Source organism: Dermacentor albipictus, chromosome 10 (genome assembly GCF_038994185.2).
Source record: "Dermacentor albipictus isolate Rhodes 1998 colony chromosome 10, USDA_Dalb.pri_finalv2, whole genome shotgun sequence".
Lineage (NCBI taxonomy): Eukaryota > Metazoa > Arthropoda > Arachnida > Ixodida > Ixodidae > Dermacentor > Dermacentor albipictus.
Genome location: NC_091830.1, coordinates 95239593 through 95305628, shown reverse-complemented (window position 1 = coordinate 95305628; position 66036 = coordinate 95239593). Strand labels below are relative to the sequence as shown.

Here is a 66036-nt window from a genome sequence, read left to right as displayed (position 1 = left end):
AGATACCCCAAGGTTTCCTGCAGTGGGTGCGTCAAGGAGCTCAAAGAGCAGAGTCCTTCGTCGATTATGAGAACAAAGAAAAACTGCGCAAAAAAGAACAAGACAGAGAAAGAACCACATGACATGGGCGCGTCCACCAGGAAAGAAAAGGAAAGAGGCGTTGGAGCATTAAACCAGTTGTTAGTCTGCGCCCGTGTCATGTGGTCCTTTCTCTGTCTTGTTCTTTTTTGCGCAGTTTTGCTTTGTTCTCATAATGTCATACCAAGTAGCCCCTCACCGTATGCTTCTAGCCTTCGTCGATGTTTAGGTACGACAAGGAGATCAGGTCCGCCAGGGAGGAAGTTCCTTCGGTACAGAATGTCCCCCTGGAAACGTTATCGGCGAATCGAGGCATCGGTAGGTGAATAGTGCAGATGATCGATGAGGGCTCGCAGCGATAGGTGCCGGTACTGTTCATCGTCGATGTTAGCGAAGGCAGGCACAGAAAAAATGTCGCTGGCCGTGCTACGATCGGCGTCGTCAGGGTCGCCGACCGGGTAGGGAGAGAGGCAATCAACGTCATTTGCAAAATTTTCAAGCTCTGCGCGAGAACACATATGCATGTCAAAAGGTCAATGATCACGGCCTTTTGATAATTTCAGTTAAGAAAGCTGGCCTCAGGAAACACGTCTCCATCTGCGAAATAACGCTATCCGCGCGGGCGCGCCCCAGCGAACATAGACTGTTGCTGTCTCCACATGTGAGCATTCGGCGACCTACGTTTTACGCATGAGATGCGTTTAGCTCCCGTTGACGGTGCGCCGCGGGTGACCTCGGCGCCAGGACGGATGAAAAGCACCGGGCTGAACCTAACCGAAATTTGCCGAATTTTCTGTCTGCCGCATGGCGTCTACGTGGCGATTTGCTCGGACCCTTCCTACCCGAATTGCTCCTCCTCCAACGCCAACGTAGTACCCTCTTCCGTGGCCTCTCAGCCACCACAGCTATCCGTTCCCTTCGCACCTCCAAACCCTCCTCCGGTCTTTGCTATCACTACCCGTATGAAATACCGCCGTCGAACGAGTGTTAATTCGGCCAGGTCTCGCTCATTAGCACCGACCTTAGAAAAAGGATGTCGAACGAGACATTGGTAGTGCTCCTCCACGTGAAGTTTAACCTGGCCAGGAATGGAGGCTGCTGCAAGGCACTTAAACTGGCCCAAAACTTTTTGTCCCGTTTCAGCTCTGACATTTTGTATGGACCAAGCAGTTCCACTTCGCAATAAGCCCGTGATGCTTAATCATAGCAAACTTATTTATGTCTACACAGCATACTAGATTTTGTACCAACCGCCATCTATTGTGTTCGACTTTGTCTTGCAATTCTTCCTAGTTTTTTGTTTATGATTGTGTGGCGTTAAGCGAAATTATCATGAGCTGTAAGTAATAATACTGAGCACCTGAATACATGCCATTGCTTAGCGTTTTTATTGCGCGGTGCTATTTTTGTGTTGTTCTACTCGTGATTTTTTGGTGTTCTCTGAAAAATAATACAGTGCATTTACAATGAAGACCACAGTTGCCTCATCATTAATTTACCTGCATGCCTGCGGTTCTGCCCTTCTTGCGCTTGTGCAGCATCTGTTTTCCGTGCCGCATGGCCACCGTGATGATGCGCGCGGAGGTCATGCGTGGTCAAGCGTGGAAAAACGATTATGTAGGTATTCTTGCCGAAAATTAATTCAATATGCTTAAGAAATGACTTCACAAAAAGGCGAATATTTTTTACTACTTTTGGGCGACCCAAAAGTTTCGCTTTTGTCTACATTTGAGCTACTGCGGAGGCCAGTTTGGGGACCTGTGGTTGGAGCGATCTGGCAACCCTGGAACTGGCGCCTTAAAGCTGAGCTTTAAAATGCGTTGGTACAAAATAAGCCACAGGCTTAAGAAAGGCACGCGTAAGCGTTCAATAAGATACTTTGGCCCGCAGTGTTTCGGCCAGGTAATATCGGAAAACCCATGCGATAAGAGAATATGTACGCAGGCTTCATTACTTGCAAGCATCCTGCGATTTTTCTATTATGAACGACGAGCGGAATTCACCATCATCATCAGCCTGGCTAAGCCCACTGTAGGGCAATGGCATCTCGCATACTTCTCTAACTACACCGGTCATGTGCTAAATGTGGCCATGTTGTCCCTGCAAACTTCTTAATCTCATCCGCCAACCTAACTTTCTGCCAGCCCCTGCTACGCTTCGCTTCTCTTGGAATCCAGTCCGTAACGCTTAATGACCATCGGCTACCTTCCCTCCTCATTACATGCCCTGTCCATGCCCATTTCATTTATATTTGTTCGCGGGAGCCATTTCTTGCAGGATGTACATGACCACCTCGACTTGGCGTTGTAGATCTGTGTTGCTCTGCTTAGAACGAGATTGGTGGTTTCATCGCGGCCGCGGCTTCCGTGTTCCGATGGCGGCGAAACGCTAAATATTCATGCGGATTTCCACTACAGCGTGCCCCATAATGAAATCATGGTTATGGCCCGTGAAGCGCAAAAACTTGTTATTTAATTTTATTGGCCGCCTTAGATGCGTATCTTAAAACACTCATTTTTCATTTCTTAACTCCGAAATATCAACAACAGCTGCCGCTTAGCATATGGGGAAACAAAGATTCCTCCTACAAAATTATAGGTGATCTTGTGCTCGAATGAGCATCCTATCAATTATCTCTGATTAATTCATGGATTTCGGCACATTGTCCACTTGATTGAATATTTATGACAGCGCAGTTTGACCATACACGCAAATGGCACGGGAAACATCGAACTTTAAGCGAGAAGGAAACAAGAAGCATCGATTGCTCCAAGCAGTGGTCGTAGTGTCATTCATGTGCAACTACAGCTGTCGTGTGTATAGTGAACAATACCGTGGTCTGCCAGATGTCGCACTAGTCAATGAAACGCGGAACGAATGCAGGGCGTCGCCTATAGTTGCAGATTCAACACGTGCGCTCCATTGTACAACGCGAAATGAAAACACGTGAACAAAAGCCGGCATCAGCACAACCGCGCAGAGCTGGACGGCTTCTCCGGTGCACAATATTCCGCTGAGCACATACGTATCTCACCGTATCTCACCGCATACGTATCTCACCGCCAATTGTGAACTCCAGAATGCGTTAGTTCTGCTGGCCACACTGTCCAAATTACCAAAGGTGGCTATGACATCCAAGTTCATGGCAGCTCTTTCGCTTGTTGATGTGCTGAAATTTCTCGTTTGTGGCGCGAATCAAAGTGTTTCGTCAAAGCCGAAAAGGTCCTTGCTACCAATTACATTATTTTGATCGGTCTGAAGGATTTCAGCGACAAAACCGAGGAAATATTTCCGGTTTGTGCGCGAGCGTCAAGCATGCCCAGTGAGGTGTATCAGTGTTTAATGTGAAGAAAGAGGCTTTTGAGTGAGCCGGAGGATAACAAGGCAATCGTTTGTGTGTAGCGGGCTTCCAAAAGATGCAAGCACTTGTCCGTGACGTTGCTCCGCTGCTGCGTGCGTGATACTTGACTGTTTTAGGCCTTCATATAGGCAACTGCTCATTGTGACTCGTGTTGGGGTACATCACGTAGTATCACACAATGTATAGGCACTAAGGTCTGTCGTGCTTTCGGAACCTAAATACGGATATTGTGCACTGATAGAAGAGGGCTGAAAATGGTTAAGTTACCTGGTCAGTGTCTTGGGATAAAAAACAAAACGAGAGTTCCGTTTTTGAGTGGAGATGCACATTTCTCTTTGTGGTTAGCTTAGCCGTGTGATCAGGTAGTCGGCGTCTGATGACGGACGCTTGTTCGTACTCGCAGTACGCAGTGTTCGAGGTAGAGTCCAGGCTTGGGAACGCGGCAAGTACCCACCGCCCGTAGGAATCCCCAAGCTCCGGTGAAACGTGAGATGCAAGTAACAACCAATCGGAGTTTCTTCCAACAGCTTTCCGAAATTTAGTGACGCTTTTCTTTTGAGCAATGTCGGTTGTATAAGTGTAAACGGATAACTTCGAAGCGAATGGAGCCAATTATAGTGTAATTCGGCTTGTGCACATAGTGTCGGACCGAATGCTCCAAGTTGGCTCTGAATTTCTTGGGAGCAAATAGGCTGACAACCCACCGCGTTGAATGACGAAGCCACATCTTTTGCTTACACCGCTAAACTAAATCGCGCCATCAAAACTGTATGTCACCTCATTGGATAACATGTGTCATGATAACATTCCGAGCTTTCGATCTAGTTATCGGTCTTGCTCCTGGTGCCTGCGTACAAAAGTACATAATCGCAAATATTCCTGCTGCTTAGTAACACCAATGCTGGGGCAGAAAACTAAACTAACAAAACCAAATGACGGTTAAGCATACATCACTAATTTTTGAGAGCGCCTGCCTGAAAAGTATACGCTCCACGATTTGAAACATTAGCAGCCTATTGGAAGTACATAAAAAAAATTCACTGCCCTTGCAATCTCTGAAGAAGGATGGCCAGCAAAGCTGTGAATGTGGGCCCCCCTGATGGCGAAACGCTCCTCCACCGCGGGTTGACCCGGCATTGCACTTTCGTTAGTATCGACCAACGTATGCAAAATTGTTGGTCTATATCCACGGAGACGAGATCCGCCAGAACCTAGCCATAAACAGCTTCGATGTAAAAAGCAATGGTCTGCTCACCGGCAATAAAGAAATCGTCCCGACTGAAGTGTTACCAACAAACCAGCATAGTATCAGTCACCTTATTAGAACGAGTAATATTCTTATTCGTGTCGGTCTCGGGTGCGCGTTGTCTGCTTCTTTCGGGAATCATTGAAATCATACGTTACTTTCTTTCCACCGTGGTCACAGGCATAATGATGCATAACAACCTTCCGCCATCAGCCTTCTCTATTTTCGGACTTCTGCACGGTGGCATCGCGACAATTTGAGAACTACGAAGCATTCTGTGCGTGCCATGACATGCGGCCCCCTTTCGCTTCAAGCCTGAACCTGGATCAGCTGCTTCTCGGCGCGGCCTCTAGGCGACAAACGATTACTTGGAGTCGCGAATATCCGAAGCTGTGGAGCTTTCATAATGACGGCCACAGATTCGAAATAAAGGTGTCTCCATCAATACGGAGTGTTCCGACAAAGCTTGAATGTTTCTCGTATTAACGTCGACATTCATCGTGAGATGGGTTCTGCCGGTATTTTCTAAGTTCCCATCAGTCCGAAAACAAAGCTTTTTATGGCTACGGCGTTGCTCTGCTGAGCTCGAGGTCGTAAGTTTGATCCGAGCTGCGGCCACCGCCGGGCGAAATGCAATAGCGCTTGTGAACTTAGCTTTAGGTGTTTTTGAAGATCGACAGGTAGTCCAAACAAATCCGGAGTTCCCCGCTACGCTGCGCGTCATAAAGTGATCGTTGCCACAAAGTCGAAGTGGCAGTGCTTCTGTCTGACAACCGAGATTCCAGCCGCAACGGCGCCGACAACTGCCTCAATAGATAACGGCTTAAATGAACCACTCGCTTTTACGACGGGTCGCTGAGCCACTATGCCGCAGTGGCTGTTGTGTTGTGTTGTTTGTTTGTTTATTTGTTTATTGACAAAACAACGCTCAAGAGCGGTTTGTCTTGGTGCCAAGGCAAAAGGCTGCATTAAAAGCCACCTGACTAGGCCTTTGCATTGACTAGGCCAGCCGCATTTGGACAGAAGCGAAATGCAAGCACGTTCGGGTAATTACGATTTGTGTGCATATTCAAGAACGCCTACGTGGCCCGCCGGCTCTCATGGGTAGTGTGTTGCTCCGGCACGCTGGATTCTACGATTTGACCGGATACTAGGAATACATTAAGACCTTGACGTACGAAAATTTAGCATATGCTCCAAGGAACCAAAAACAAATGCAGTTGTTGCGCAGGCATTCACCAAGTGCCAAATATCAAGTTCTCTACCTCCCCCTCATCGCCAGACGAAGTTTTGTGTTAGTATAGCTCGCCAGGCAACTCTTGAAGAATTACATAACGCAAAAAAAGAAAAACATCAATGCTGCCAGTGCAGCGAAGTCGCACTCACGTAAATTTACTTAGAAGCTGAACCCGAGGACGTAGCAGCGAAACTATTTAAGCACATACACTGACCACATACTCTAAATACAAGTGCGAGATGTAAAAGGGCACAGCAAAATATAATATAGCAGGTCATCGCGCGCCAGGTGATACTCTTCCGGCCGAGAGCGGAAACAAAAGGCTACATATGTGCAAGTGCTGCTGCTGCAGCAGTATTCGCATTATACCGCATCCACTAAAGCCTCAGTTTTCTTGTGAATCGTCCTATATACGGACTATACAAAATATGCTATATTCACATTTTCAATATTTCTGGGCTGCTTGTTTTGTTTTCATTACAATTGCTGTTCAGAGTCGCGATCCCACCTCTTATTCGGCAGCCTCTTTTGTATATGAGTCTGTACGTTAGATTTCCGCATGTTAATACAAGAAATATTCTATAGCAGGCAATGATGCCGAGGAAATCACATAAAAGTTCTGGTTGAAGTTCAAATGCAGAAAATAATGAAGAAAAGCGGAAATGAATGTGGAGGAAAAAATAAACTCTCGTCAGTGGGGAGCGAACCCACTACCTTGGTTTCACACTAGAGATGCATTGCCGAATGTGCTACAGCGACGACCATTCATCTGTTCAATAACTGTGGTATCTATGTGTGCTAGATCTAGCCCTGGCTATGTTAGCCAGCGCCACTGTGAGAGCGATGGCGGGCCGATGTGAAACATCCTACGTTTGCTCGCTGGCGTCGCCTCACAAGGAAACTTAGGAGAGCACTAAAAGCAAATACTAAGTCAGGCTAAAGTGATAGATTAGTGCTCGAGAATCTCTAAGACGTCAATATTATCGTGAACAGAACCTTAATTGAGAAATTGAGGTAAGTGCAGGGCATTTTTAGAGACTCCCCCGGGACATTCAAGCACCTGCCGGATGACGAAAGCACTCCTCAGTTAAATTATCTCCCTAGTACTTAACTACTCGTTGCAAAAAAACATCTTTGTTTTGTATTATAAGATGAAATGCTTCTTGTCTAGTTTTATTTCAATTTTAGAAAAAATTACCGACGATTACGTTACTTCCTAATGCGAAATTTGAGCGCAGCAAATAAGCTGTTTCACCTTTTCGATAGATTGAGGCAAAGAAATCGAGCAACACATGTATGCGCTATCACAGAATTTTTTTTTTCACACGTATTCCTTTAACAAAGACTGCACTAACAGTTCTTGACAGTCATGAAGGAAGCTTTGTGGTCGGAGAAATAGACTGATATATGTTCAACTTGGTACACCAATGCTTGATTCTCAAAGACGAGATCTATACAAGTGCCTCGCGGGGTTGTCACAGCCGTGGGACGCGTTACGAGCGAGAGGAACGGGATGTTCTCCCGCATAAGGGTTAGGAAATTGCTGTTTGTCTTTATGTCAACATTAAAGTCCCCCACTACTAACATCGGTGTGGATCGATGGACGGTTAATGCGAGTTGCAGGAAGTGCACGACGTCTTTCGTGAGTGCGGTAGCGGACTCACGAAAGCGGTATCAGTCGGTCGCTGCTAGCGCTGGGGGGATGAAAGGGGGGCGGAGCTGGTTACGAGGCCGACGACAACGCCGACGCGAAACCCAGGAACGGACGCCAAAGAGCCATTTGTGTAGCCAGCCCTCCTCCACAGTCTCTCCTCCTCCCTTCCATCATCCTCCCTCGCCCGGAGAGCCGACAGCGCGCATGCGCGGCGGCGGAGCAGATTCGTCGGCGAGCTGGTTACGAGGCCGACGACGACGCGAAACCCAGGAACGGACGCCAAAGAGCCATTTGTGTAGCCAGCCCTCCTCCACAGTCTCTCCTCCTCCCTTCCATCATCCTCCCTCGCCCGGAGAGCCGACAGCGCGCATGCGCGGCGGCGGAGCAGCAGATTCGTCGGCGAGCTGGTTACGAGGCCGACGACAACGCCGACAACGCCGACGACAACGCCGACGACGACGCGAAACCCAGGAACAGACGCCAAAGAGCTGCGCTCTAAAAAATGAACTCATCGAAGTTGCCGTTGACAACGACGCGGTCTGTCGAAAGCTGTCGTTTTCCCTCGACTCTGCCCGCCCACACTTTCGCGTTTCAGTACTTTCGCGATCACGTAGTCTTACGCTGGTTTTGCTGGCTCGCGAAACTCGCACAAACTGCAAGTAGCAGAGAATTCAACTTCCACGTGATGTCGCGGGATGGCCGAACGGTCTGAGCCGCTTGACCAAAATGCAGCTGCAGCGGCGCATCCACCGCTCAGTCTTGACTCGGTAGCACCGTCTGTCGGGCGCCGTTTTACTCACTGACGGCAGCAAAGGGTGGCAATAGCGTACGCACCGCCACCACTCCCCCGGTTGCGAGGCGGGAGATTTGAATTTCAAAAAAATGATTATTCGAACCCTTCACATGCAATTTTCTCGTAAGTTTTTTCTTCGCATGAAACAAGCATTGAGAGGTTTCTGGAATTGTATTACGACAGTCCATGTGGACTTAGTATTTGCCTTTAGTGTCCCTTTAGGACACGTTGGAGGGTTAGTCCGTTTGAATCCTTGATATAATGGGCAAGCATGACAGAACGAGGACGTAGAAAGAAACAGACACACAGACACAGCGCTACTTTCAACTTTAGGTTTTATTTTTGCGCGCATCGAATAATATTACCAAACGAGCGGAAACAAACGAGACAAAAAAAAACATTCAGTGGTGCATGTCGACGAACCGTACACCTGTCTGTGGCATGATGAAAAAGTTAACTCCAAAAGTTACAGCAATAAAGCGAGGATAGCAGGCACGTGGCTAATAAACCGTCGTGTTCTGCCCAATGGAATCAAGGCTGCACAATTCGAGGCTGTCGCTATGAATGAACAAGGGTAACAAATGCGCTTGACGTTTTTGTTAACCACGCACAGGTGAAGCCAGCAGGCAACAAAGCATGAATTTTCTACCGAAGCAGTAACTTAATCAAATATTCAACGGAGAATTAATGAAAGTAATCACAGCACAGCTGTGTCTCACGTTAGGCCAGATATTTCAAAAGGATGCATGAGCGTGACCTTTAATAATGTACATTGAATTAGGATAGCGCGTTGGGCGAATTGGTTTAGCTTCATGGCATTAATGCAGCCCAAAGGACTAAAGCAAGAACCGGTGTATGGTTCACCGGTACTTGCTTTGGTTGCTTTGTTCGTGCTCTAATCTCCTTGAACTAAAAACACATGTATCTTCCTGTGCTTCGGTGCTTTGCACTGAATTCACGCCATAAACGACGCAACCCTGTGGTGCTATACTTTTATTGCCACCAACAAGACAAGAAAGCATCCCAGAAGTAAACAACGACCTCTTGCATCAGAGGTCAGTGTTCCTATGGGACACTGTGTGATTCGCGATGACCTAGCTGTTCCGAGGAATGAAGGACGCGTTGCATATAGCAGCACGACATGCCCTAGTGCTGAATCAGTAGTACTGAAGCATGTGATTGAAACAACAGATTAATGATTACTTGAGCTACAAGCCATACACGATTCAATCCTGGCTGTTAAATATGATGATTCTTCATATCTATATCGAATCGCTCAAGGGTGTGAAGCAATGAAAAGAAGCTAAAACAGATGAGTATATGAGACGATATTCTTAGATTTCACAAGTCATCTCAGTTCTAGTTAAAGGTATGCTGGATGAAGCAGCATAGTCAATAAAGCCTACTGCATCCGTAACTTTCCCGCCTCATTGTCAGTGCAACTACTTTCCGTCCCACCAACTGCCGCTCCCGAATCAACCCGCGCTATTGTTAATGACGCTTCTACTGCGTACGTACAATGAGCTCTTCGTTCTTTATTTATTCTTGAACTGAAGTACACAACTACAGCAAACATCTTAAACTTGAGGTGCCCGATGACACCTCAGCACCTTCAAAAACAGTTTTGAAGGTTAGAACAAGGTATCTTTCCAAGAGTTATGGTGTTCTACATTTGGTGTGAGCCATGTGGCAATTGAAACCGTAGAAATCACAAAAAACTTTGGCGATAATTGCATTCCGTTACTGCTTCGTATCACCAACAATGAACGCTGGTTCCGTACCGCGAAAACAACCTCGTGTTAGATACCGCTTTTGCAAGCGTCATTATGCTACTTCTTTCTACTGACATTTCAAGCCAAAATCCAGTGCGTAGCAACACTGCCAGAAAGCGACATGTGGCGATCAACACCTTCGTTGCAAGAAATGAAGTGCATCGTATGAAGCTATTGTTTCAACACGGTAGCTTCTCGTGGCCAGTTCTTGCCTTGATGTCAGGTATATCTGTAATAAAGACAAGTCGCGTTGTGAAGACGTTTTCTCAAGCGGCAATATTTTTCGAGCCCTATCGCCTCCCATGTTTCTCGTTACTGCGTTGTCTCGTATGCGTCACTGGGTCATTAGTTGCCATAGTTTTCTCAACTTGCTGTGGGTCAAGAAAACTGCAATGTCCTCACCAGATTCCCCTGTGATTGGGCCAACTGATATTTTCAAAAATCGAGCACCAACAGCAAGCACTGTGCCTTTTCTGACCACAGCAAGAGAAGGCTCAATCTATGGTATGACCATGCTAGCAGGTATACAGGCTTTACATGTCAGTGTCACTTTGGATCCAGAGTCAGGAAACGCTTTGCATTCACCGGCTCCCATGACAGCTCCGTTGAAAAACGGGCACTGCTGCTACGAGCCATCGAGCGTAATGGGCACATTGTGCAAGGCCGGCGGCAGTGGCCTTGAATGTCGTTGGAGTCGCTTACGATAGTGGCTGTGGTAAACGGCTGGCACGCGTAAAGCATTTGATGTCATATGCTCCAAGACACGACATTGGTAGCAAGCAGCTTGAGCCAGGTCTTGTTCACTACGTAAAGCTGGACCGCCGTACTGTGAAACGGCACACTGGTTGACGCTTACTAATGGGGTCTGAGATTCTTTCATAACCTCTTCTTGCCACTCAATGAAGGAGAATTCTGTGGAAAAAGTGTCGTTTAGGGCCGCGCTCCACGTTGTTCAAGTGGCGTACTAGTTTCCAAACGCGAGAAGCCAGGTTCATGCAGTACCTTTCAGCGTGCTAGTAGCTATCAGGCATGTGGTGACAACATCCCATGAAGAAAGCTGCTGTACTCGTCGCACTTCATCAAGCCATAAATTATATTAATAATGTGGTTATGCAAGCCGTCAAACTGCGGCATGGAAGATGAGAAATCCGGCAGTGTAGTCACCGTTGCTGCCGGACGAGGTAGCTGTTGAAAATTCAAGGCAAGACTCTACCAAGACTTGGTCGAGGGTCGATGCTCGTGCACCGGTTGTGGTGGACACGTTAGTTTCCGCTGGTGGGGTCAGTTCATGGTACTGCCGAATGTCAGCTTCCAATCCCTGGATTAGGTCCGCTTTCGAACCGATGGTGCCTAGCTGGCGACGTGCCAATTCTTCCCGTACGAGGTCGATGCCGCTGCGCGACATTGTCAGTGGGTCGATATGCTTTCAGACAATTGCTGGCACCTTATTGCGCACAGCCGGCTGTACGCAGGCGCTCACTATAACAAAACACAGTGAGCTTTCTTCGCGCTTGAGAAAACTCACCACCGATCGAAGGATTAAACCGAGAAATGATGGTCTTGGCTTAGATATAAGCGCTTCCACAGGGAAGCGCACGCAGACGCTCACTAAGAGCCGAGCGAAGGGGGGGAACAGCTGTGGTCAGGAATTAGAGAGCTTTAGGATCGCGTAAAATGCTTGCGTTAGCGTTACGGTGTTCCGCGCGCTAAACCTTTGCAGGACGCTGTTCGAAAGAGCTTTTGTACAGCGTAAAACAGCGACGTGCCATAAAGTGCAGAACGTCACCGCGCCATCTACGTGCGAGAAGTGAAAGCTCTTAAGATAATTGGCTCACCGTCTAGTTAAGAGCAGCCAAAACAGCATTCGTTGTTAGTCGACCGTTTTAGAATAGCGTTTGTTGCCTTACGTACGCTAAACGCAAGCCCTTTTGCGGGACGTTACGTTAAAATACAGGGCGCTGTCTTGTGGCTTGTGACAAACGTATCCAAGCCAGGATAATTCATTAACCACCGTACTTTCGTTTCCATGCGGACGCGTCTCGTCAGGCCTACGGACGCCAGAATTGCCGAACAATCTCAGAAATTAGATGCGCTATGCGCTCATAACTGGCGTTTCAGGTGAGTTCAGAGGAAGTGAAAGCTCATTTCAATAGTATTTGGCGATCGACGAGAGTGAGTGCGGGATATGGGTGCCGCCATGTTTGACGACGCTATTTCTTAGCGTCCGTGCTTTGCGAGCGTTAGCGCCTCCCACTAAATTCCGAAAATAGCGGACGCACGCTATGCGCAAAGCTACTATATTGTTCTGCGCGTGCGCCATGGGGCCCCGCTATATTTTAGTGTTTGATGTGGTGCCACTTACGCTATACTAAAAGTGTCTAATGACAGCCAGACTAGCGAAAGCGGGCTTGTTTGCCGGGTCTTTGGTGCACTGGCGTAGCTGAATGGCTTGGCGGTGGCACGGCCGTCGACTGCGCCAGATGTGAGGGCTGGGTGTGAAGGCTAGGGTTGTTAGCGTGGCAAGTCGAGGCGACATAAGCTCTTGAACCGAACACGTTTGTTACATTGCTGAACCAAAAATGGTCCGTCCGCGCCAGCGGTGGGAAAGAGAGAAAAAGAGAGGGCCTACGAGCCTGGGCCTCGCTTGGGCCTGGTGTCGTGTAGGCGCAAAGAAGGTGCTCGACGTGGCGCTAGCGATCAGTTACGCTAAGAAGGGGACTCACCTATACGGGCGCTCACCATACAATAGCGGGAGAGAGAGAAACAACTTTTATTGCGCCCTTAGTAAAGGTTGGTGCGCGCTGGCACCAGACGGGGTGGAAGCTTCTTCTCAGGTCCCATATGCGTCGAGAAGTTCCTGGCCCCTAGCCACCAGCGCGAGCTCGGTCAGTAGGTCGGCGCTGGGCAACAAGCTCTCCCATCTCTCGCGGGGGAGGCTGAGGGTAGGGATGGTGGGGGTTCTTGAGCTTAGTGCACTCTGCAAGAATGTGTGCCAGAGTGCCTTCTGATCGTCTGCAAAAGGGGCATGAAGTGTCATGCTCTGTTGGGAACATCTTGTGCAAGAGCGCGGGATGCGCTAGCGACCCCGCTTATGGTGTATCCACACGATGGCCGTCTCCGCGCTAATCTGTGCCGCGGACGCTTATTCCGCCGCCCATCCGGCTGCGAAGCGCATCCAGACGACGGACGGACTCAGCAGACGACCGCGCCGGAAAAATAAAGATGGCGGCACCGCCCGAAGCGACTGCCGTCCGCCTCGAATCTGCCAAGTCGTCGTCGTCCACTGTGTGGCCCATAACTTTCAAACTGAGGATTGTATTTGGCTTAAATTTGTGTCCAGATCTGAGAATGCCTGCCAAACGCACGAATGCCTGCCAAACGTTTGGCAGGCATTCTGAGATCATGAACAGCAGGTTGCCTTTATCCCTCAAGAGAAAAGTGTATAATAGCTGTGTCTTACCAGTACTCACCTACGGGGCAGAAACCTGGAGGCTTACGAAAAGGGTTCTACTCAAATTGAGGACGACGCAACGAGCTATGGAAAGAAGAATGATAGGTGTAACGTTAAGGGATAAGAAAAGAGCAGATTGGGTGAGGGAACAAACGCGAGTTAATGACATCTTAGTTGAAATCAAGAAAAAGAAATGGGCATGGGCAGGACATGTAATGAGGAGGGAAGATAACCGATGGTCATTAAGGGTTACGGACTGGATTCCAAGGGAAGGGAAGCGTAGCAGGGGGCGGCAGAAAGTTAGGTGGGCGGATGAGATTAAGAAGTTTGCAAGGACGGCATGGCCACAATTAGTACACGACCGGGGTTGTTGGAGAAATATGGGAGAGGCCTTTGCCCTGCAGTGGGCGTGACCAGGCTGATGATGATGATGATGATGATGTGTCCAGAAGCTTCGACAGCAATGTATTCGTGATGAGTGGGCTCTGTTTCCGAAAGCGATACTCAAGATTCTCGGCGTGTAGGCTTAGAGTGGCTGTATTGGTTGAACATGGCCTCGACGATGTTGCGGTGGCCCGGGCGGATCTCGGTGGCCGTAAGTTAACATGATTGCTTGTTTCTACTCACTCTAGATGGTGCCATCGGTGTAACGAACACTTTGTCATAGGTGTTTTTCACTCTGAATGAAAATGGAGATCGAAAGGAAACGACGGTTAGCCGCAATGGCTGTTATTTTGTCCAAATTGGACACGAATGGTGTCAGCAGCGATAAAGCTGTTTCAGAAAGATCCCAAAGCCGCGCTTGTTGCCAGAGTGTAGAGCATGCTAGGCTAAATCCGCAGCATTCGACCCCCGAAATCCGGATGCGAAAAATAGCTCGGCATTTTCCGTCCGTGGGGGTCGCGGACGACGCGCGGACCGCACAAATCCGTGACGCGAAGTCACGTGATGCGCCGTCCGTCACGAATAAGACGGATTTCGTCCGTCGTGTGGATCCACCATTACGTGGCTCGATAGTTTGCTGCCTTCGGCTGAGTTGCGGATGTGGACGTGGAAGCCTACATCTGCCGCTTCTGTGCATTTGAGTGATGTCATTGTAATCTGTCACGGGGGGCGGTAGCTCTGAAAGCAAGATAATGTGTCTATAATTCTTCAATTATTTATTGTATTATTTCTTTATGAATTTGTATAATTTTGGCGTTCTCCCAGCTGCCTGGTACACATCAAGTCGTATTTATTTGAGTATAGAGGGCCACGCGCTGTAGTTATCTTCGGAAAAAAACATTATATACGTACAAAAACATTTATTCTGCAACACTGTACAGCTTCATAAGCAATATATAACAGCAGACAGATAAAAATAATTTCATCATCCTAAAACAGTGACCTCCAGCGCTCGCACTCCTTCGCACGGAATCCCTTTGTCTCATTGAAGTGGTTGTTATCCATCAGAACCATAGTGGGTGAGCGCTTCGTGTACTTCGGCCACTTCTGCTTGTTCGGCAGCTCGGGAACCCTATTGGAAGAGAATGGGTCTCACGTTACACTGGAAGAACCAGCAATCCGACATACAAGGTATTTACACGAACAAACGCAAGCAGCATCACGCCCTTACGAAACAAAGCGAGCTGCAATCTAGCATAGATCATGCGTCGTCCACTATTCTAACGCTATTAGCATTTTAGGATACTTCACAGAACTTTTGCGAGATATCTACCTACCTGTCTGTAACTACTTATTTGACAGGGACAGGCGGGCTATTTGCTGGTCGATATTGGAATCGATTATCTAAGCGCGCAAAGAACAACGTATGAAGAAACCCTGTATGTTTCCTTCTTCGTCCGTTGTCATTTGCGCGGTTACATGATGCATTTCAATGTAACTGCTTTCCTGCTAGTTAGGTCACACTGTCTATGGATAGCGCATCGGGCTGCTGCACTGAGGTAAGCGGGTTCAAAACAAACTTATGAAATAACTTGGATCACTGAGCACATGCCGGTTTTAAATGAACCTACATCACCGCAACTTAAGTCACTATGTGTGTGCTATTGATTATGTGCCGCTCCTCAACGAAACTATCTGACGCCAACTTGGGCTCTTTGTTTTGAGCCACAGAGTATGTGCCGCTGTTGAATGAGAAAAAAAGAATCGCAGAACCCATCTCACGATGACTGTCGATGGCAAGGCCTTTAGCATTGAATCAATATAGCGACACAAACTATTGCCGCTATCGACACGAGTTCGATATGGGGCGTGTAATGCAGCAGGACTATAAAGTTTTCCTTCCTTCCTTCCTCTTTCTCCCTTCGATAGATGGATGGATGGACGCTAGGAGCGTCGTCTTTAGAACAGGGCAGTGGGCTGCCCCACCAAGCTCTTGTAATTATATGGCCCAATGTCCAACCTACGTAAAAAATGAAAGAAGAAAACGAAAAAAAAATTCAACCATGCATTCCCATAACCAAATTTTTTGACCCCTTATTGTGAACTTTGTTTTGCACGCGTCCGTTGTTTTTCATTTCCCTACTTTTCTTCCACCTAACTACCAATCGCCGTTTACTAATCTCTACTGCGGGCACGTTTACTTTCCCACTGCTGTCGCTGAACCCAAGAGCTTCAAGTAGCCCATAGGTGCTTAAATCGACCACTCGGCAGATATCTACACATTATAATAAAACATGCTCCGTAGTTTCCCTACCTTTACCGCAGCAAGCACATGCTTCTTCTTTCTTCCTTCTTATATCTCGCTTTATAGGCGCGTGTTGTAAGAAATCCTGATCTCGCTTCGAAAAGTAATGAGCGTCCCTTTGAGTTATCATAAATTGTTTCTTTCCTGATTTCGTTTTCTTCCTCTTGAGTAATTACTCATGGCAGGTTTCGCCGCCACCCATGAGATTATTTCAGCCTCTCTGACTTTCCGCTTGACGTTCTCTGTTGGTGTGTTGCTCACTCTACAGGCCCCATAGTTGCTGGTAAGCTTCGTAGTTCTTTTCCTCCACTGTGAATCAGTGTTTTTCCTGTACAGATACCTGAGCACTCTCCGAGCCCATTTACTTTCTTCCATAGTCCTCAGTCGTTCTTCATAATCCATTTTACTGTGAGCTTCCCTCAATTCAAAACTTCTTCAGCCCATATCACCCTGCACAGCCTCATTTGTGGTCTTCCCGGTAGCGTCAAATGCGAAGTGTCCCACTAACTGCCCTTTGGTTGCTATCAAGTCCTGATTGTACCATTGATTTCAAGCAAACAACCGCATTTCAAAATGCTAGTCCTGGAACCATTACATCGTTCCACATACCTCAGATCACCTCGTAAGTATTGTATCCCCATAGCGCTATGTGTTTCATTATGGGCGCATTTCTGTTCCCCTTTGCTTTTATAGTTTTTGCTATTTCCATGTATCTGTTGCCTCCGTTTATCTATATAACAAGGTATTTATATTCTTTTACGTGAGGTATTTCCTGGCCCTGAATTGACACTGTGTGTTCATTGTTTTCATTGAATACCATAACGGCTCCCTTTTTAACGCTAAATTTCATAGCTAAATTCTCGCCTTCCTGTCCACAGATACGATGACGTTGCATATCACTTTGCTTGTTAGCTAGCAACACGATGTGGCCCGCATAAGGCAAACCTAGAAACTGCTCCTCTACTTCTGTACCCGCCTGTAATAATAATAATATTTGGGGTTTTACGTGCCAAAACCACTTTCTGATTATGAGGCACGCCGTAGTGGAGGGCTCCGGAAATTTTGACCACCTGGGGTTCTTTAACGTGCGCCTAAATCTAAGCACACGGGTGTTTTCGCATTTCGCCCCCATCGAAATGCGGCCGCCGTGGCCGGGATTCGATCCCGCGACCTCGTGCTCAGCAGCCCAACACCATAGCCACTGAGCAACCACGGCGGGTGTACCCGCCTGTTTGTATGAGATATTAAACCCGATATTACTTTCTTCTAGCGCTCTCTCCATCCTCGCCATGCACATCATAAACAGGGGTGGGAATAAAGGGCACCCCTGCCTCACGTTTTTGTTGGTGTCAACTTTCTCCGCGCTCCTCATTCCTTCCCATTATACGCAAACGGTATTTTCTAGGTGGATTTCTCTCAAAAGCTGTAGACACTCGTAACCTAAGCCTTTTCTTCCAGAATATACCACAAATGTTGCGGTCTACTTTGCCATACGCTCCAGTAATGTTTAAAAAGGCCTCATATAACGATATGTTTTCTACTGTTGATATTTCAATAGACTGAGCAAGAAAAATAAGTTATCATCCAACCGCCTAGATTCTGAATCCATCCTGAAGTTCCCCCAAAATGCTGTTATTATCTGCCCATGCTCGCAAATTTAACTTCATATCTTGCATTGCTAACCTGCATATTACAGATGTAATGGTCAACGATATCTATATGAGTGAATTCTATCTTTCTCCCCCTTACCTTTATAAATTAAATTCATCCTACTTTGTCGCCAACTGTCTGGTATTGGTTTATCTTTTAAACATTTTTCTACTGCTTTCAACTTTCTCGACCTATTTCATTAATCAGCCTAACGGGAGCCTCGTCTAGCCTTAAGGCTGTTCACTTCGGAATTTTCTCTTCGGCTTTCTTCGAGTTGAAATTTGTCAGCACCAGCTCCCTTTCAATGTGGTTCTCTTTCATGCTCTTTTTTTCTTGAAGTATAATCTCGTCATTGCCTTGGAACGATTCGGCTGTTATGTTTCGGATCTATATTAAAGCCGCGTCTCCTTTCAGTTTGTTTTCATCTCTGTCTAGGATTGGTTGTTGTATTGTTCCAGACTTTCTGCCTTGTAAGTTTATGTGGCTCCAAAATATTCCAGCTGTGGCCTTCTTTTTGTCGCGTAGTTCTAACAATTAACCAACGTTCACTTTCACCATTTATCTTTGCTTGAACCAGTATTTGAACTATTGGTTCTTTCTCCCGCTTTGTTTCCCATTTTCTGGCTACTTATTCCTGCGGCAGCAGGTATTGCTTCCGTAGGAGCATTGGGCGCCATCTGGCGGCACCACCGCGAAGTCTGCATGTGGCCTCAGAAATGCATGGCGCGCCGATGCGCACGAACGCAGATATACGCGTCCCGCGGCAAGTGAGCTGCTCTCGCGCCTCCTTGTGGACACTCTGCGCCATGAAGTGACGCTGCCGAGATGTTTGCGCGTAGCCTCCGAGACTAGAAGCACGGCGCGCCAATGCCTGCGAACGCTGACAATTGATCTCTCGCTTGCCACAAAGCAAGTGTCACATATCCATTGACCCAAGTAGAGGAGAGGCTCATAAAAAAGCGGCACATATTAAATTCATGTAGGAGCTCGATGAAGTTCTGGCACACAGGATGCTCCTGCGTGCCATTGGTACATAACCCAGTGGTACATAACCCAATTGGCACATAACCCAGTGCATTTGTGAACTGAATTTTGGCGCTTTAGATGCTAAAACGACGATTTGAATATGAGGCACGCCGTAGTGGCGGACTCCGGAAAAATTTTGGCCCTCATGGGCTGTTTAGCGTGCCCCCGATGCACGGAACACAGGAGTTTTTCCCAGCAAATTGACGTCGCCGCGGCCAGGATTTGATTCCGCGACTTCGTACTTAGCAGCGCAACACCGCCGCTAAACCACCACAGCGGGTCAGGGCACTTGTGGCGCAGCTTGCGAAAGCGTCCGGTTGCTGTCCTCCACAAACGCTTGTGAAATGGGTTAAATTGTGCTCAGCGTTGGATAAATTTAAGAGATCTTTTTCGTCATTGTAGAGAGGCACCTTCTCAGCGGCACATACCTAGTTACTGTTAGCAAAGTTCAGGTAAGAGACGTTCATTAAATAGTGGCACGTGCTACTCGCACATACCCAATCGCCTAAGTTGGCCTCAAAGGGGATCCGCTCCAAAGTGTTTCTTCGAACAGCTGTACCTACGTAGTCCCACATCTACAGTGCCCCATCTCGGCGTGAAAGAAGTTCTTTGGAGAACGACACATATGTACCCATTGGCACATACTCACTGACCTAAGTTGGTCCAACGGTTGATGTTGAACCCCGTTCTCCTAACGCAGCACCCCGATGCGCTACCCATTACACCCCAGACTACCCAGTGATTCAGTTAAACAGGAAAACGGTTACAGACATACGTAAAACATGGGTAAAGGGCCCTAAGAATGATAAAAGAATAAAAGGTCCTGTGTAACCCACGCCACATATATTTAAATTATCGTTACTCAATATATCATGACATACGCGAAAAGCGCTCCGGAGGCCACGGGGCGGCACTTCAGGCAAGAAACTGCTGGGCACAGCGCAAGCATGTGTGCAGCGAGCAAAATAGCTGATAAAAATCTTTCTTCCTGGTGCTAGTGACAACGTGTAAAAGTAAGGTTCGACGTATAACGTATAGAACGCAAAGTTAACGTTTATTGGCGTAGCAACTAACGAGAATTCCTGTCTGGCAGACAGGCCCCTAGAATTTGTGCAAGAGCACGCTCATCGAGGCCACCTACCCACAGGGGGACCTGATAATGTGAAGGAAATCATAGAGGGACGAAAATGGCTTGAAGTACAAACGGTAGCCAATGAGGTTGTGACCGACAGCTTACCGCTATCTTACCACCATCTTGAAAAAAATTGCATCCTATCTGTAGTAACAATGGGGCAGAACCTTGGAGATTAACAAAGAAGCTAAGCACTGCGCAATGAGCGATGGAACAAGAAACGTTAGGCTTAACTTTAAGAGAGAGGAAGACAACGGTGTGGAAGAGAGTCAACGGAGGTATCCGGTACTGTGTACGATATTACCAGAAGGAAATGCAATTGACCATGGCATCTATTGCGTGCTGAAGATAACCAGTGGCTTATTTGCAGTTATAGAGCCGACACCTTAAAGAGGGAACTACATTCGAGTGTGGCGAATAACTAGATGGTGGGGATAAATTAGGAAATTAGCAGGCATGAAATACGGCTGGCTTGCGCAAGACTGAGGTGACAGGAAATCGCTAGCAGAAGCCTATAGAGGACATATAGGTTGTTTTGAAGACCTTTATGTTTAAGAGCTTTTGTGTATCTTTCGGATTCCTTTGTGCACCGTGTTCACCACTGTGTTTTTTTTAATTAGGCACATAGCGACTGGCTGAGCTCTCCATTGTGTCTATCTTAACCACTGCAGAAGTATTGACTGATATGCAATTACAAAGAAAACAAAGGGAGGTACGAACCCGCTTTCACCGAAGCTTGCCAGCATCCGCATGAAGGCCTCACTCATGCGCCCATCCGGAGAGTCTGGCTGCACAGCGTAGGGTACGCCGAACACGAACTGCAGCTCAGAGGCGTGAGGCGCTCCCATCCAGGCCGGCAAGTTGAAGGCGTCGTACTTGTGCCCGAAGACGTAGGCGAACACCCTGTTGCCCCTCTCGCTGTGCTTCTCCGCAGTGAACCGCAGCGGACAGTTGAACATCCGGTCAGACGCGTAGTCCAGGAGCTGGCGCCTGAGCGCGTTCTTATCGCCTTCGGGCGCATCGTTGGTGTACTTGTCCTCGATGTCCGGTATGCTCTCCTTTACCCACTTGGACACAACAGTGCGAAGCGAATGGTCGAGGTTATCGGGACCATTCACGTCGAGGTCTTCGGGCAGGAGATCTGGTAGTGGCGGGAAGAGAAGCATCATTGCCCCCTCATCCGAAGTGACGCCAGCCAGAATGTCGACCGGCGCAAAGAAACCGCGGTTCATGGCCACCAGCGGCATCTTTGGCAGGAAGGCGTCGTGGTAGGTCGGGAGGAAAGGAAGCATTTTGGGGGCGATGCTCTCTACGGCAGCCTTGACGAGCTCGTCGGCCGACTTCTTCCGGAAGCAGTCAATGATGTCCTCCGCGTTGGACGAGAGGTCAATGTTGCCGCCCTTGGAGCAGCCGACAATGTTGGCCACCTTGTTGCCCTTGACCATGCTCTCGTGGACCATGTCCCACAAGTCGATGTTGTACATGGTGCCGCTCATCAAAACGGCTCTCTTGAAGAGGCCCTCGCTCATGGGAGACATGACGTGCGCGTGCGCGCTGGTTCCACCCGCGCTTTCTCCGAACAGAGTCACGCGATCCGGGTCGCCTCCGAAGGACTCGATGTTCCGCTGCACCCACTTCAGGACCGCCACTTGGTCCAGGAGACCAGCGTTGCCCGGTGCCTCGGGTGAGTTAGCGCTCAGAAAGCCCAGAATGCTGACACGGTAGTTCGCGGATACGACGAGGACGCCCGTAGTCGCGGCGAGCACTGCGCCATTATACTCCCACTGATTGGCACTGCCAAAAGTGAAGCCGCCTCCATGGAACCATACGAGCACGGGTTGGTGCGAGCCCGAGTTCATGGCTATCTCCGGAACCCAAACGTTGAGGTAGAGGCAGTCTTCTGTAAACGTTACATTGCCCATCGGGAACATCGGCAACTCTACCTGGAAGAGAATGATTAAAATCGTTGGACAAATCAGAAAAGAAAGCTTTCGTGAGTCAAGTCCATCAAGATTATCTGGATCAAGAAACCAATGAAGTTAGGAACTTTTGTAATCGCATATTGAAGACAAGTCAACAAGATCAAAAATCTAGTTGAATATACATTAAACCTCAGAATGAAAATGCTTCTTTCCTAACGAGTTATATACCTACACTTACTTTCACTGAAGTACTCCAACTAGCACAATTAATCCTGCATAAATATAAGTACCTAGCTTGCTAAGATGCAGTGTTTACGACAACTATGTTTCGTTGCTCCTTCTTTTCTTTGCCAATGTCCTTGCAGATCAGTTGCAACACGTACTAGTTTTCATGTGAAACCTATAGGATGTAACGCGAATATTGTCACAAAGAAGATCGTCTTTCCTCTCTTCGTATCCTCTTTCTGCAAACGAGCGTCATTCCTGCCTTGGTGTCCTTCTTCCGCAAGACTTGTGCGTTGTATTTTGCAAGATATAAGAACTGCTCCGTATATAGATAACTAGATTTAAATTTAAGAAGGATTTCACAATAGCGGTGCAATTATAATATGAAGACGTTCAGGAGTTAATTTTATTCACATCTGAATTCCCTGCGGAAGGTTCCTTACACCTTCCACATATAAATCTGAACTGCAAAACACATGTTCTATGAATAGGACAAAACCCTCCAATACTTTGTTCAACAAAACTTCTTCAAATGCAATGTTCCCATGCAAGTTCAGCAATGGCGCTCCACTTTTCAGTGAAGTGGACGTCGTCCTGTTCGACTTTTTTGAGCAAGAGTGTAGCGCACTGCGCGCTGTTATTAACAGCCTGATCTCAAAGGCGCTGGGCGCATAGCCAAAAGCCTCCAGCTAGGGACCTCAGGCACCTTCAGGCACTACACTGAAAGGAGGAAGGAGCGTTTTGGCGTCTCTAAACACCAGCCTACCAACAATAGCCAAAAGACGCCTGAATACAACGTCTTTGGAGCGTGCGCCTTTTGGTCTGCCGTGGGCCAACTACACCCCATTTAAATTTGTGTGCGATTAAGGCATTGATTCAGCATTGTTTCTCATAACTATGTGATCGGCCAGTCATCAACCTTTCTTTTTTTCGTTATTTTTTTAGAAAAAGAAGAGCCTCCGGCTCATTGAATTTTTTAGCTGGCACGAGCAAGCGCCTTCCCCCCGAATATCCCTATGTCATCCCAGTGGCCGGGGCAGAAGGGGGGCGGAGGGTTCGCACTGGCGACAATGTAAATATTTGAAGCATTTGAAACGAAAATGCAAGGTTGGACATGCTATAGCGTATTTCTAATGGGTTTTCCAGCATTACAAGCCTGGGGCAGAACTTTGAGTAGAAAGGATATTCGCAAGTCTTGCTACAGAGCTGTTGTCCTCGTTTCTCGCGCTGCAGTTCTGATGCTAGTGCGTGACATGTTCTAACAGACATTATTGTATGAAACCGATCATAAATTTAATAAGCTAGGTTTTTAAATATTATGTACTGGCAAACTAGGGGCTCCTGAGATGTCATTTTAGAGATATGTTAGGTCACTTACATCACTATGCATGCTCGGCCTCACAATCAAGCCCATATCAAAGCCAGAGCCTACTCTATTTGCAAGCGTTGTGCTTCCTGCGGGTGAATCAAGACCTCTTGTATTTGCTGCTGAGCGATTCCATCTCTGCCATCTACATTTACTTACCTCATAAGATAGCTCAAGCAAGCCAAATTTAGTAGGGTAATGATAGAACTAGTGCATTCCTGATCGTCGCATTTAGCTGCATGCAGTGGTGCTAGTCCAACCTAAAGTTATTGGTTTATAGTATCGAAGAAAAGGGCATTGAACATCGTCCTCTGTAGCCTGTGGATTGTCCTTCCATTTTTCACGTGCTACCTCGGCGTTTATTGTAAACTGGAACCAGCAATCACGTCTTCTTGGTGATGTTAATTGATAATAGCCATGTTTCAATCTGAGAACGGCAACTATATATTCGCAGCTGTGCCTATTTTGTTGCTTTCTGTATCCTCCACGATTACCGCTACTGCCACTGGCCGCTTAGGACTGCAGTATGGTAAAATTTAATATAAATGAAACGAATTTCTGCTGATTAGCAATGTGGCACTGGCGCGCCCGCATTTCTCAGGTTGGCAGGCACCCAGCGCATGTTCCTCACCTGTGGGCAAGCCGTAGATCCCGCGGTCGCGTCGAGGATGTCTCGCCAAGGCGTCTTTGGCTGAGGAGGCTTGAATCGAAGCTTTCCCACGGGCGGCTCTGCAAACGGAATGCCGCGGTACTCTTCGACCACCTTATTGTCCAGGACGTGCACCACCTTCCCACGGACGCGTCCCTCAGTGGTTACCCTTTCCACGTGCATGTCGTCAGCCGCAGCAGCCAGCGCGACTACTACGAGCAGGCCCAGCGCTGCTCGCGCCGCCATGCCTCCTGGTAGTTCCATCTGCGTGAGTTTGACAGCAGCGGTAAGGATAAAATCGCATGGTCACTCGAGAATCAAAGAAAGCACTCTGTATTCGCAATTCGTCAAATCAATCGATCTGAAAGTCATAAGCACAATACGTTCTCCTATATTGCAACAAAACTTAGCACGATCAACTTATTCGCTCCTCTTGACTCCAAGCTAGACAATTCACGCCTATTTCGAAGAACAAACGAAAAATACGCCAGCACCGGCAGTACTTACACTTATTTTGGGATAATAGGATGCATGCGGCGTTGCAGACTAGTGGTCAGGTGACGATAAATAACCATCTTGATAAAACAAACGAATACCACTTTCACTGCTTTCTTAATCACGTCGTGTCGTTATACTGAAGGGTGTAACTATCTTGCAATACTACTAGCGCACAGTGGACATGTGGAAAGGCGGCCAGGATTAATCAATTTCGCTGTGTCATGTGCCTCTCATAGTCCTACATATATATATATATATATATATATATATATATATATATATATATATATATATATATATATATATATATATATTCTAGCAAATGGCATTCATATGCTATTGGTTATGAAACTAACCAGAACCCAGGGAGACTAAGAGCAAAGACATAGTTGGCATAAGCCTTCCCTGCTTCCAGCGCTTTTTTACCTACATGAACAACGTTGTTGAACGAAACCGAGATAGGTATGCGTGAAATGACATAGCTGTGCGGCGGCATATTCGACACCATCCCTCGGCCCTGCGTGGTCTGGCCGTTCTTCGACTATTGCAGAGAATGCCGCTATTTCCGGCACCCTTCACGAACTGAAGAGTGTAACCACGCAGAGTGCAATCATATTCGCTGATTTGAAACGGGCAATTCCGCAACTATCTCGCGGCCTATTCGCGCACTAGTTCTGCTGTACGCAACTACCTTTAGTTAAAGAAATCGAAAATAAAACCAGAAATAAAGTGACGTTTGCACAGAGATCGTAACACGTTGGTGTTACTGGAAACGAAGGAGCCGATGCTGTTGCTAATGAAGCACTGTAAAGGTATCCATCAGTGAAAGCTCTCCCTAACGAGGCAATTAGTTAACGCTTTTGTTCACGTTGGATGCTGCCGCATGAGACCTGCGCTCAAAGAGCACTTCGCCACAGGGGAGTAAGCCTATTATACAGAGTGAAAACGGGATTGGCTTGGACTCCTGTATGGGCGTTTAAGCTCATTCGTGCTGCTTATCGATGTGTCACCGGGTGCAGCGAAGAGGTCAACATAGAGAACTGCGTATTCTCCTGCTAGTGCATCTGTTCTGAAAAGAAGAGCGCTCTCACAGCATCAAAAGAAGAGTTTCTTATAAGAAGGTAGAACAGTCATATTTTCTCGAAATGAACTGCTTACAGTTCGCTCGGAGATGTTGCGCATTAAAATAGCATTTCTGTGAGAAACTGAATGATCGACTAATGGTGACGCATATTCATGAAACCAAAAGAAAATTTTAATTTCGGATATCCAGTGTTTTACAAAAATTGCGCAATAGTGGTAAGCTTAAAAAATTAGAAGCACGAAATTTACAAATCCCTAACTCTGCCCCAAAAGCCTGTCACAGTTTTGTAATCTGCATCTGTTAGAGCATGTCGAGTGGAGAAAGGTTACACATAAATTTGCAGCTTACGTAAAATTGCTGCAATGTTTATCAACTCCCGAGTTTTTAGGGCACTAATGAGCCACACACAAGAGAAACAGACAGACATACAGAGCGTTTCTCCCTTGCGTGTCTTTTCAGCACCCTAAAACCACGTTGTCTAAGAATTTTTATTAAAATGTTTACCAAGGTTCGGAAAACTACTCAAATTAGCGGCATATTTCAGAGCGTTATATAATACACCAATCTTGCCCTTTTCAGATATATTGTTAGGTGGAGTTCAGAGATGGCATGCTTTCTTGTGCTGAATAACGCACTCGTAAAATTAATACTTCAGGTTTTAATGAGCGGCACTCTTGAACAGTCCAACCCACCTTTCTCTAACGACTATTTGTAAAGTCGCTTTCGTGGGCCAAACCTGAAGGTCGTGCAGTCCAAACCTATTTGCTGTTCCCGTTTGTATATGCCACCACTGACTCTATGTCACTCTTCAATACATGTCTCTGTCGCCAACTTGAGTAAATGCCACTAGGGCCACTTCGTATAGCTCAATATCGGATGATAATGTGTGGGATTTAATGGTGCACAAGCCAGTTATTCTGAAAAAAAGCGCCAAAGCACATAATCATGAATTTTCATAGAGCAATGAATTTGGAAAGGTAGATGAGTCCCTGGGTATGTACTACTCGGCATGCGCTGCTCGCAATGGCTAGATGTCACTGGGGATATGCCAGTAAGACCACTGCGTATATGCAGTTCTTCAAAGGAAGTATTTGACACCAAGGTTAGTATGTGCTGCTCTTCGATGAATATACTTGACTGGGTTCACTGGGTATCAAAACAGACACAACAACAAGCAACGACTACGGAATGACACCTGCGTAATGCTTCACATTACTTAGATGGCTAAATGCTGACCCCCGTGTACTTAATTTTAGGTGCCCGTTAAACAAGCCCTGGCGGTCCAAATGTGCGCAGTCGCCAATTACGGCATGCCTCATGATGAGATTCTGGTTTTGACACGTAAAACCCCATTATTTAATGAAATTACTTAGATGTCAACTATAGTTGACACTGCTTACATATTTTTTTTAATTCTGCAATTCTCATTAGTTTCTTATTTTTCAGAAATGAATGGCATCAAGTCAAGATGTACTAGGAGCAGTTACTACATTTTAACCTTTTAAATGCAACAAGCCTTATCAATACTGATGCAGTAACTGCCGAAGAAAGCAATTTCTTCGTTCCTAGGTATTTAGATTGAAGCTCCCTAGCTAAAGCTCACTGTGAAGCAGGTTTTAGTGTTTGTCTCTAACTGAAAAGAAACTGGCGTGCGACTTCAGAAGACAAAGCAAAGCAAGGCACTGAGCTTCTTCTGACATGGGTCCTTGAGCCAGCTGGAAACGAGGAAAATACGTAGTCTATCCTCCTTTTTTCGTTTTTTTTTTCAGTTACGTAATGCATGGGCTGCGTGAGCTCAGTACTCCATTTGCATATATGGCAGTTTGCCCAGACACGGCGCGCTCCCCATGCGATACCATAGGCTGTCCGCCGCCGACATTGACATTCATCGGGAGGAAAGCTTGCTTCTGAATAGAGTGACTCTCTTTAAGGCGGCATTCACACCCGCGAGAGGCAGAAATCGCGCACTGAAATCTGTCACAAAGCGATGGTCGGAAACGACCGCATTAGTCGCAAAGCGGCTGATTTCGTGAGTCTTCTGACTTTCTCTTCAGAACTAAGCGCCTCGAAAAGCAGACATAGGCCAACACTACTCTCGCCTAACAACCATTTTATGAAACAAGAAACTAAAGAAAAGCGTAGCTATCTAGCTGACAGCTACAACCGTACACGCGGCAACATTCAACTTCGACTTCAACTTTAATAATTCTTCTAGTACACGCTATAAACGTCCTCCTGGGCTAAAAGCTGCCATAAGCAGCTTAGCTGGACCCAAGCGACGTTGTTGTACATGGCGGGGCGATAACAGAGGGTACTTTCAAACATCGAACATATAACATCAACACAAAAATAATTGTAACATTTTCAAATATAAGCCTATTGACAGGATAATTATCTTGCGATACAGAAACAAACAACAATCAAAAATATTTGATAAGATTAAGAAAAACATAATCAAAAGGCACCACATAATTGCAATCATTATACACGAAATATATATCTTTACATGTCAACAAAACACATCTTCAATTCAATGTGAGAAAAATTAGCAGTGTCAGCGTAATTATTAAGAATTTTTGGTAAATTGTGTTTAATAGATTGTAATTTGTATACAGTGCAAAAACGTGGTACGTGCCGAGGATCAGGGTTTCTTAGATGTACTGGTATTTTATGGCGCTGCAAGGCCGCTGTGAATGTAAGCCAATTCCTTCACTCTTTTTTTTTTGCAAAATAAAACGTATGTAAAACGCGATATTCGTAATAGCGGTCTACCCATATAACTTGGTATTTCTCTGACAAAGTTTTTTGTGGTCGATAGGGTATTGGTGCTAGCAATGTGCCGGAGGAGTGCCTTTTGTAATGTAATTATGTTATTCATGTTTGTTAGTGTTGTGGTCCCCCATACTAAACTACAATAATTAAATTGGGAGGTAAACAATGCATGATAAATTTCTAACTTGGTTTTTACCGGCACGAGAGCTCTACAGCGAGCCAGCACTCCGGCTACTGCGGAAAATTTACTGCGAAGTGAATTAAAATGAGCCTCCCAATTCAGATGACAGGAAAATGTTGTACCAAGTATTTTATGTTGGTTAAATAGATCAATATTGTTATCTAAATAGGTTATTGAATGTTCAAGTTGAATAATTTTATTTCTTGCTCTAATAATAACCGATTTCCTCTCAGCAGGATTAATTCTGATTCCATTTAACTGTGACCACTCAGACAGAATAAGTAGCAGTGCATTACACCTAATAATTAGTTCGTTTGCATCCTTTCCGGTAAAGACTAAAGTGTTATCATTGCCATATATAAAGAAATAAACTGTAGCATCAATATTTACTAAGTTATTAACGTATGCATTAAATAATGGTGGGCCCAAAACACTTCCTTGTGGCACCCCGTTTTTATTTGACAAGAAAGAAGATTGGACGTTATGGATACATACACATTGAGTCCTATTTTTCAAGTATGATTGCATCAAGGCGAGGGGGACCGCCGCGAACTCCATAGATAGAAAGTTTAGATATAAGAATGTTATGATTGAGGCAATGAACTCTTTGCTGAAATCAATGAAAATCCCGAGGGCGAAATTCCCACTGTCTATAACTAACGCAATATTTTCGTTCAAGGATAAAAGAGCTGTCTCCGTAGATCTTCCCTTTTTAAAGCCAAATTGCGAATTTGTTATTACGTCATGTTTGTCTAGAAATGTTGTTAGGTGTGTAGAAATAATGTTTTCTAGTGCGTTGGAAAACATTCGTAGTACAGATATTGGCCGGTAATTAGAGACATTATTTACATCACCCTGTTTGAATAACACCGTATTAACAGTAATGCATTAGAATAACTCTCTCAAAGAAACTAAAAAAAAACATGCATGGAAAGAAAATGACGTCCGAAGTACGCCTTTTAAGGCATTTGACGAGATGTTGCAAATTATTTTTCTGTTGCTGAATATTTTCGTTAACTGATCAAGTCAAGGAGAAGTTGCTGACCTTGCTCCTGCGCAAAATATTTTCGTCCTTATTGTACACAAAGGCAGCTGCGTTGTGCCCAGGCAGGTTGCCTCACGCTTTCTCCTTCAACTCAGTAGACGCGGCTATACAATTCAAAACCGGAGGCGAGTGTGGCGAAAGCCTTTGCTTCCTGGAGGTCGTCGTACACTGATCGATGCAGGGCTCCCCTTTCCTTGGTAAAGGAAGACTGTACTCATACAGGCAGTTATCTGAATTTTGTATCGCGCCACCCGGCGTGACACAAGCAGTATCTTGTGGCGTCGCTTGTGACACGCGCCACTCACATCTGCTCGAAGAACGGCGAAATGGAGAATGAAATGAAGACAATTCGCCACGAATTGTGCACAAACGGGCGCCCTAAGAAATTGTCGCTCGCATTCAACACCGCGCTTGCTGTCCTCCACTGTCTATAGCGAAATCGTTCTGAAGACGCAATGACATTCTGCACGCATACCTGGCGTGTCAGCGAGGCACGGAGTCGTGCCTGTTTAAGATACGATCTGGGAATCGCATACGTGCTATCCCGCGAACGAAGCAGCCAACAAGTGAATGTAAAAGACCGGCTCGAGAGCAACGATTGCCCCGTTGTGCTGTACTGCACCTGACTGCAACAGCAATTTTGCGTTCTGCTTGCTGCGCTATACTGTTATACGAATGAAAAAAAAAGGGGGGGACAGACACACATGTGCGCATCTGCGCACACGCGTGTCTGTCTCTTTTTTGTTATTCGTATAACAGTATAGCGCAGCAAGCAGAACGATGTCATACCAATTAGCCCGAGTCGAAGCTTTATTGCAACAGCATCGGCGAGGCGGGTCTGAAAACACGAAACATTAAGAAGCACCTGCAACAGAATGAAAGCGTTCAACGCCCTTGCCGAGTAAGTCCATAGTCACAATCATCCCCACATAGATTGGGATAACGCCGCCATCATATCCAAGGGAATAGAATAGGGTGAATCGGCTTCTGATGCAATGTGTGGCGAAACAGTACGGCACTGGCTTCTGCTTCCACGTGCCGCGTCGGCGCTTCACAAAATGAGCTCCGGCGAAAATAAGAACACTCTCGCCAGCATAAGCTAGAAAAACCTTGTGTGCAGCCTGAACAGGATGAGTTGCTGTAATGTGTCTCGACTGCACTCTTAAAACGGTTGCACCCTTTGGGGTGTATATTTGTCCCACAACAATAATCGTCATCTGCCTTGCTTGCATTTCCTTTCCTGAAAACTCGGCGCTCGCTACTTTCCTGTCGAGAATGCTGCGTCACGCTGATAAGGCGCATGCCATTCGTAACTGGAAAGTACCGGGCTCGCAGCGTTAAAGAAAGGAAACACGGGCAGCACGGATGACGATTATCGTTGTGGGACAAGATACGCCCCAAGGGGTGTAAATTTTTCTAAGAGTGTGGAAGCATCAAATTCATGCTTTCCCAGAAACGCTTATTAACCTTGACGACGGCCGGCACTATCAAGAATAAAGAGATAAACCTAATCGTTATCTGCTCTCACTCGCCACGTCACATCTTGGCATAGAAACGACTAACGACTCTTGTCTGACTTCGTGTGAAGAAGGAAACCGTACTAGCTACGAAACTGCTCTGTTTCTTCATCTTGACTTGGTCAGTTACCGTGACTATTCGTCATCATCTTATCTGACGAGACAAAAGAACGAAATGGCGCAGGTTATCTAATGTGAAAGCTCCCTATACCAGCGCAGAATATTATCAAACATTTTTATTCGGCGAGCCCGTGCCCTATAGACCAAGTTACAACTAGACGGCGGCAAAAGTAGCACGCACGGATGGCAGCCGTGAAATCGCATGCCGGCCACTTGAGTCTGGGAGCTGTTATAATGCGCCATGAATGTTCTAGATGCGCTCCGGGTGTACGGGTAAACTCTAGAACATGCGACAAAGAAACAGACTGACCATTTTTAACCTTTACGGAAATTTTAAATATCACCTATTCTAGATAAAATAATTCTAGCCCTTAAGCTGGATTATTCATGGAGGCGGACATTACATGCACGATAAATAGAAAAACACTTTAAACTAATTCGAACTTCACTAATAGACTTCTTAATTAATTACCTGACGGCCCATATATCAATTTACGAATTGTGGCCGGTGAGTTTGCAAGCCGTATCCAAGTGGAATGAATTTCCACAATGACGCCAGTTTGGAGGTACACGCTCTCAAACTGGGCCTAAAAATACACTATTGTTCGGCTTACTTAATAAAACTTTCTTTTATGCAGTGAAACCAGGAAGTAGCTGGGACGTTCTTGTATTTCGTCTCACACTTTGGGAAATAATATCTCGAAACTCTTGTAATCATGGAAATTCATTTCAAGTGCATCCGTCGTGCAAACTCACCAGCTAGAACTCGTCAATTGCAATATCTGTGCAGCAAAGTAATTATTTACGAAGTTAATTAGCGAATCACTGTTCACCAGTTAAAGATGTGTTTTGATTTCTGGTGGATTTTTCGATATCCGCCTCTTAGAATAATACAGCTCAAGGACAACAATTACGCTATCTGCCACAGGGGATTCTCTTAAATTCCGAAAAGCTTGAAAATTATCACCCTGTCCGTGAGAGGGCATACAAATTACGGCGTGCCCAACGACATTCAAGAATCATGCGTAATCCTAAATCGGGAGCACGACGTCACTCGACAGCAGAAGTGTAACCGGTAGAGATCAGATCGTACGCTCCTAATTATGTGCCCAATAATGCCAGCATCTGCTACAAACGTCCTCGCGTAGATATTTCTAATTGTTTTTTGAAAACCTAAAGGTATTAAGGCTCTGCACAGAGGTTACAGCCTACATGTATACAGGTTTCAGCCCATGTATGGAATCCTTGCGTGGCGTACCTCTGCGGTGTCCTAACAATTGCATTTTATCATTTATGCACCACAGAGGACAAGGAGGACCAAAGCGTGGCAGTTTGGGCGAGTTGGTATGTCATGACTGTTTTAGGCTTGTAGCGCAGCTCAGAAAGAGCAAAAAAGGAAGGAGGTAGGGGTAATCAAAGGGAACGGAAAACAGAGTGAGCGCTAACTTCCAACTGATGGTTTATTTCGTGACACAAGACCACTTATGCACTCGGCAAACCATGTGACATCGAGAGATTACAAAGAAAACAAGCAACAAAACCGATAGTAACCAAGTGACAACTTATTCAGACAGCCTGTGGCTGCAGTCGGAGAAGCGCCATTTCATTGCTTGATAATGATAATGAAGGTGAGCTTACGCATGCATGGCCCAGACTAATGATAGCCTTTGCTTTGATGATTTCTCTTTTGAGCTCATTACGACAACGACCTAGAATGACGCATTCTTCTAAGACAGGTTCGCAACCACACGTTTTGCAGTGCTGCGCAAGAAACCCTCCAGCTGTAATACAATTCTTGGCATTGTAACCATGTTCGCGCAGCCTGTCATTCAGACATCGGCCAGTTTGACCAACGTAACGTTTTCCACAGCTGAGTGGAAAACAATAAACAACACAATGTGCGCAATTAACAAACTTCTTTTTGTGATTCTTATCACAGGAAAGAGGAGCTACCTTATTCGGATTAGTGAGCTTGCAAATTCTCACAATCTTGTTAGGGGCAGAGAACACTACACGAACATTCACTCTCTTGGTGATTTTCTTAAGATTATGTGAGACGGTGTGAATAAAAGGGATGATGCTTGTCTTACCCCGAGTCGTTGCAGGACTATCTGTGTGGTGGTCGTCTTTTCTAAACTCTCTCAGAATTCGTTCTGCTATTGACACTTGTAGGAACACGGGATAACCAGCGTGCGAAAGCCGTTCGCACTGAGAGGCAAAGCTAGACGAAACACTATGGTGGCACGACTTTTTCAAAGCATTATTAAGGCAAAGGTTAGCAATGCCTCTCTTGACCAACTTAGAATGGGCAGAATGAAACGAAAGAAGTGGTTTGTTAGCACGAGGTTCGTAGTACCAAAACGTATGAACATCCGAACAAGCTAAGTGCAGATCCGAAAACCGGATCGTATGATCCTGTGGAAGCTCGTAGGTAACGTCAAGGGGCGCAAGGCATTCTTTGACTATTGGCACTACCGTGGCAACCTCAGTCTCAAGGTCAGCCGGAGAACACTGAACACAAAACAAAAAATCGTCCACTTAACGAAATATTTTAAAAATGTTAGTCTGATAAAGGTTCACTGACATGGCGACGTCTAGGCGAGCTAAAAATAAATCACTGAGGAGTGGGGCAATGCACGAACCAATGCATACTCCCTTTTTCTGCCAATAGATGGTGTCATTCCATGTAAAAAACGTTGATGACAAATAAAAGCTGAAAATTTCTAAAAAGTGATTACTAGACAGCCCAGCATTATTTTGAAAGCGGGTGACACCAAATTCATCAATTGTCTGCGAAATAGCTGACAGCAGGTCATTGTGAGGAATAGAATAGTAGAGGTCCTTCACATCGACGGAGAAGACTTGAAAGCCAGAAGTCAGTCGCACTATTTCTGCAGGCCAAGCTAGCCATTTTACCCGTGAATGACCCGTTGTTAATACGCAACTCCGATGAAGTAATTGAAATTTCAAAGGACAACTCTGATCGAGGCAACTCGGATCGATATATGCTTCGCGTTTGTTTAGGACGACGTGCCCTGTTGCTGTGTCGGTTCTCATTTGATAGCGGTCGGCCGTTTCCAACGCACAATACAGGCCAAAAGTTGCGTTGCCGCTTACCGGTGTCTGACGACACTTCACCTACAAAAAAATAAGCGCTGTCAAAGCAAAGAGTTAGCGCACATCTGAAGAAAAAAAAAGTGAGCTAATGTAATTCTGTCATAACCGTGCCTTCTAGTCACCCAACATATATGGTATGCGCCCCACCAAGTTGCGTGCCGGTGCACTTTGTATCAACTTGTGGGAGCACTTATTAATTGGTCAGCGTTCTAGATAAGGATAATTCTTTAGAAAAAAGCATGGAAGGTAACTATGAAGCCATGGTTGTCACAGGCACGGCTAATACAATATACAGTATACAGGTACAATATACAGATGAACGTCTTAATTAAGATAGGGAAGGTCAAGGAGAGATAGGCGAAAATGCTGAAATGCATTAGATGTAGCGAAACCTGACCACCTTAAGCAATATCGGTGGCTCTTTCTTGCTCGCCTGTTTCAAAATGGATACCGATAGTAATCATCATCACCAGCAGCCACGTCGAGCGGGGAAGCCCTCTTCTTCAGGCAGCGGTGTATGTTTTTGGAAATGTGGCACGACGAACCAAAGCGCCAGACACAAGCGTCGCTGCATTGTACTCCTGTCGGAGTTTGGCGACAAACGCCAGAAATCCGATCGTCGACCTCGTGCGCAGCTGCGGATAGCTCTAAAAAAATAATGGGCTTCCGGAACATATAGCAAACGCCCGCATAAAAATGAGTGAGCGACTGCAATTTCATGCCATTAGAATTGGGAATTCCAGCGAATGGAGCGCCTCATCGACGGAGGAAGGAGGTCATTAGAGGAAGGCGTACGTTTCACTCTCCGTTTAAACACAAAACACATCTTATACGCAATTTTTCTCCGTCGATATAGCAATAAATAAATGTCTATGTGTTACCGACCATGTCAAACCTTTCGCAGCCCTTTGTTCATCATTTCACTGTTTAAATGCAGGCATGCTAAGTAAGACAGTAAAAGCAAGAAAAATATGCGCCGTAAGATAGGCGGCGATCAAAGCAGGCGGCTGTAGGACCAGAAAACTTACCGAAGCGGTCGTTTGGCGCGCTGCGAATCGGAAAGCGCGTTAGGGAGAATTTCGTAGAGCGCATACGTAACTCGACCCAATCAATACAGAGTCTGGCTTTCTACGTCCTGGCAATACATCTTCAGTCAACAGTCCTAGGCAATTAGGACAAATCAGGAAACGATGCTTGCTGTTCAAAAAGCCACACTGGCGATAACGTCATGCACTCTATTCATGTCTCCGGTCCAGAAAGGCTGCATGCATAATGTGCTCGCATAAGGTCGCACACATACGACTGCCCATTTTAGTCTGCTCAGGAGTTTCGTATGGCTGTGATGGTAGACACACGGCGTCGGACTTGACCTAAACTGATCAAGCCTGTAAACACGGTCGTGGAGGAGGAGGAGGAGGAGGCAAAGGAGAGGAAAGACAGGGAGGTTAGCCAGTGTAAGTACCGGCTGGCTACCCTGTGCTGGGGAAAGGGGTAAAGGGAATAAAAGGAGAAAGAAGAAGAAGAGGAAAAAAATTAAAAAGAAAAAAATTCACACAGTAACGCGGAACTACGCTCTACAACGTTCAAAGGCGGTCGCACAATTCACATGTCCTTAAAAACTTCAACAAAGCCCTTAAGGCCTTGAATGCCGGAGCCCGTCTGGACCAATGTCCTAGAGCTTTTTCCTCTGTAAAGGGGCGATTGTCCAGTTTTACGAGAGCGGTCACGAGCACTGTTCTTCGCACTGCGTAACGGGGACAGTCACAAAGGAGGTGTTCAATCGTCTCCTCGCAGCCGCAGGTGTCACAAGTAGGGCTGTCGGCCATTCCAATGCGGAATGAATATGAGTTCGTGAATGCCACGCCGAGCCACAGGCGGCACAGAAGTGTTGCTTCCGCTCGTGGCAACCCTGGTGGTAGGCGGAGTTGCAGACGTGGATCCAATTTGTGAAGACGTGCGTTCATGAATTCACTGGTGTTCCACAGATTCTGTGTAAGCTCACGGGCGAGGGAGCGAAGACTTGTTGCTGCATCTGTTCTTGACAGCGGTATGGGTATAATCTGGGCGCCATCATGAGCCGACCGGGCAGCGTCATCCGCACTGTCATTTCCTGAAATTCCACAGTGACCCGGTATCCACTGGTAGATGATGTTGTGTCCTTTGTTGATTGCGTGATGGTGGAGTAGTCGGATGTCTGCGACTAGTTGCTCATTTGGTCCATGGTTGAAAGGGGACATCAGACACTGAAGAGCTGCCTTTGAGTCACATAAGATGGACCATGAATGTGATGATTTCTGAGCAATGAACTCCAGAGCAGCACGGATAGCTGCGAGTTCTGCAGCCGTCGATGATGTAATGTGAGATGTCTTGAACTTGAGGGTGACGCACTCTGTGGGAATCACCACTGCTCCAGCTGAACTATTAGAGGATACAGAACCGTCTGTGTAAACATGGATGCGTCCTCTGTGCTGTTCATGTAGCACTGAAAGCATGGTTTGTCTGAGGGCAAAAGTTGACATCTCTGTTTGCCTTTTGATACCGGGAATAACAAGAAGAGCCTGGAGTGGATGGAGGCACCACAGCGGTTGAGATGGTCGTGCGGCAGGCGTGAAGTTTGATGGTAAAATTCCATGGTTGGCAGCATGGTCGTGGAGACTTTCCTGTTATGCTAACTCCTGTGTTTTCCTGTCTAGCTAGCGCTTTCCGCATGGCTTTATGAGCAAGTAGTTGTACTGCGGTCTCCAGAAAGGGAAGGTTCCACTTACACGATCATTTAAAACTATTTTTGTTATATTATTATTATTATTATTATTATTATTATTATTATTATTATTATTATTATTATTATTATTATTATTATTATTATTATTATTATTATTATTATTATTATTATTATTATTATTATTATTATTACAAGGCATGTTGCACAAGTAATGTTCCACTTTTCAAAGACAATTATCTGCTGCCATACGTGCCCCATCATGAGCAAGAGCGTGCCAGTTTCAACATTTCTGACTTCCCGCATTACGATTGGAAGCAAAGAAATTTTCGCACATGTACCTACAGACGAGTTTAAATATTTTTATATCGTGAGCCGTCACGAATAACGGTAGAAACGACACACTGACAGATTACCGAGTCACCTTGAGATCTTCCCTACACCACTATCGCTCACTGCACAATCATTTCATTGGCACAGGTTACCTAGTTAATGGTTCATTACCTCTTAAAATGTTCCTGATCACCGGTTATTTAATGTAAAATTTACTGATGTCGACAATAGGAATGTCAGCTGTTAATGCTTGCAATTTACAAGTACAACGCTTCTTTTGCGGCATACAGAATACAAATCGGCGCTTTGAGTTCTTCAATGCTATTCACAACAATGAACTGGCCTGACCGGAACAAGATGACTGTTAAAAAGACTCAATGTAAATTTTTATACCTTCATATTTCAGTCAAACTTGTTGCTTACATTTTTTGTGTACTTTTCCCTGCAGGCTCATCGTTTGGTTTTCTTCTGGTTTCACATTTAGTGATGATATCCAGAGAAAATAGATCATGGAAGGGCCGGCTATCTTAATTGTCCTCAATAAACCCAGGCGACAAAATAAAATGTCGTATAAAAAAAGCATAGTCTTAAAAGCAGAGTATCCCAGGTACAAAATGTTGCATAAAGCATAGCCCGGTACACTGTACACATAGTCAAATGACTTTATATACTAGTAACACAGAACCGTACTATAAGTGAACATAACCACAATATCTGCACAGTCACTGCTGAAAAAATGAACGAGAAATATTATTGCACGAACCGAAGAGTAATCCATATCACTAGAGATACCGGAAAGCAAAGAAAAAAATATTTATGGGTGTTCACACGAGCGAGCGTAAGAGTTAATGGAGAATACCTTAGTAACTTGCGATTCGCTGATGATAATGCCTTGCTTAGTAACTCAGGGGACCAACTGCAATGCATGCTCACTGACCTGGAGAGGCAAAGCAGAAGAGTGGGTCTAAAAATTAATCTGCAGAAAACTAAAGTAATGCTTAACAGTCTCGGAAGAGAACAGCAGTTTACGATAGCTAGTGAGGCACTGGAAGTGGTAAGGGAATACATCTACTTAGGGCAGGTAGTGACTGCGGATCCGGATCATGAGACTGAAATAATCAGAAGAATAAGAATGGGTTGGGGTGCGTTTGGCAGGCATTCTCAGATCATGAACAGCAGATTGCCGTTATCCCTCAAGAGGAAAGTTTATAACAGCTGTGTCTTACCAGTACTCACGTACGGGGCAGAAACCTGGAGGCTTACGAAAAGGGTTCTACTTAAATTGAGGACGACGCAACGAGCTATGGAAAGAAGAATGATAGGCGTAACGTTAAGGGATAAGAAACGAGCAGATTGGGTGAGGGAACAAACGCGAGTTAATGACATCTTAGTTGAAATCAAGAAAAAGAAATGGGCATGGGCAGGACATGTAATGAGGAGGGAAGATAACCGATGGTCATTAAGAATTACGGACTGGATTCCAAGGGAAGGGAAGCGTAGCAGGGGACGGCAGAAATTTAGGTGGGCGGATGAGATTAAGAAGTTTGCAGGGACGGCATGGCCACAATTAGTGCATGACCGGGGTTGTTGGAGAAATATGGGAGAGGCCTTTGCCCTGCAGTGGGCGTAACCAGGTTGATGATGATGACACGAGCGTGCACAAAGACAGTTGCTGAGGACATCCATGGTACATCGTCGTTCACACAAATTGTACGCGGTCACTGTGTACTAGAATATAAGAAAGGCGGCGTGGCGTTCCTGAACAGCCCCGGAGCCGTATTCCGTAACTCTTCGGTTTTCCAAGAATTCGCTTTGCGAGCAGCAACTGGCTGCCGCGTGGGTGAGGCCATCTCCCCCGGGCGCGTACGCATGTTATGATGACGTCACGCGCACGTCAATTATGCGGAAGCCGAATTCGTCGTCTGGTACGAAGCGAAATGGCGCGAGACATGCTTCGGGGTGATCCGAAGGTGCAGTGTGCCGTGTGCAAAGCCTGCGCGTGCAACGTGCACGTGCAAGATCGGCGTTCAGAGTGAAACGGCGGTGATGCTGATCCCTGTGGCACCTGTGTTAGTGCTCAGTGAGAAAAGGATAACGCCGTGTATCAGCACTAAAATCCATACTTTAAGAAGTAAAGACGTTTAATCGGTATATATAATGGTGCAAACGTAGGCTATTAGTAGCTTTATAAGCCACAAGGAACAAGTTAAGTTTAAAGGAAAAAACTTTTTTATCATAGAGAATATCCATAGGGATGCATAGTGATTCATAGAAAAGACACGGGAAAACTTATAGTAGGCGTGGGTGAAATGGTGTTTGGGGATGCACCAACTTGAAATATGGGGGGGGGGGCGAAACCTAATTTTATTAAGTATTAAGTATTAATTAAGTATTTGCGAATGGGCCTACTTAAATTTAGGCAGGGGCCAAGTTGAATTTGGGGGTATGCTTAAGCATCGCCAGTGCTATTTCTGCACACCAACTGAAACGATCTCCCACCTTGCGGCACAAATGGGTCAAACACAGTAACCAAAATATGCTAAATCACTCTCCACCAGAGTGTCACACACGTTTCATGATGAAAAAAACAAACCTCATCAACAGCATCAACATATCATTTTTTATTTACTAAGTGTTGCTAATGTTCAATATTTTCGCTTGGTTTGTGACGTTAATTTCCAGGAAAAGAAACCTGCACGCCGATTGCATTCTGTCCTTGCTCTCGTTCTCCTGACGTCAACGGACCGCCCAAATGTGCAACGGTGCAACGACAAATCGAATTCTTCGGAAAGCGAATCGTTACAGACAGAATATGGCTCCTGTTTTGCGAAACATATATATATATATATATATATATATATATATATATATATATATATATATATATATATATATATATATATATATATATATATATATATATATATATATATATATATATATTATTTATTTATTTATTTGCTTTTTAGCCGGCTTTAGACGCTGATTTACTACGTGAGGGAAATAGATTCATCAGCCAGGTTTAACTTCCCCAAGCAAACCGTGACTTGCGAGAGACGCCGTTGTGGAGAGCTCCCTGTAATCTTTGACCACCTGAATATAGGGCCGGTGCTGTCGGGTATCGAACTCGTGACTACGCGGCCAGCTGCAGAGCAGAATGTATCGTTGGAATGAGACGACGCTTGGAGCGTAATGTAATGCAGGGTAACGTTTCTGAAAACTGCGTCGTCATAAATTACTCTCTATGCTGTGCATTGTTCAATTTTCTATTTGATTTTACAAGATTTTATCGTCCAGTGTCTACATTCCTCAAATGTCTCAGCCAATGCACACAAAATATTCATCAGCCACCTGTCTCAATAGAAAGGTGTAAGCGGTACATTACAGCAACTTCGAGAAGCGAAGTGTTGCAGTCGTAATGAAGGAAGTACGGGAGCTTTCACTGCTACGTTTCGACGAAAGCAACGCGAACGGTCACTAGGCGGTCACGTTGTTGCCGGCTGCGAAGAACTAAAATCGCTGCTGGAGCGGACACCGTCGCCGACACTCACCGTGACGAACCTCTGGCTCGGGCCGCCGGCTTCCGCTCCTCCTCGTGATGTCAAACAAGCCGTGTCGCGCCCCGTGACGACCAAGCCGGCGCAACGCTCCCGCTCTACCTGGCCGGACCGGGCAGACTCTGACGCCCGCTCTTGAGAGGAGGAAGAGACGAGCGACGTTGGCTGCGTCGTTAAAAGGGAGAGTGAAATGCTCGCCCTCTCCCCTACGCCGTCATTAATACGTGCATGCGTGTCAGGGTCGAATTCGACGGAAGCCATCCACCGCATTTTCCTGGTGAACGCGAAGCGGTAATCCCGCCGCGAAGGAAGGAAGAATACGGCAGTGGCCACGGCAGTCGCTGCAGCGAAGGCCCGAGCCAGCTTTGTCGAGACACTCTAGCACCTGTCGCGTGGCTCTGCGCTGGAAAAGCCTCGCTACAATCCGATTTTCAACACCGTTGGTCTGCTTCCTACATATATGCGCAGGCACGCATGAACGAGACGTCCCTCCCATGGAGGGAGCGTCGTCTAAACGGTTTGTCGCGGCAGCCAGAGCTTGTTTCCGGATGATGGCGAGATCTACGACTTAAGCGCACTATGGGAGGAGGAGCTTGGCTCAGAAAGGCATTATTACTCAAAATGGGGCACAGTTAAGCACAACTAAAGCACAGTAAAAAAAAATGTGCAAGTGATGATTTCACCGAAAGCAACACGAAAACTTGAACAAATCGCGAACTAGCTCACGACTTTTAATATGTCCCTTGTAAATGCTAAACTGGCGTGGTATCCTGGTGATTACGGTTTGAGGTAGCGGATTTGATTGTTGCCGCTGCGAGCACATTTCGATGGGGCCAAATTGCAAAAAAAGAAGAAGGGAGAAAACAAACCCTAGTGCACTTTGATTTGCATGCGCACAGATTCGTAGACCCCGATCGTCAAAATTAACCTGGTGTCCTCTACTGGAGCACTACACGCGCCCTGGCAGTTCTGAAATCCCGGGCAGGATAAAGTAAATTTATTTGGGGGGGGGGGGGGGGTGGCAGGTTGAACCAGGGTCTGATGCCCTCGGGCCTGCACGCGTTTAAGGCCCGTTCATTAATGAGCTTACGTCTGTCAATTACACGCGGACGCCCAGCATAGATCCAAAGCATTTCCTGCGCAGCTCAACTGACAAGTTCGAAAAACTGTCGCTTTATTACCTTAAAAAAGAAAGTTTAAAAAAAGGAGCTACAATTCTTCCTTGTGTACTTTTAACGCGATAGCGTTAAGGAGCTCGTGTCGAAGAAAAGCCGGTGTCGTCGGCGTCGGTGTCCGCGGCGTTGACCGTGAGCAATAAATCACGGCAGGCACTTCATAAATAAAAAGCAACTTCCAAGATGTGCTGGGTGGGAATCAAACCAGGGTCTCCGGAGTGTGAGACGGAGACGCTACCACTCAGCCACGAGTTGAATGCTTCAAAGCGGTACAAACGCGCCTCTAGTGAATTCGGTGTTGCCTTCGAAACTAGCCGTGGAAAGTTATACTGCGGTGTATATCGGTGATTATGACCATGTAACTTACAGAAGTCGCAATTACACGAGTAGCGAAGTGCGTTTCCGCTGCATTTCTTCTGCGCTTTCCGCACACGCAGAGCCATCTTGCGGCAAACACAGAAGACCCCCTCCTCTCCATGTACGGCGCTACCCGGACAGATGGCGCGCCACGCGCGCATTGGAGCTGCGAGGACCGGTGCGAGGCGGTTCGCGGCCCGGTCTCTCTCTCCCCTGACAACGCTTCGCCTTGCTCCCTCTGCAGAATCAAGCGTCTTTCCTTTCTTTAGATCGCTATCTGTCTATCTCTCTGCCCGTGCCGATCACGACGTTTGGCTGGCGTGCATCATTTCCCCCTCCGAGATACCGAGTTCTTCGGTTCGTTCCGCTTGCTCAGGCGCACGTTTCGTTGCTGCGCCGAACGCTGCGTTGCTCGACCATATGGCTCGACGCTCACCGCGTCCGATGCGGGGCGCCTCGTAAGTGATGGCTGCCCTGTAGCCCATTGTCTTACACCCCTTGGCAGGTCGACGGGAACGCTGTCGCGTTCCACTCTTGAAGGCGAAGCTTAAGCGTCCTCCTTGTGCACTTTTCTTGTAAAGATTGCTCCAATTGTTTTTGTTACGTCGAGAATAATGTTTGTTCTCGCAGACTAAATATCCGCTCCAAAACGATAAGGTCTGACTGTCATCGCTCTTTGCCATTGCGGTATTTGTTGGCTCACGATACAATTATTGAGTTGCGATTCTATCACTTTACTGTATGTTTATTCATTGCACCACAAACGATTGCTTCATGGTCCCCACTGTACACAGATGGCAACCACCTTAACAACATTCGAAGTGTCCTTTGTGGGACTTCAACTTATACGTGGGAATTGTTTCGTCATGGGCTCAGCAGGGTTCGTATGACAGTGCCTTTCCCACCTTCGTCTTCTGTCGTACCCAACATAGGACATGCGCGTTTGAGCTTTCAGCAGCTTTTAGACCTAAAATACCACTGTCGTCCGTCGTTTCGGTAAAAATCACTTCGAACCGCGTATACCCTATCTCTCTTTTGTCACCAAAGTTGCTTTTACCTTGTATTTCATTCTTTACAGATTTTTCTCGATGATAGCACACAAACAAATCTCATCTAAAGAAAGGGCACTGACGGCTCATAGATATTATGCTACAGCTTTTCAGATTAAAGAGAAGAAAGGGGGTTAACCGAGGTGCCCGATTTTTATTAGCCATGTCATAAGAAGCCAACGAACACTGACACCAAGGACAACATAGGGGAAATTACTTGTGCTTAATAGGTGAAAATAAAGGAACGATAAATTAATGGAAATTAAAGTGGATGAAAAAACAACATGCCGCAGGTGGGAACCGAACCCACAACCTTCGCTATTGCATAATATTAGAGCTATTAGAGCTATTGCATAATATTACGGTTACCTAAGCTGCAGTTGCCTGGAAGCGTGAGAAACAGTCCAGGGCCTTTGAATGATATCGCTTTCCACTCTTAAAGGCGAAGCTTAAGAACCCTCCAAATTTTAAAGTGAAGCTTTCTTTGCTCCTTTCTTCGACTTTCCGCCGCCGTTGCCGCCGCCATCGTCGTCTTGCACGCCGCTAACGCCGGCCATGTAGGGACGCAGTCGAGACGTGGCCATATCACCAAAACATGAAACGCATGCTCTGTCGGGGTTTTGTTTCATGGCATTTGTTTATCAGCTGTCATTTTCAAAATTCCAAGGAATAATGTTGTGAATAATGTAAGAGGTACGCGCCACGTGGAGGGGCTGCGCGGTTGCGGTTCATAATGACTATTCGCCAAGCAACGCCTGCGGTGTCGACACCAGATTTTCTGCGACACGGGGCCCTTGACGCTATTGGCGTTAGTACATGACGGGAGTGTGGCGCCATGGAAGGACGACCCGAAAAGCTCGTATCCGCATTTACGCCGCGTCGCATGTGCACAATGCCGTCGGGACACCGCAACTAGGCGTGACCACCTACAAATGCAGTGCAGGAGCTGCCGCGCTTATCTCCGTGCTCACCCGCCACAGCAACGACAGTAGAGGCAGAAGGTGGAGATAATGTTAGCGAGGGGACAGAGAGAGAGATGAGGCAGTTTTGTGAACTACAACGCTACAACCCAGAATGGCACCAAAGCGTTCACTTAGTGCCGAGGAGATGGAGGCTCGCATAAAGCGTCGGGCAGAGCAAGAACAACAAACACAAGCCGAGAAAAGGTAGCACCTCACATTAGGTGACGACTGTCATACGCCGTCAATATATCACCGCCACGGGAAGTCAATAACGGACGCAAACAGCAGACAAAGTTTCGCTTACTATCGATTTCCACAGTGTGCAGATCTGGGCGGCTATAACGTAAAACCATTCCAAACTTTTCTATTCCAATTCTGTAATCAGCCCTCCGTGATTGGTCAAAAGCTTTTTTGGATCATCCCACTTCACCTGTCTTTCACGCGACGTCGCGAAAACCGCGATAGCTCCCCTTCTCATATGACGTGTACACACTGATTAAGCATGATTTGACTGAAAAAAGGAAAATATTTATTTCTAATTCGACACCTTTTCCCCGTTAGCCCCTGGTTATTGGGCAAACGTTTTCGGGCTGCGCCCACATCACCTAAAAAAGCTGTAAGCTTCACCTGCAAAACTGCGAAAACTCACCGCGTCAAAGTGACGTGTACTCATTAGAGATGCAATATTATGTCGAACAAAACTGAATTTTGTTCCGACTAGCCGCAGGTTGCCCCGTTCCGAAAGGAATAAAAGATGCCTGCCGCCAATCGCTCAAGCGCTGGGTACTCGCCCCTGCCGTACAGCATGGGTTTATTTGCGTATAATAAACCTTCTTGAGTAGTCATGTAACGTTTTCGAGCACTTTCGGCACGTTTACGACCTCATTCTGCCAACTCTATGCTGAGGATCTGTTTTAGCGTCATTCTTCAGCTTCCGTAGCATGCCGCCACGATTTTCGACCAACCACCGCAAGCCAAGTAACGGAAACCGGACCAATCCCAGACTCCGGCACCGCCTTCTTCATCCGGTTATCGGTTTTCAGTGCAGTGGCTCAGCACTATCGAATCCCTCTCCACTTGAGCGTGCTCCTCGCCTCTTGTCATCTAATTAGATAGGACAAGCCACTCAGTATAGGCAATGTTATTCGTTTTTCAAACAAACAAATTTGACCTCCTACGAACGGTTGATTAGTTACGCAAATTTGACATCAGGAGATTGAAATAAAAACATATTGGAATAGTTTAACGTTATAGGGCCCCTGCATATTTTTAAGCTTCTCCTTGCTGTAAGAACTATATATACAACATCCGTTTTGTTGCGGTAACGATTAGGACACTGAAGGGACGCTCGCGTCACTGCCGTCGCACTGTCACGGTATCGACGTGGATGAATTGCTCGCTAATGGAGTTTTAGAAGGGATATGAAGAGACGCCGAGTATACGTTTAGCTGCAAAAAGTCCAAGCCGAGTTACGTACGCGTAGGGTGTGAGACAGGGCAGAGTGGGGCTCGATATTGTTGCCCGCTGCTAGTAAGATGAGTAACCCTCGTCCTGCAAGTGTTCAGTCCGCTCTCCCAGGGTTAAGGCAGTAGCCTCATTTCCACTGCTGCCATAAGTGTTGTGCGCACAGACAGTGGCGTTTCTATTGGGCAGCTGTGTGCCTACCTCTCCTCTGTGCATAAACTGGGCTGAGAAAAGCCCCAAGCTAAATACCAAAAAGTTTCCGTGCTTTCCGTCTGTCTAGTGCGCCATCCAGCTCCGACGCCAGTAACGCCGTCGCCAACATTCCTCACGCAGAGCGCAGTGACACGTCAGGAATCTGTGAGGGCGCCGTTCGCGTTCCGCGGCAGCAGTAGTATTGCGTGCTCTCTCGCGCAATGCCATCAACTCCTGACGCTAAAACATCGTGCGAGGAGCTCAGACGCGAGGCTTAACCTCATTATCGCGCCCAATGCTTCGCCTTCAGGTGAAACTGTCACCTGCTTTAGTAGTGTGCAAATTCTTGGGCTTTACAACGTGAAGTGCACACAACAGTTTAAAATAAAACGCCCTCTCAGAAATTTCCAACCTGAGTTTTGCTTCTGTCATCATTTTATTGTGATAGCAAGTATGCGGACATTCCAGGCACATTTCTGGCGTCGGCGTCGCCGTGATATTAGGGGTAAAGGCCAAGGGCGGTGCAATCGGCGCCGTGCGTTGGACGCCGTATGTGCGAGTGAAAGCGTGCGAGGTTGAGTCGGCGATCGCGGATCAATCTCGCGCACCCAATGGAGGAAAGCTGGGTGGAAGCGCTTAGCAATAGGTGGTAGGCAAAAAAGCACAAGGCTCCGAGGCATGGTGGAGAGGGAAGCCACCTTGTACTCAGGGCGGCCCGGGCAACCGAGGGTGGCCGCTTGCTTGCCTGCCCCGGCCGCTGTTTCTTGGAACTAATCTGCGATGGGGACAGAGTCCACTGTGAACACTGTTTCCGTGTCAAGCAATACGATGCACTGTTTCCTCCCCGGAGCATCAGGCTGCGACTACGGTTTGCAATGTTCTCCAGTCTGGTGCAATATTTTTGGCATGAAAACATCTTGCACAATAGCTGCCGATCTCAATTAAACCGTGTTCTTTCAATGAATGGCCCCATGGCTGCACAAGCTTGTGCACAATGCCATCCTGATGGAGTGCGCATGTTGTTTATGCATGAGAAAAGAAACTACGTACAAGAAGGTAGCGCACCACAAGCGCATATGTCATGTGCTTCTTTCTTGTCCCTTTCTTTAGCGCGCAATAATAACTTGCTATCCTTCTTATAAAGTATGTTGGCTCACACATCTGCACAAGCAGTGACTTAACTGTGAATAGCACACGGTGTCAGAGTTTGTCACCGAGTAAAAGCGACCACCCCACAAACTGGCAGGTAGTGCGAAAAAGCTTGTTTGAATCGGGACTGCAACGCGGGCATTCGGGAAAACTGAATCCGGCTTACAAAAAAAAAAAAGATTCACAACCTGAGTGTCGTCTTAGCACTGAAATTCTATTGGAACTACCCGGTATCATAGAGTTAAGTAGAAGAAAGTTGCCCTTACTGTAAGGTAAAAAAAAGAAAAGAGAGTCACTTTCTAATGTATGTATAAGGACGGTAAGAGGTGCCTGCTTCTTCTCTGAACCGACATACACAAATAGCAGAACAAAGTCGCAGCAATACACAAACACGAACTCCAACAAGTAGTTCACAAGTCACGACACAAAATCTAGTGCACTGTCCAAGTTCTCAAGCGCCCCCATGTGGAATTCGATGTTCTTCGAAAGTATACAAAAGTCAACTTTCGCTGCATGTTTAAGCATATACAAAATAACCTTTGCTGCAGATTTAAAACTATACACAACAACCTTTGCAGCAAGTTTAAAACTATACACAACCTTTGCTGCAAATTTAAAACTATACACAACAACTTTCGCTGCACATTTAAAATATACATTGCAATGACATTTGCTGCACGTTTAAATTATACAGAATAACCTTCGCTGCAGATTTAAACAAAGGTGCAATGCAGATTTTAAAAAAAATCTACTGCGACAACTTTTCATGCAGGTTAAAAAGAACTCCAGCTTTTCTGCGACAACCTTTACTGCAGTTGGAAGAACTGCAACAATCCTTGCTGCAGATAAAAAAAGGAGAATTGCAATAATGTAATAAAAATTATTGCCCAGGCCGCTGCAGTGCCGCAGCGATGGCCCGCGACTGTGTCCCCAAGCAGCGGAGCTCCTGCAACGCATGGCACTGTTGCTGCAGAATGGCCTCCAGAGCTGAAGCCTATCGGTCGGCTGCCTCCCTGTGCAGCCTGGCCTCGGTGGCCTGTTGTTCCAGGGCCACAGCCTGGCGGGTGGCCGCATCCCGGAGCTCTGAAATCAGCTGGAAACCAATAAATACGTCACCAACGTCACCTCAGAATTCTTCTCTGCTCGCACTTTGCTGGGAGCTTCGGTCTGTCAGGAGCCTCACCGGGCACAACACTTTTCTCTCCGCTGAAAATCCACTGGCCCAGCGGCATCTGTTAATGGTGCCGAGTTCAGCGCGCAACCAATGGCCGTTGCTTGGACAGATAATAGTGGTGCCGATGTTCAGTTTCTGTGATCTCCTGAAACGTATCTCACACCTCCAAGCACTTCTGCGCAAGAAGAAACCAAACAGCCGTTTTCAGGGCTACGCACCAGTTTGTCTGGCGGGTGGTTGTACAGTTATCAGTGATTTTCTGTCCTATAGTTATGCTACTCCAGCATGCAAAACATACCACAACTACTAGGGTTGAGGATTGGGCGAGTTGGTATCGCATTCTAAAACTGGTACAGCGCAACATAGGAAGGAAGAAACAAGTCAAGCCGGCTAGATGAAGGAACAGATAGCTCTGTTCCTTCATCTGGCCGGCTTGGCGGCCTATTTCTTTCTTCCTATGTTGCGCTGTACCAGCTTTAGAATACGCCAACTAATGATCGAAGAAGGCGTGTAGATGCGACGATATAAGTGCAAAAATGTAAAAACTGTGCTTGGTGACTACGCTGAAAGTTTAGTTCCTTACATACGTAGGTTTCTTTTTTATGCGAAGCATATTACGAGAGCTCAACCCAGATCCTCAGGCGCGGCGGTGTCGCGTTGAAACCACGTGACACCGTGACGTCACGACAGAGGAGAAGTGGCTTTGGCTCAACTCTTGCAAGACGGGCTGGGTGGGAATCGAACCAGGGTCTCCGGAGTGTGGGACGGAGACGCTACCACTGAGCCACGAGTACGATGCTTCAAAGCGCTACAAAAGCGCCTCTAGTGAATGCGGTGTTGCCGTAGAAACGAGCTGTTTCTAAGGCGTGCGTCTCTTGCTCAGGCGCACATTTCGTTGCCGCGCCGAACGCTGCTTTGCTCGACGCTCACCGCGTCCAATGCGGGGCGCGTAGTCGCTGCCCTGTAGCCCATTGTCTTACACCCCTTGGCGGGTCGACGGGAACGCTGTCGCGTTCCACTCTTGAAGGCGAAGCAGTAATGCATGAGTTGTTTCTTCGTCTAGCCGAACCAAATATAGCCAAGCAACAGCAGTTCACCAGGCTAAACAGTGGTTCAACAACTAAAATACAGGCTAGTATGCTTCGCATCCTGGGCTTAACCTTACCTAAGCCACAGCCATTTTTTTTTCTAAGGATGGGCGAATAGTAAATTTTTGGTACGAGTCGATTTAAAAGAAGATACCCAACACAAAGGCACTCGACGAGTATTCTAAAATTGCAAATATTTCCCATACATTTCCCTAATTTCTATTTGCCTATATTCGACATAACGTTTTTGTTTAATTTCAACACAGAACATCTGTTTATTGTATTTCAAAATTGTTCAAAAATATTTCTCGGCTACATCCAATTGCCACCTATCTGTTTTTGAGATATATCCACAGTGCACAGAAATATTATCCACAAACCCTGTTGGTTTGCTGCTGCTGCTCACTACTCCGGGCGTGCAACTCCACGAGGCGTGGCAGTACCACACGGGCACCCGCCGGGCGCTCTCGACAACGTCTTTGGCGTTGCGGTGCTGGAAACATACAAGCGATGTTATTTTTTCACAGCAGAAGCCTGTGTAAAACATGTTTGAAAGACTGACATGGTAAGAAGTGTCACATGCCGAGTGGTGATTGCATTTAACTGTTCATATTTGTACAGCTAACAGGACAAGGTGTCTCCAACTTGCGAACTGGGGCACTCGGACATTCCTGGGCCGCATCCTGCTTGGCCACGCTATCGGCACCACGTGCAGTGCTCTGAAAAGCCCAGTCAAGTAAGACACTACTTTGAGGACATTGAGTGCAATAAAAGAAAAACGAAATGCGAAGTGTGCAAATTCACCTGCAAGGTACTAGTTCCGGGCGTCTCGTCAACCGAAACTGTAGGCTGAGAAGGCAATCGCTGGACGGGCTGAGGACGACAGAAGTGCCCAGCGAGAGCTCGCGCCTGCAGGATCTCATCTGGGGGGACCAACTGTAAGCATGTGCTAAGGATGTGTCACGAAACTAAACGCATAACGATGTTTTCACCAAAAGTTACTAATCAGCATTAATAGGGTTTCATGTAGCGAATCAGCACGTAATGGGGGCAGTGGCGCTGCCAGAAGTTGTATTCCTTATTTTCGGGTGATGTTTGAAAAGTCGGCATGCTATGCACTCGGGACCTTCGGGAAGGGAGTGGGGGAGCCTCTTTGGGGCGCCAGCCGCTGCTACCCTCCTCAGTGGATGATCTCAAAGAGTTTATAGCACGTAAGTTCCGCTAATATGCTTTAAAATCTATGTTCACGGGCGTTCTTTCACTGCCACAAATTTGACCGTCTCCGACAGAGTTCTAAGCAACGCCGCCTTGGTATCTCAACTACCGCGGGGCCGAGTGACCCACTCGTAAACGTTTGTTGGCAATGAAACCACTTTTTACCATCTCGACGCGACACGCAAGCGGATATATTTCGATGGCTGGCGTGAGCTACACACCGTCTCATGACAAGCGGCACACTGTAGAACGCTTTTTGTCACCGTAGGCCGCGTCGCATGGCACCTCGGTTGCCGAATTTATGACGGTCACAAAGTGCTAGTTCACAATACTTATGCGGGAGACACATGGTGCGATTTTCCGTGCGATCAGTCGTACGGCGCGTCGTGTGCGACTTGCCGCATGCGGCGATTCGGGACACATGGTACGAATGACCGAGCGGCGGCTAGCTCCGCCCAGAACCGGCGCCCCTGCGTGGAAGTTTGGAATGCTGCATAACTTCGAACAGAAAGTGAAAGCAAACGTATTTGCACAGCTCTCTTGTTTGGAACAAACGATGACAATATAAACACGCCCATGGAAGCACTGTAGACGTGTTTCCACAAGGCCGCGTTAGCAGTAACGGCTCCTTTGACAGCCGCCGATGGCTGTGCCGGCAGGCACAGCTCGCCCGGCCACCGAATCCGACACCGGTGGCGCTTGTGACACGATCGCCGATCGCTTGCAGCTCGTAAAACGAAGCGTCTATGTTAGTCGGCACAACGTGTATGCAGTTATCCTACGCTTATATTGCAGCACATTTGATTTCATTGGCGCCGACAGAAGCGAACGAGCATGCCAGGCGAGCTTGCGATCGCTGGGAGACCGTGTAGGCCTAGCTCGCCGGCCGTCTATCCGAGGCCGAGGGCCCATGCCGATGCGTCCGCAGCTCGTAATTAAGCGCCTAAATTCATCAGCACAATCAATGCTTGAACATTTATGTTTTTCTTAAGTGAAAATACGGTTAGTTTTCTCGGTGCCGTTAGTAGCGATGAGTAAACACGCCACTCAGGCGAGCCGCTTCGTATAGACGATTGCTGGCGCATCTGCGCTGACGGCGTCCGTTTACTATATCGCACGACGTTTCATAACATGCACTCTTTTGAGGCCACTTTATTCTATAAGTTATATCGTGTCAGAAACAAATTGCTGCTTATTTATGTGCCGCCGTCAGCGGCGAAAGAGGCCCTCGTTTCGACCAGGGAAAAAAAAAAACAGACATGATCGGAGCGGCGAGGCGCTCGCTCGCCGGCTCCGCCCCGTCGGGTCTATGACGTGGCCGTGACGTTCGCGCTACCTGCGCTGTCATTGGCTGCGGTCGCCCGACCGATGCGGCGGTCGCACGAGAATATTCAGCAAGTTGGTCGCATGCGCGGCGTGCGATTCGGCGCCGCGTGCGAGGGATTTGGTTGAGAACCTGTTGAGTGCGGCTGCCGGTGCGAATGGTCGTACGACCGATCGCACCCAAAATCGCACCATGTGTCTCCCGCATTAGCCCACAATCGTATTCTAAGCCAGTGCTTACCGCTTCCAACTACCCGAACACATCGGCTCGCCCACCATCCACCCGTCCGGTTCCGGTCAGCTGCAGTAAGCGGCCATCGAATCCGGCCGCCTCCGGTGCCCCTGTAAATAACACACGGACCGTATAAGATGACCGGCCGAAATAACTCTGCGCACACTCACATCTGTTGCTGCCTCATAAGGGCCAGAGCCTGGTCTGCGTAGGATAGGAACGCTGCTTCCGCCAGAAGGCCTGCCACTGCTGCACGGTCTTGTGTGCAGGTCCTTCGGCTTCCAGCAGTGCCTTCAACTGGGCCCCCAGGCCTCAGAGGGTACGACTGCGTCAAGAGAGTGGTGTGCTCCTCCATAACACACATGAGGAGCTCCCTCTGAAGCGCCGAGACCCGGGGGCCGAGCGGTATGTTTTATGCGACGACATTTTGAAAGTTGCGACTAGTAGACCGCACATTTATTTTGTTGCGCTGTGCGCAACACCACCTAGCAACCTTGCAGAAAAACTGGTGCTAATAAATTGGAATAGTCATAGGCATTACAATTTGAGAATGTAAATTGAGAATGTAAAAATACATTTTTTCGTATAAACATTTATTAGAACGCGAAAAACATTTCGTTTCGTAGTATATGGTTCCCAAGCAGGCGACAGACGAGGCAACGCATCGTCCGGAGAGTTCACTGCTTGCCGCTTGGCTGCCCTCTCGGCCCCATTCTCAGAAATTTTGCAAACTGCCACTTTATGACGTTGCAGCAACCGAACAGAAAGCGTATTGAACCAAGATCGCCGATTGCAGCCGTGGGGCCCTATAACATAACACTATTCCAATATGTTTTAATTCCAATCTCCTGATGTCAAATTCGCGTAACCGCTGACGCAAGCATCGGGCGGGGACTCACAGGGCTGTCTGAACAGACCAATCAAACGCTCTACTCAATCATAGGAGGTCACTTTTGTTTGTTGAAAAACGAATCACATTGCCTACATTCAGCGGCATGTCGTATCTAACTGGCTGACAAGAGGCGAGAAGCACTCTCAAGTGGAGAGGGATTCAATGGGGCCGAACCAGTGCACTGAAAACCGATAATCTGATGAAGATGGTAGTGCGCGCGTCTGCGATTGGTCCACCTTCCCTCACTTAGCTTGCGGTGGCTGGTCGAAAATGGCGACAGCATGCAACGGAAGCTTAAGAATGACACTACAAAGGATCCTCAACAAAGAAGCGTTGGTAGAACGAGGTTGTAAACGTGCCGACAGGGGTCGAAAACATTACACGGCCACGCAAAAAGCTTTATTATACGCAAATAAACCCATGCTCTTCGGCAGGTGCGAGTAGGCAGTGCCTGAGTAATTGGCGGCAGCCATCTTTCATTCCTTTCGCAACAGGGCAGCCTGCGGCTATTCAGAAGAATATTCAGTTTTGTTCGACATATTAATGCATCTTTCACGCGTACACGTCACTTTGAAGCGGTGAGTTTCCGTGGTTTTCTGACGTCAAGTTACAGGCTGCTGAAGTGGGTGCCACCCGAAAAGTCTTGACCAATAGCCGAGGGCTAAAGTTGAAAAGGCGTCGAATCAGAAATATTTTTTTTTCTTTTGTTCGGTCAAATCAAGCATAATCAGTGTGTGCACGTCATATCCTATGGGGAGCTATCGCTATGTTCGTGACGTCGTGGACAGACAGGCGAAGTGGGGGTGGTCCAAAAAAAGTTTTCGACCAATCGCGGAGGACCGATTGCAGAATTGGAATAGAAAAGTTTGGAATAGCTTTACGCTATAGCGCCCCTGATAAGCAGGTGAAACGCGTCAGTCTGTACTTGAGCCATCAAACCTTCGAGAGTAATTGCTGGTGCCCGCGTGTCTTCCAGAAAGCTTTACACCATTCGCGTCGCGCATACATGCGATCACGTTACACAGCTTAACGTGATCAGCCAGCGGTAACAACAGCCAGCGGATAGAACAATCGATACCATTCTAGAAAACTTCCGATAGATGCAGACACCTCCTGCGCTGAGCGATAACATTTGTTAGACGGTGAAAAGCGCTCACCCGTAAAAGACAAACAAGTCTATCCTTGGCGCCTGTGTCCGAATAGTTCATCTCATGAATTAATGAATATCGACAAAATGCTCGACTCAGTACACAAGCAAGCCAACAGAACCGCAAGCAGCGTCACTACAGGTCACGCCCTGACGTTTCCTATGGTTCAAGAGATGAGGTGCCGCTATGGACACCCGTTCGTTCCCTTGGCTTGTGCGAGAAGCTCCTCTCGCGTTTTCCGGGCCCTTACATCATTGCATAAGCTCCTCTGTGAACTACCGGCGGCCAGTTGTTCTTTCAGCCACTTTCACTTTCATTTATTTATCATTTCTTTACTACAGTTAAAGACTATAAGTAATTTCGCCCCTGCAGCCCTTGGTGTCATAGTTCGTTGGCTCCTTATCATATGACTAATAAAAATCGGGGCCCTCGGTTTTCTTTCTTCTCGTTCTTCACCTAGCGAAGGCCTCGAATCCAGCACCTTTGATGCCTTCGGGTAGCATGTATGAGTGTATTGAGCATTTGCCTTCACCCAACAAGTCCCGTAAGCGTCATGCCTGCGGCATAAAGGATGTTCCATGCCCGCCAACAAGGCATTGAGTGGTGGCGGTGGCCAACACTCCCATGGTTAGTTCAAGTACACACAAATAACTACTCCAGAAAGGGGATGGGAAAATTGCGCCGCGGTAGCTGCACTACTAAGAGCATCGCAGCGGTAATGCGATGACGTAGGTCCGTATCCCACCTGCGACCAGTTGTTGTTTCATCCACCGTCATTTCAGCATTTCTGCAATTCAATTACGAACTACAAATCATTTCCCCTGGGCTGTCCTTGGTTGCTGCCCTTGTCTGATGGTTGCTTATGATAGGAATATATATATGTGTGTGTGTGTATATATATATATATATATATATATATATATATATATATATATATATATATATATATATATATATATGTATATATAAACGCAGCACTCTGTAAATCTTATGCTCTAGTTGTTGCTGTGATTTTCCTTTTCATTTGTGCTTGCAGTGTCTTGTGATTGTCGGAATTAGTGAATTAAAGAAAGTTTTGTATTAAAATTTACGGGCGACCGCAATCCAATTGACCTATTCAAGCGCACCAACGGAATATTACAAAGGTCAATATATGCAGATGGACGCCGCACCATCGCGACTGTGTTATTTCCCGCTGCAAATTGTTTAAAATTTTATTGCAGGACATTTAATTGATTTTAGCATTTTCGAATGTCTGTTCTCAAGAATATTTAGACACTTTGCTCGTGCCTTACTACTGCGAAGCATTTATCTTCTTGCAGTCACTCGCATACAGCTATTCCGCTCTTGCGGACTTGCATACTGTCGACAACCGTTTGCGACACTCAGGTGACGCTGGTTTCCGGCGCCCATTGTAAGGCAGACACGGGCAGGCTCTGTTAGCTATTCACCTACCCCAACTCGTATTTGTATGTTTTCTGCACTTTTCCCAAGGTTCCTTCACTAAAATTTGATGCGCCGTCTTATCAGTGAGAGCCGCTACGCGAGCAATGTGACTACCTGTACCTATACTGAACGTGTACGTGTGTTGTCGTGACCACACAATATGCATAAGCGCGCAAAAGCAACAGTGCGCTGACTTCAGCGACTTCAGTTTTGAACTGTGCGGACTGTTCGTCCATATTTCACACTATATAGCTTTAGAATATTAACAAATGCGGCAGCTTTGATTCAGCAGTCACACAGTGTAGTTAAAGGAATGTGTACAGCGTACACAAACCTATCAGTTTTTCAGACTCATGGACTTTAGGATCATCGTAATTAGCTGCGTCACTCGTTTAAAGCCGTATACGGGACAGCAGCCACGTTACTTCTGCGAAAGATGATATGTCGAGCCACGGTGTCTGCGACAAGCTTAACGATCGTGTGGCTGAATACTCCGTTTCCGAGCCATACTATAGATGACCGCACAGGGTTGCTACGCCAGCGCAAAAGATATCGCAGCTGCTGCGCTTCTTAGTTTACTTCCTTCTTTTTCGTGTAGCTTCCTCTGACGAAATGCAGAGTGACCGTAAAATTCAACAAAAGTGGTGTTGTAGGTTGCCCGCAGTCAACGCTTCTTTCCCGTCACCACTTTCGCCCGGACGAATAGTAATGAAGGTCCCTTTCGTGGACAGGTGTGGGAGCATGCCTGATATCCTGCTTATTCCGCTACCAGGGAACAGCTGCCTGCGTTCCTAGGATCACTGCATGCGGCGAACTCACTATGTGTGTGTCACAATACTACAGCAAACTTAATGAGACATGTAGCAGGGCGCACGCGCCCAACACAATTACAACGTGCGTCGTGCGCTCGCCCGCACTTCTATCCATCACAGTGGTGGCAGGAAACCAATGTGCGCTCAGTGCTGTCGGCATCATACGAGAAGGCCTATAGAAGCGCGCCTTCAATGGTGCTAGCCTCGCCTCCTATTGAATTGCGCTACTGCACCTATAACTTCGAACCACAGTGGGCTCGGAAGAGCACCACCTATGCCGCTTGCTCAAAAACCATTTTTGCTTCATTGTGAAGGCGTTAAACTCATCGCCCTCAATGTTCCCGTGTCATCCGATCAAGTAGATTTCTTCGCAGAGTCGTATTTCGCCAGAAATTCAGCGCCGCCTGCCGTGAAGCGTTCCTCGCAACGCGAATAAGAATGAGTGCCTTCACTCCACTCTACCCAGACAGCTGCATCCACTACAACATCCGATTTTTCCATCGATTTAAACTGGAAGCACCGCCGCATTCCTTTAGTGACTACGGAGGAACATCAGCTATGCGACTTGCTCAAAATCATTACTGCTTTCTTCTGCCGATTACTAAATGCTCTTCTCTGTATGCTAGGTTTTCCTGCAACCTGTGCCAGCGGCTTCTCCCAAGCCTAGTTGTGCTTCTTGACGCGTGTGGTTGTGATTTTAGGAATGTGGTAACTGTGCTGCTACTTTCCGGGGATGTTGAGTCAAATGCCACACCTGTGAAAAATGTCGTGTCTGTAAAAAGAAATACTGACGTTGTGATTGCGACTGCCAAGCTGTCAGCCATAGTAGATACACGTCGCGCAGACATGACAGAGTTTCTGTCCGATGCTGTAAGTTACCAGTAACAAGCTGCCACGCAAGCCTCTGACCTAATAACTCGGCTTACAGCAGTAGCATCTGTTGTTCAATCTATCCCAGCATGATGTGCATTTACCAAGCGCTCTGAGAGAGACCGTTAAATATGAAACTCTTGTAATAAGTACCGCACTGATGAAATAGTAGGTAGATCCCGACGCTGTCACATGGTTTTTAAATTTGCCGACATTCCCGGCATAAACTGGTAGCAGTCTGAGCGCTGTGTGCGCGAAGCGATGTTTCGAATTTTAAGTTTAAACTTCACAGAGAACACCTCGCACGCACCTCGATAAGGCAATTGCGTTTATAATGAAACCCAGCAAGTAACAGTAAAATGTGATCCCTTAAAACAAAAAGAAAGCATTATTTTTCAGCGTGGGAAATTTTGTGGCACAGGATTTTCATGTGGTGAAGGGATTCCTAGAACTACGCGTAAGTCTAGGAAAAACCATAATGAATTCGGCAACAAGAAAGGTCGACAATACCATCTCTGTCTCAGCAAAATATACTTCCATATTAAAAGCTACATGTATTGCTTCGCAACAGCTCAGGTTTCTGAGATGGAATTACTCGACAATTACTTTGTAAACAAAAGCAGTTCTGTGAATGCACCCAGTGAAACCGCAGTTTCACAACAGCGAAGTAATTACCCAAAACAGAAAGTCGTGTCCCTCTTCTATTCTAACGTACTCAGCGTATGCCACAAACGTGAATCCCTGCGGTCTCTAATTAATGCCTGTTAAGCTGATATCATCCGTCTTACTGAAATATGCCTTGCGAAATGAATTGCTGACAGTGAAATGTTTGACTGTCGCGGCCATTGCAAAGATTTCCCCATGGCCCTTACATGAGCCATGGTAGTTGTGAGCTTATTTCCGCAGGAGATACGACATGTTACAATGAAGTAGTTATTTCTACCAATTTAGAAGTTATGTGCGCTAGAAAGAGCATCGATTTTAATGACTATTTTCTGGGCATGCTATCGCCCAGAAAATGCTTGATCTGACGCGTTGTGTAATATCCGTCGTAGTATCTTAGACTAGACGCCAACAGTTTCTCTCGTGTCACTCATTTGTACTCGGTGATTTCAATTATTGTAAGAATAACTGCAGCACGGAACCCCCTGCTCAAAATTTCGGTTCTCTTCTGTGCTCTTTAATAACATTTGCTACGATTACAACGTCGGGCAACTTATTCCCAAATCCACCCGAATTTCATACCATTCTGCCAATGTTTTCAACCTTATTTTGACTACAATCACTGGCCTCATTCCCAGCGCTCTGCATTAACCGGATGTCAGTGACAGTTGCATGGATGGATGGATGAAAAACTTTATTAGGGTCCTTTAGGGCGCGCCCTAGCGCGCAGCGGGCCGCTCCCACGTCGGGACAGAGAGGCCGAGCCTCTCCGCTGCGTCGCGGGCCCGTTGGACAGCCCATAACTGGTCTTCGAGGTTGGGGCTGTGTAGGACAGCATCCCAGCGTGAAGAAGTGTTACTTTCATCACTGCGTAACGCGGGGCATCGCCAGAGCATGTGAGGTAAGTTCGCCAAGTCATTGCATAGTGCACATGCATTTGTCGTCTGAATTTCGGGGTACATCTTGTGAAGAAGTAGAGGGTTTGGGTATGCCCCCGTCTGTAGAAGCCTTAGTGTCAAAGCCTGAGGTCTATTGAGTTTGCAATGTGGGAGGGGGTAGATCCTCCGAGCCAAGTAAAAGTGCTTCGTAATTTCGGTGTACGAGGAAGGAGAGTCCCGATTGTCAGTACCCCCGGCGTCACGCTGCCCGGTAGCTACGCGGTTGATGATCCCTCGCGCAGCTCCGTGTGCCGACTCGTTGAGGTTGGGCGGGGCACCCTCGATCTGTCCCATGTGAGCTGGAAACCAGATCAATGTGTGTGGCTTGATTTCTGTGCTTCCTAATATCCGTAGGGCCAGCTCGGATATGGTTCCTTTGGCAAAGGCCCTAACAGCTGATATGGAGTCACTGTAGATTGATGTCCTCTTGTTGTCCAATAAGGCCATCGCTATTGCAGCCTGCTCTGCGATTTCAGAGGACGTTGTCCGAATAGAGATAGCGTTCGTTATTTGGCTTTCATGATTTACGCTAACTACAACGAAGGCCTGTCCGTCGGCGTAGCGCGCTGCGTCTACGAAACTGTTCTGCGAAGCCCGTTCACGAGCCTTTTCCAGGAGAGCCTTTGCGCGCGCCCGACGTCTTCCCACGTTGTGTTCTGGATGGACGTTTCGTGGGATAGGCGCGACAGTGATGCGGTCCCGCTGCTCTCGAGGGATGCTGCAGAACTTTGTTTTGATTACTCTGGAAGGAACGCCCAGCTCCTGTAAGATGTGCCTTCCAGCTTGTGTGGTAGATAGCCTGATGAACTGGGCCCTCTCCTGTGCTTCCGCTATTTCCTCTAGCGTGTTATGCATGCCAAGTTGAAGTAAGCGTTCCGTGGGAGTGTATACGGGGAGGCCGAGAGCTCTCTTGATTGCCTTCCTGATTAATGCATTGAGTTTATCCCTTTCCGATCTTTGCCAGTTGTGCATGGCCGCGACGTAAGTGAAATGACACATTACGAACGCATGTACCAATCTCACGAGGTTATCTTCTCCGAGGCCTTGCTGCCGGTTGGCCACTCTTCTGATTAGTCTGATGGCATTGTCCGTCTTCTTAGTGACTCGCAGAACTGTCTGGTTGTTTGAACCACTCGACTCTACCATCATGCCGAGAATCCGGATAGCATCCACCCTCGGAATATAGCCTCCGTCTTTTGTGCGCAGTTTTATGTCGCATTCGGCGAGTGGCTTCCATCCCTTTGGTTTCGGGCCTCTGCGCTTGGGTCGATAAAGTAGCAGTTCCGACTTGTGCGGTGAGCACCGAAGGCCCGTGGATTCAAGGTATCTCTCGGTAGCATCAACCGCCTCTTGCAGGGCCGTCTCTACCTGTCCGTCACTACCTCCAGTACACCAGATGGTAACGTCGTCTGCGTATATGGTATGACTGATACCGTCAATAGCAGAGAGTGTCCGGGATAGACCGATCATGACTAGGTTAAAGAGGGTTGGGGATATGATTGACCCTTGTGGCGTCCCTTTAGACCCCAGCTTAATCATGTCTGAAGTCAGGTCCCCGATCTTAAGGGTGGCTTCTCTGTCTGACAGGAAAGATCTCGTGCTTCCCCAGGTTTAGGCTCGAGATTGTGTTTAAAACGCACGAGTGAAGAATGTTATCAAATGCCTTTTCGAGATCTAGACCTAGTATGGCTCTCGTGTCCCGCGTATTACAGTCAATAATGTGATGTTTGATGAGCTTCATCGCGTCCTGCGTCGAGAGTCCGACCCTGAAGCCGATCATGTTGTGTGGGTAAATGTCGTGGTCCTCCAGGTAGCGTGAAAGCCTGTTTAGGATTGCGTGCTCAGCAACTTTCCCCACGCACGATGTGAGCGAAATTGGGCGGAGGTTGTCGAGGCTGGGCGGCTTGCCTGGCTTGGGGATGAGAATGGTGTTGGCAGATTTCCACATTCCCGGGACTTTACCATTGCTCCACGCTTGGTTAATGATGTCCGTTAGGTATTCGATGGACTTCTCGTCCAGATTCCGTAGAGCTTTGTTTGTGATCTTGTCCGGACCCGGAGCCGATCTGCCGTTGAGGGCGTGGAGCGCCTGCCTGATCTCCTCAATCCCGAATTCTGCGTCGAGCTCAGGGTTCTCGGAGCCTTCGTAGTCAGAGGAAGGTGGTGTAGGGCACGATGCGACTGATAGGTACTTCTGTACGAGTTTCGATAAAATTTCCTTGCTCGAATATTCTCGCTTGGCTGTGTGTAGGGTGCGCGCCAGTGTGTTGCGTTGGTTGGTTCTAGTGTTCGTCTCGTCGAGGAGATGCTTTAGGAGGTTCCAGGTGCCACCGTTGCGCATCTGCCCGTCGATCGAGTTGCACACCTCATCCCATTGCTGTTTACAGAGGGCCCTGCAGTGTTCCTCTATAGTTCGGTTGATTTCCGATATCCTTTTTCTGAGCCTGCGGTTGAGCCGTTGTCCTTTCCACCTGGCGAGGAGGGATTGCTTGGCCTCCAATAGGTGAGCGAGACGGCTGTCCATCTTTTCCACCGGGAGGTCGGTACAAACCTCTTTGGTGGTAGCTTTGATGTCGTGTCTAACCTGTGCAACCCATTGTTCGAGGCTAGGCTTGTCCTCACTCTCCATTCGCTCTTCCCTTATTTTGCGAAATTTGTCCCAGTCTGTGTACTGGAACATGCGCTGTCTCTTCTGGTCGACTTGGAGGTGCGTGGCCAAGATATAATGGTCGCTACCAAAGTCTACCCCGAGGTTTGTCCACTGGACCGCTGCAATGCTCCTGACAAAGGTGAGATCCGGTGTCGTGTCACGGCTCGACGATGTTCCGCATCTGGTTGGGAACGCTGGGTCCGTGACTAGCATCAAGTTAAGGTTTAGAGCCTCACGCCAGAGGTCCTCCCCCTTTTTAGTGTTATATGGGTAGCCCCAGGTGTGGTACGGCGCGTTGAAGTCACCAGCTATGATCAAAGGGGAGTCGCGCGCTAGTTGCGTGGCCTTGGTGATTAGGGCTTTGAAGCGCTGTCGTTGAGCTTTGGGACTACTGTAGACATTCAGGATGAATATACTTTGGCGGTTCGTTGGGCTAGGGATGATCTCTATCATCATGTATTCAACTTTAGTTGCGGTCATTTTAAGGTCGTGAGTGATGTGGGTCAGCTTGTTGCTAACCAGTACGGCGATCCCCCGTCCTTCTTCGTGCTTTGCTACGGGCCTGTAGCCAGACAGCGTGACGTTAGATGTTAATGTTTCTTGTAAAATGATAACATTTGGCTTCTCTGCATGCGAACGAATATATTGTTGCAGGGGAGCCCTCTTGGGAAGGTAACCCCTGCAATTCCATTGCCACATCTTGAATGAGCTAGTTTGAGTGGCCATCGTGTTGCTCTTGAGTTGCTGTGCTAACCATCGGAGAGCCGATCGCCCCCGAGCTGTTACTAGTCGATGCTGTTGTTGGGGGTGTAGGAGCTGTAGGTGCCAGCACAGGTGCTACAACGTTTTCTAAGAAGGATTCAATTTTGCTGATCCGCTGATTAGTGCGCTCCTCCATGGAAGCCATGTTGCTTTGGAAGAGCGAGAACTTTTCCTTTATCTGCTTAATGCTGTCACTGAGAGCGGAGAGCAACTCGCGAATCTCCGATTTGGCCCTGCCTGGTGCTCTTTCTTGCTCGTTAGCGATTGCCCTCTTTTTAGCGGGTCTCTCTGTATCGATCTTCTCAACCATGGGGACTTCCATTGGCTGGGGAGCGGCCGGTTGCTTATCCGTATCGCTCTTCTCAACCATGGGGATTTCCATTAGCTGGGGAGTGGCTGGCTGCTTGTCAGCCATGACGGGTTGACCGCCCTTCTTAATCTCAGCAATTTCTGTCATCAGTCGAGCTATTGTGTTCTTCATCATCTCGTTTTCGCGCTCAAGTTGTGCTAGTCTGTTGTTACCTCTATCATGCTCTGGCGGTGAGCCCCGCGTTACCTTTTCCGGCGTTCCTCGAACTCGGTCGGCCCAGGTCGGGTAGCACTCGGGTCGGCGATCCCTGGAACAGGACCTCGAGCAGGACTTGAACCGGACTTGGCTGACTCGGCGCCGGGATCCGGAGCGACCCCTGGAGCGTGATCTGGTCCTGGTTCTGGAACAAGAGCGGCCTCTGGATCGAGAGCGACTCTGGGGGCTCTCTCTGGAGCGAGAGCGTCCCCTGGATCGGGAGCGCCCCCTAGGCTCTTGCGGTGGAGGTGGCTCGAAGTGTTTCTTGCTTTCGCTGCTATGTGGTGTTGACGAAGCCCCATTGGTCGAAGCTTCCACCGTCGCACTCTCCCATCGTCTCCTTCTGACGACGTACGGGATCTGGAATCTCTCCTTGCACGTTTTGTCCGCCGTAGGGTGTGGGCCCCCGCACAACCCACACTTTGGCGTGCACTGGTGTTGATCGTCCGGGTTGACTGCCCCACATCCTCTGCAGGTGGACTCTTCGGGAGTCGGACAAACGTCGGCACGATGGCCGAGTTTGCCGCACGCGTAGCAAATATCAACTTGTTTGCGATAAAGAAAGCATTTCACAAGGACTGGGCCATAGCGTACGAAGTTCGGAACCTTGAGTCCGTCGAAAGCAATGATGATTGTGCCTGTGTTCTTAATTCTCTTGACCGCCAAGGCCAGTGGGTTTCTCTCGTTGACGATGTTACGTTCCAGGTCCGAGGGACTGTCGTTGAGGTCGATGTGTCTGATTACCCCTTTGCACGTGGTGTGGGGGGCGGCCTCGTATGCACTTACTTCAAACATTTTTCCAGCCACATGAATTGCTCTGATTCTTGTGTATTTTGAAGCGTTGTCTCGGTTGGGCGTGCTGGCCACCAGAATGTTTTGCTGTATGTTAGGACAAATGATGTCCGAGCTTATCTGCGTAGGGGTAAGACCCGCCGCTTGCACGATCGCTTTACCGATCACGGTCGGTCCTGTCTTGGCAATATTCAGCCCTCCGCGGGGTCGTATGATAATTTTGGCATGTTCCTTGGGCATGGGAGGCATCCGTGATGCCCTGATGATTTTGCTCTTGAGCTTATTTCCATTTTCCTGAGTGCTGAATGAGGCGCCGGCGTTAGGCTTATTCCCCCATACGCCGCCGCTAGGGCGCTTGGCAGAGTCCGCCTTGGCGGACATACGCTTCGAAACTGCCGACTGCCATCCAAATTCTGGTGAAAATTCTTCAGGAGGAAGATCCTCCCCGTCAACCGTCATCTGCATAGTCACTCAGATCTCAGAATTGTTGGTCCAGCTACACTTGATGGCGCCGATCGGCGCTACGCCGGGCTAGGCTTGTCGTTAGGGCCAGAAAGGCGGCGGCGTGGTCCGAGCACAAAAACGTTCATAAAATGGAAAAGAGGCCACCCACCGAAACAAGTCCAATATCGATGTGATCCTCTTCCCTTTAGACGTGCGTTGGTAACAACATGATGGAGATTAGAGGCGAAAATCTTGCCGAAATCATTCCAGAGAGCAGGAGCCGAGATGGAACCCTAGCGCTTGCGTCCGTCTTCTTCTTCTTCCCCCAGTGACAGTTGCATCTCAATTTTTAATTTGGAGGCCTGTGCACCTACTTAGAAAACGCCAAAAATCATACTTGATTATGGTAGCGTACATTTTAATGCTAATAACTGAAAATGCAAACGCTTTTTGCTGAGTGTACCCCGACAGAAAAATGGGCTTTATTCAAAGTAAATAACGTACTTCATGAAGCGTCATATTCCAAAAAAGCGTATAAGTTCGTTCTTAGGCTCCTTAGTTCTAGGTGTAATGAAGAGCTCGAGCATCGCTCCTGCAGCTTGTCCACTGAAGAGGAAGAGGGTTCAGACCTCGGAGCTGCAGCTCGCGTTTGCGTTTGACTGGGTATGCGCGGCTGCTGGGCGTTCGACCCAGCGTGACCGTGCCTACGTATTGCCCCTATCCGTAAATAAAAGCCCGTTGAAAACGCTTGGCTGAAGCGTTTGTCTAATAAAAGAAAAAGCCTGTTTCGATGGGCGAAGACGTCGAAAAATCCTGACGCTTGCGGCCTGTAGACACACATGCTTAGTGTGCGTTCCAAAGTGCTATCACTTGCACTAGAGAAGAGTTATCAAAAACAACGCTACAGCCCCCATCCCACGACAACGCGCGAAAATTCTTGAGTGGGTTCATTTCTAAGGAAGTTCTGCGACCTAACTTTGCGACGTGAGTGGCTGTCCTGTAATTCGTGATGATTCTTATCGTGCGTTATACGATGCGTTCATTTCTTTCGTTCGCAGACTATGATTGCTACGTTCCCAATTGTCTGTGACTCGGTATTTAATGTGTAATTGATATTTTAAGCGTATCCGGCAGTGCTGGTGCCGACGATATTAACCGTAGGTTTCTGAGAAGTCCTGCGTTATCTTCACCTGTTACCCTTTGTGAGATCGTTTCCCTGTTCTTAGAATGTTGTACCATACCAAGTGATTGGATGGCGGGGAGACTAGTTTCACTTCACAAATCTGGAACTTCTCACTTTGCATTGAACTCCAGACCAGTATCGTTGACCAGTATATCCTGCAAACTCATAAAACGCATCATTTACGCGCACATGGCATGTCATGTCGACTCTAATTCATTCTTTGCCCCGTGTCAGCAAAGTTTCGAAAGTATTTTTCGTGCGAAACACAGCTCTCATGGTTCATTTGGACCCCTGATA

At 47.2% G+C, this 66036-nt stretch overlaps 1 protein-coding gene across 1 annotated transcript; it reads right to left on the bottom strand.

The window, feature by feature from the left end:
- Window positions 1–14882: 14882 nt before the first annotated feature.
- LOC135921431 (acetylcholinesterase-like) lies at window positions 14883–41305 on the bottom strand. Its single transcript, XM_065455791.1, has 4 exons — window positions 41189–41305; window positions 24234–24515; window positions 20810–22032; window positions 14883–15108 (listed from the first exon to the last, which is right to left on the bottom strand). Exons 2-4 carry the CDS (start codon window positions 24513–24515, stop codon window positions 14967–14969), a joined length of 1647 nt encoding a protein of 548 aa, XP_065311863.1. The 5' UTR covers window positions 41189–41305; the 3' UTR covers window positions 14883–14966.
- Between the last annotated feature and the right edge of the window lie 24731 nt (window positions 41306–66036).

Coding starts and splice junctions, on each gene's coding strand:
- LOC135921431 (XM_065455791.1), bottom strand. CDS start 24,515: ATGGAACTACCAGGAGGCATGGCGGCGCGAGCAGCGCTGGGCCTGCTC. Junction 22,033..24,233: donor GATCTACGGCTTGCCCACAG/GTGAGGAACATG, acceptor ATTCTCTTCCAG/GTAGAGTTGCCGATGTTCCC. Junction 15,109..20,809: donor GCAAGCTTCGGTGAAAGCGG/GTTCGTACCTCC, acceptor CTCTTCCAATAG/GGTTCCCGAGCTGCCGAACA.